Raw genomic sequence first — 72,089 nt, 5'->3', positions numbered from 1 at the left:
CACCTATCCACGGCTAGAGGGGAGAGGTGGACAGAAGTTCTTCCCTTTCTGTCTCCCAGGACAGAAATAGTGTTCTCACAGCCAAGACCAATTCCCTGATACGCAGCAACATGTGGGTGCTACACAGGTTTTGCTTTGGCTCAGGCATTAGGCAGAAGGAAACCATGTCTCCAGATTTGGAAAGAAGCAGCTGCTTCCAGGGCATTGCCAGGTCCCTTTGTCTCCAGTGAGCAATTGCCCCTGCTGGGTTCCACCAGCGTGTGGTTTAACCCTCCTGATTGCACTTCTGATAGACACCAAGAACTCAGAGATTTGAGATGATGTGAACCCTCTCCCATTCAAACCCTAGGGAGGACATTTGGACTTCAGCAGCAGTAGTAACAACAAGAATGGACTCAGTTAGCTTTGGGCAGCACAGGTTAGAGACACGGTTATGGACTAGACAGTGAACATATAAGCTTCATCAAGGTCTTTGTCCTCAAACTCTCATACTCTCTAATGACTCCAACTACTGCCAATCTCTTGATCTCTACAATCATGATGCAATTCCTGTTCTTTACACTCATATTTATGGGTATCGAAATGATGAAAGCCTGTGAAGATTCGAGGCCATGAGGAAAGTGTTGCTCTTCAAGATACCCCAGAATGGTTAAGTTCATGAGTGGCAAGGTGGGCAAGAGAAGAGACTTACCATGATAGGAGGATTCATAACCACAAGGAAATTCTGAAGGAAGTAATTAAGGAGGTGTGTATGCTCCAAGCAAAGTCATATTCCTTTCCTTTTCCAGCTAATGTAGACAAAATCAAATGTAAATACTGTCAAAGATAAATGGATAAGGAATAATAGAATGTGGTTGATAATAAACTGAAGCTGACACACAAACTACATCTAAAACAATCTAAATCAACATTTAGAGGAAAACCCAACGCACCGGTCAGCACACTTTCGATGTTCAGGTCAGTGGTGATCACAGATGTTCAGTGTCAAAGACAGACAACAAAAAATAAAGTTCTCACGACCAAAGTCTTGAGTGAATCCTCTGCAGCCAACCAACAGCTTCACTGCAACGAAAGGACAAGATCCAGGCCCAGCTGGTGCCTTATATATGTGACCACTCTCATTCCTCACAATGGCTCCTTGTGATGTCACCGAGCCATGGACCAATTTCAGATAGCCAGATGCCAACATGGTCTTTTGAGTTCTTTGCCTATGTCTCCTGTCAAATTGATGCCAAGAGAGGCCCAGGTTAATTTGTCTCAGATTTCAGAGCATCAGGCACAGCCTGTGCTGGCTCTGCTGGTGGCAGCAGGGCCTGGGGCAAATGCTTTCCTTGTACTGACATATGTCCTCATGCTCAAAACTTTAAATGTCCTTGTTATCTGGGATACTCCTACAATCCTTTCAGTGTCAAAAGCACAATCTTGGCTTATCCTGAGTCAAGATCCCTAAAGGAAATAAATACAGATAGATAAATACAGAACATGTCATTCTTAGTTCACTGTCCCTCCCATGCCCCAGAACCTCCTCCTGCCCCATTCCCTCCCTACTGCACAGGGAGGGTGATGCCTTGCAGGAGGGATCATCAAAATCTGTCAGGTCATTTGGAGTAGTGTCTAGGCCCTTTCTCCTGTGTTTTGTCAAAAATCAGGTGTTCATAGGTGGATGTGTTAATATAAGGATTTTGAATTTGTTTCATTGGTCTACCTGTCTATATTTGTGCCAATACCAAGCTGTTCTCTGGACTATATCTCTATAGTAGAGCTTGAAGTCGTGGCTGCTGATGCCTCCTGAAATTATTTTACAGGGTTTTCTGGGCTATCGTAGGTCTTTTCTTTTTCTATATAAAGTTGGGTATTTTCCTTTCAAGGTCAGTGAAGAGTTGTGCTCGTATTTTAATGGGGATTGCATTGAAACCGTAGTTTGTTTTTTGTAAGATAGCCATTTTTACTCTGTTTACCCTACCTATCCAAGATCATGGGAGATCCTTCAATTTTGGTATCTTACTTAATTTCTTTTTTTAAAGACAGAAATTTCTTGCTATATAGGTCTTTTGTTGTTATGTTAGCCTTACCCCAAGATATTTTTTGTTGTTTGTGACTATTGTAAATGGTCACAGATAGACACTGTGCTGTACTCCTGGATTACAGTTGCAGAGAAGGAAAAGTGATAAGACAAGGGATGAAGATCACTCTATAGAAACACACATGGACAGCTGACACAAACCAGGGGAAGCTCATGGACTGATAGCTGGGAAAGCAGCATTGTACCGAATCAGAACCCCTGTAAGTGGGTCTCAGTTACAATGCCTTAGCAGTATAATGGACCTCTGACAGTGGAACCAGGTCGTATCCCTCGTGCATGAAAGGACTTTGGAAGCACATTCCCCATGGAGGTATACTCCCTTAGCCTATAGGCAGGAGGGAGGACCTAGACCCTACACCAAATGAGTTGACAGATTTTGATCATCCCTCCTTGAAGGCATCACCCTCCATGTAGAATGCTTCTGCAAGGCAAAGGACATAGTCGACAAGACCAAACGGTAGCCCACAGACTGGGAAAAGATTTTCACCAATCCTATATCCGACAAAGGGCTGATCTCCAAAATATACAAAGAACTCAAGAAGCTAGTCAACAAAACCCCAAATAACTTTATTTAAAAATGGGGTACAGAACTGAAGAAAGAATTCTCAATAGAGGAAATCAAAAAGCCGGAAAGACACTTAAAAAATGCTCCATATCCTTAGCTATCAGGGAAATGCAAATCAAAACAACTTTGAGATACCATCTTACTCCTGCCAGAATGGCTCAAATTAGAAACACCAATGATGACTCATGTTGGAGAGGATGTGAAGCAGTCACTTTTCTGTGGGTCCTGCATATCCAGTTTATATAGCATGAAGTCAGACACTCCAGAAAAGAGCAGTATCTTGTCCAAATGGCTAATCTTGCCATATTGGAAGTAAACTTCATAACAGGTTTCTTTGATGTCCATCTTCCTTTCTGACGCAGATGTTGTTGCCAGGAGCATTTATGTCTCTCTGTCCAGAAAAACCTAAGCCTTTTTAAATGCCATACTCTGTAGGTCTTTGAAAGGTTTGAAGAATGCCCATTCATCTCAAATACATCTCTGTATATCTAGAAAACCTAACTAACTTAACTATAAGTTTTGAGTATTATAGGTAACTGTCTATAATCTGAACTAAATTATACATTACATTTCTAACTGTGCTATATAAACACAATACCTAAACAAGAGAAATATAGATATCTCAAAATTGACCTTAAATTGTATCAATGAATGAAAATCCTTTCCAAAACAAAGGATTCATATCTATGCCATAATCCCCTTTTTACCTTTAAAAAGAGTTGTCTGTGATCATTAGCCATTTATAACCAACCCCATTTAAAAGAAAACAAACAATTATAAACACTATTTGGGAATTTGGGTGTTGTTCTTTCCAAACTACTTCCTGCTGATAAAGGGCACTCTCATGGGAGATTCTAAGAAGATGTAGAAATACTTGCTGTAGTCTGTAAGACTGCTTTGTTCAGTTGTTTTGAATGTAGGATCACTTGGTACTCCGTTTTAGGGGGTCAGGCTTGCTCAAACCACAATTGTCTGGAAGGAATCCAAAGCTTTTCATTTTCTGTGGAAACAAAAATAGAAATTTTTAAAATATATAAATTGAATTAATCCAGCAGCATTTGTTTTAACAGTTGTTGTTATTTCCTTAGCAGTCAAACCATTTAAAGACAACAGAATAGTGTATAGTATGCACAGTTTTTCTGTGCTTTCCATCTTTATGTGGCTTTTTTATTACTCTGTTTCTGTTAGTTGTATTTTTTCATTATCTGTCTTGGAATTCACTCTGCATACCAGGTTTATTTTGCAAAAACAGAGATCTGCTTGCCTCTGTCTCCCAAGTGCTGGGATTAAAGGCTTGTGCCACCACACCCAACTCCTAGCTGTATTTTTAAAACCATTTTATTCCTTTTCTCTCCCACGCCTATATATATTTTAGAACACACTGTAAACCTTTACCGATTTTTTTTTTAAATGTGAATCTGTCTTTACTGTTAATCTTTATCTTTTTCTGGCCACGAGTCTTTTATCTAGTAAACAACAACATTGCTAAAATGAAAGTCATAGTGGTTTCTGCCGCGGTTTATCAAAGATGGTGGCAGCTATTTTACCCCGCCAGTACTGAGAGCTCTGCTCACTGCCTTGGTCTTTGCTGCCCGCCCCCCCAGCAGCATGCTGCCGGCTTGGAGATGTACACACCAATAAATTGTTAGCAGAGTTTCTTAAAAGCCCTGCATTATCATTATTATTATTATTATTATTTTTCTTTTTTTTTGCCACTTATGCTGAGTCAGAAAACTTCCCTTAGAGGAGCCCTGGAAATCTTTGCTTCTCTCATGCAAAACAGAGTCCAATCCAGAAAAATGCTGCTACCAAGAAACCTTGCTAGTCCCTGTTCTTTGGTTTCTAAAACTCTTTTCTAAGCTTTTGTTAAATTTTAAGATGAAGTTCTTATTAGCCATGTGGGCGCCATATGGAAGGAGTAAGGTTTTTTTTTTTTTTTTTTTTTTTTTTTTTTTTTTTTTGTTTTTGTTTTTTTTTTGCCTGCCACTGGTCTACTACTGCTGCCACGCCAGCCCCAATTAATGCACAGAGACTCTGTATTTGATATAATGCTGTTGGCCAGATACTAGTTTCTTATCAGTTAGCTTTGTCTTAATTATTAACCCATTTCTATGTATTTCCACGTGGTCTTCTCCATCCAGGGAGAAGCAGCTAGCTGGCGGTTCTGCTCTTTCTGGACTCTCCATCTTGACTCCTCCTTACTACTTCCTCTTTACTTCTTGTCTCCTAGTCCCTCCTCTCTTGCTTTCCTATTGGCCAACAGTGCTTTATTCATTAACCAATATGAGAAACATATTTACAGAATGACATCTCCCATCAGACTTACATTCCCATTGACTCCGTGTCTATGATAGTTCAGGGTGGGAAGACACTAGCACTGAGTGTCCCACCTGTTTGAACAAGTTGCTACAGAGCCTGTGGCATGGACTGCTTCATGGTCTTTTCCATTGTTACAAATTGCAGACACTGATGGTTTTGTGTGTTCTGTCTCCCAAAGAGAATTGTGGGATGTACCTGTAATTTGATCTTTTTCAAAACATACACTCATGATCTAGCCTGTCTTAACTTGTGAGGTGGTCACGATCATTCAGTTGTGTATAAACAGCTGAACAGGGCTCCTCTAGTTGAGGGGCTCTATGAAAGGAGCTTCTTTGGGGATAAAAGAGTAGTGCACGAGTCGATTAAATCTTCCAGAGATGTGCATGGAGGAGCAGGTCTGTATCTCTGGAACACCTGCATGGTAATAAAGACTTTGGTGTATCTACTCTCTGAAAATGAAAGAAGACCAGAGGGAGGGGACATCAACTGTCAGATCCCAGTGCAATGCTACCCTAAAAGTTTCTCCTTTTCAAAGCTCCAGGTTAATATTGGGTGTTAGTTTGAATCAGAATGGCCCCCATCGATGAACATGATTGGATACATATCCCCAGTAGGTGAGACTGTTTGGAAAGAAAGATGAGTAGTCAGTGGAGTGTCCCAGAGCACTAAGGATTCAAAAGCCAAACCCATCCGCACTCATCTCTGTGGGTGTCATACTTGAGAATATGAGGTAAGCTATCAGCTCCAGCTCCAATGCCATGCCCGACTGCTTCTTGCTAGATTTCATCACAATGGTCATGTACTATCACCCTCTGCAACTGATGACCCCTAAGGACCATCCTTTCTCTCATAGGTTGCCTTGGTCAGAGTGCATTGCTATGGCAATAGATTAGAAACAGAGCAGGAGTGGGCAAGTTCAGTAAGTGAATGCCAGAAAAGGAAGTATTTTGTGTGTGTGTGCAACAAGTTTCTATCTCACACATCCCAGGGCATCTTGGAAATGTTTCACAAAACAGGGAGACAAGAATCAAGCCATCCTTACCAAGACAGCTGGCCCACCGCAACACTGCCAGTAGAGCTGGGCATTGTAGCCTGCCCGAGACACTTGTGCATGCAAGCTCTACTCCGCTGTGGACAGCGAAGTGGATTGCAAATTGATAAACTAACACAATGCCCATATGCCCAAAAATCAATGCCAGCATCTCAGCAGAGAAAAGAAAGCCCAACTTCATTGCTGAATAATGTTAAGGTCAGGCTTCAGAAACTTACCTTTCACCAAAAAGAGACGCTCAGGATGCTCAAACTACTTCATCTAAATCAGTGGTTTTCAACCTGGTGATCTAAACCTCTTTGTGGGTCAAATGACCATTTCACTTGGTCATCTAACACCAGCAGAATACAGAGATATTTACATTATTGTTCAAAACAGTTGCAAAATTACTTATGAAGGAGGAACAAAAATAATTGCATGGCTTGTGGTCCCCACATCATGAGAAACTGAAGTATACCAACATTAGGAAGGTTAAGACACACTGATCTAAATTATCCCCTCAGGACAGACTCTGGATTCCCTGTCATCTGGGCAGTCCCAGCTGAATCAGAGGTCTGATCATAGCTTGCATGTTGACTGTGAGGACTGTGCAGACACCGCATTCAGCAAGAATGCACAGTATATCACTCACTGACAGCTTGTACCTCTGTGACAATGAATGTTTGCTCCTAATCTAGACCCTGAATGTGGGCATTGGACACAAAGTCGTACAAGGATGCTGGTCTTGTCTGGAGTGATGTTCCACAGGCCTCCATAGCCCTACTTACCTTTTCACAGGTCACAGAAAAAAAAACCCTGTAATTATTGTCTCTTGACAGGAAAGAATCACTCACTGTGAAAAAAAAATATTACACCAGTTTGTGGACTTCTGGGACAAAGGTAGGTTACCATGGGTGCCTGGTGGAAGGAGGCTGTGAAAAAACACACAGGTGGTATTTACCTGATCATCTCAAGATTAGTTAGACAAGAAAGAGGTCCTGAGAGGGGTTTGGCTTGACCTCCCTGGGATGGCATTTTCTTCTGCTCCTGGGAATCCACTCGCTACATGCCAACTCTCTTCCTGAGGGACTTTGCTCCAGCCCCTGCCAGTCCAAGGACATGGCCTCTCCTCTACAAGCTTATTTCTTTCTTACAGCTGCAAGACTGGAATTGGAAATTCCTATTGACAGATTCTCCTTCTTTTTAATCACCTTTATGCCCTTGCCTCTTCCCTCTTACTTTCTTTTCTTTGAAGGGTCATACATACTCATTTCCACCTCCCTGCCGTTCTCCCTGGGCCTCCTTAACTCCTGGGATTTCACAGTATATGGACTTCTTTACATCTGGTCATTGAGAACCCTCATCAATAGGGATGTGTCTGAAGACCTCAAGTCGTGTGGAACACAAAATTTGATAAAGTCGTTCTTGATGCTGGATGGGCAGGTTCTTTAAAATAGGGTGGTGGTGTGGCTGACTCTCTGCCTTGCCATAGTGCTGGGGCAAGTATGAGTTTATGTTGGTGGAGAAAACTGCTCCCCCTGTAGGGAGAGGATGGGTAGAGAGCTTGTCCCCAGGTTGCTGGAGGTGTCTGATAGGGAACATCATACTTGTGGTATACAGCTCTGCTGAGTTCTGGCCTGGCTCCCTCCTGTGACTTGGTAGGCCTCACCAGTATGATGTGGGTTCCTCAGGACCCAGGCCTGTTCTTCAGACTTTAAAGAGACCCAAGCAAAAGGACTCTGTCAGTGACTGTGACATCAGAAGAACTTAACACAAAGCTGTCCCATACCTCTCTAGAAGATGCCTCTTACCTTAACCTGTTCCCAGTCCTCAATCCCAACTGTCTTCTCCTTCCCTCCATTGAAGCTGGTTGCATCCTTTGCTTGTCTGCTTCAGGCTCAACTTCCCCAAGACCCACATAAAGAGATACAGTGGGAATGCTCCATCTAGGCCTACATACCTCTTATGGTCCATGTCCTATACATGGGTCACAACATCAATGGCAATACTCCTTGCAATTCAAAGAAGAAATACACAAAGATGAAAGTCACGCCTACTAGGTTTCCTGGAACTCTGTTTCCCATGCCCTGCTGTCCCTTACCTGGGGACTGTATCTTCTGTCTTTGGGGTGAGAAGGCAACTGCATAAATTTCTAAACAGGTGCCTAATCCCTCTCCTCACCCCATTTCAGCCCCGTCTGTGCTTCTTCTTGGAGGGTGTGGCTTCTTCCTGGGGCTGGTCCTTGCCAGAGATCAGTTGTGACTCTTCAACTGTTATTTCGTCAATACTTTCAAATTCATTGTTCACTCTCAGGGGAGAGTCCAGGGTGTCGATTGTATCATACATTCTCTCACTGCATTGTAGATCAGTTTCCTTCAGGTCTGTAAAAGTGCTGATGCTAGCAGTGACATCGGCATCACACTGGGTTACTGGCATCCCCGTGCTGCTGCTGTCATCCCACAACCACAGCCCTTCCAGGGATGAGAGACTGAGCATGATGGCGCTGCCCGTCTCCTCATTCTCAGCCTGGTCAGCATCATGGGCAGCTGAGTAATGAGAAGTGGTTTCCTCTAGGCAGGAGAAGGTCTCCTCAGATGTGCCACTGTCATCAGATGAAGTAATACTCTCTGTGTCCTCTGAATTTTTAATTGATGTTATAGGAGGGCACAGGATAAAGTGGTGGGTCAGAATTCCAAAGCCAGCTGGTATCGAGCAGCTCATATAAATCTGGAGAGGTGGACATAGAGGAGCTTTTGCTTTTTCTCACTTCATTCAACTCTTGCCCTTGGTTGTCTTCCGATGTCAGGAATGTGGGCAAAGCTGTTTCACTCTGGGCCCTACTTAGGGTCAGAAAGAAGGTGGGATGACCAGCAGAAGGGCTCTTGGGACCCTGCCAGATGTCACCGTGGATGTTACTATCACTTTTTCTCCTGTTGAACATATTGTTTTTTGCAAGGGCATCATTAAGCTTATCTGTTCCTTTGACTTCCAGGGGTTCTTCAGCCATGGGGTCTAAGCAACACATAGTATCTACAATGGTGGAGATGGATGGCCTGGAACCAGTTTCTTTGGATGGTGCTAGTGAATCTCTATCACAGAGATTCATGTATGGAAATTCTTCCTCCATATTCCCCACTGGAACAGGTGGGGGATGGGACCACCACAAGATGCCTTCGGTAAAAAGACAAAAGCAGGTTTAGCAGATACGTTTATGACTCTCAATTTCTACTTCATGAATATTGTAGCTACCTTAACATCCTCATGATAATTTTGTAGTCAGAGGTTAAAAACAACAAAAGGTTCCCACACAAACCTAAAGCAATCATGAGAAAGAATAAGAAAGAGCAGTGATGCAATAAGTGATCACTTAGAGGTTGAAAAGAAGACCAAAGAAACAAAAAAAAATATCTGGTGACTTGTAAAGATGAAGTCTGTCAAAACTCTTGCCCAGAGAGAAGATAAAAATTATGGAAATGTGAAACAAGGCATACAATGCGGAAGAAAGACAAGTATGATCTAGGACATCCTGGTGTGCGTTTGATGTGAATTGACTCTACAGAGGTGACAATCATGAAAGAAGGCGATATCTTGAATAGTAAGAGACAAACATTGATAGAATGTTGTTAAACTTGTGTACCATTTGCTTCCTTCCTGCTACTACACTTCAGGTGTGATGATCAATTGTGGACATTACAGACATGCAAAGGCATCAATTTAGGGATAAGGTGGAAAGAGTAACATCATTTATACTACTAGAAGTTCCCAGGCCTACAGAGTAAGTGATGGATCTTACCTCCTGGTTTTAGAGTAAAGATCAATTTTCCTCAGTAAGCATCAACAGATACAAGAAATGTTCTCTCCAAACTTAGTCTTGAAAGCCTGCATTCCTCTGATGCTGAACCCTTAACCGTAGACAAAGACACACAGACACACAGACAGACAGACAGACAGACACACACACACACAAAGAGGTTGGGGTATACTCCAATGTCTTTGATGAATTTCCACATGTACATCTGTTTTCAAAACACAGGTCAGAGTTGATGCTTCATGTTCATAGTGACTTGAACAGAGAATCCTATGATAATTCCATTGGAAATCATTGGACATCCAGAATGGGAGGTGGTCCAGTGAGTGGGCCCACGCTCATCCATAAAAAAATGGATTCATGTCAGTTTCTGAAATAGATATAGACATAAGGCTTTTTCCTATAATCCCAGGTCCAGAGACATGGTGATCTTGACTAGAGCCATGGAGCAGCCGGTGGAAGCACAAGAAACAGCTGCACTGTCACAGAGCAGAAAAAATGATGCCATATCACTATGCATCTCCAAAATTATTACAGGGGAATGCCTCATGTCACACAGTTAAGGTTTAAAATAAGAAAAATGAAACAAAAGTAAAAAAAAGGCAAAAATATTTTATACAAAACAATTGAGAGAAATGAACATGTAAGCAGAAAAACATGCCTCCTCCAAAAGCACTGGGTTCATGAATAGAAAGAAAGAAAAAAAAAAAAAAAAACAAAACAAAAGCAGAACACAAAATCCAATCAAGAAAAGAAAAACTTCAAATGTTAAGGTTCACGAGCTTCTGAGAGTCCAGTTGTTCAGGACAAATGCAGATGTCTGCCTGCTGTCCTCTCCACAAGAGTTGTTCCGCAACATGAAACAAGTCCCAGCCTCTGCAGGGCCTATGTGAACAGATTTCCATAACTTCGGCTTTTTGTTATGTCACAGTAAAGGATTACTAGTAAGAGCAGGAAATAACCCAAAGATGTTGCTCTATCCAGCTCCAGAGACTGCATAACTTTTGTCATGGCCCTGAGTAAATCCCCAACAAAATATAACTTATAGGGAAAAGGAAAATCCTACTCTCTCTGAGGCTCTCAGAGGACAGGGTGGTATGGCAGATGAGGGTGTAGGGACTTGGGAAGATGGGTCTGAGGCAGTTGGGTACTTGACTTTGGCAGGTCCCTGCTACACCCAGTTACCCAGCTCCTCTCTTGCTGTTTCTCATATCCCTGGGCTCTTATTTATTCCCAAACCGCAGCTCCTGCTAGAACCCAAGCATTCAGACATATTTGGTATGACACCATATCAAACCTGAGGAGCACACTTGGACTTTAAGAATCTAGTAAATAGGTAATATAGTGACAAGGTAACATGTGCCAAGTAACAAGTTGAACAGACAAGAATTTTGTGCAGACCCTTCTTAGGGACACAGTTAGAGAAACTAGTTAGAGAAAACACCTATGGTCTGCCCTAATACCCTTTGTACTCTGAGAATTCTGACTAATACAGACCTCATGTCTACGCTTAACATATTCAGTACCTTTATCTAAAACTTATGTAGGTGAGTGTCGAAAGGATGGTAGCTCTCCCTGACACGGAGATGCTCTAATGGAAAGGACTAGTAGTCACGACATACATGACAGAGTTTTGTTCCTTTATTCAGGGTGTCGTGTGTGACATAGCAAGTGTGGAAGATGGCCACCAGGAGAGACGAGCATGTAAGCTTCAAGACTGTAGGAGATGATAAACATTCACATGGAAATGACTTATCCTGTGTTTTGCAGCTTGTTCTTACTGACCAAACCTTTAAAACAAGAAAAGTTAAATGTAAAAATGGCAAAGATGCTGATATTATAAATGTGGGGCCATTAAAAAAAGGAGAGCTGAATGGAAAGCACTAATTAAATAAATAATCAATTAAGAGATGTAAATCAAACCAAAAAACTCACTACATGCATGTCAAAGCAGATGAAAGATATCTTAGAGATCAGTAATATTGACATTAATGTGAACCAATGTCTCAGTACACCAGCTGTGCAGCAGCCAAGCAACAGCCACTCTACAGAGTGACTCTACAGAGTCAGCCCCAGCCAATTCCTTATGTGGTTGGAGTCTGCAATTCCTAACTATGGCTTCTTTCAGGTTATGGGAGGGAATCTGCTAATCACAGCTATCTAAAACCAGAGGACAGTGGGGGACAGAAATTCTTTTGTTTCTGTTTCCAAGGACAGAATTAGTGTTCTCACTGCTGTGGCCAGTTACCTGACAAGCAGCAACATGAGGGTGCTACACAGGTTTTGCTTTGCTTCAGGCTCTAGGGAGGACAAGGAAACCATTTCTGAGGACTTGGGAAGATGGGTCTGTAGTGGCTGTTTACATGGCATTGGCAGGTCCTATTGTTTCCAATGACTAGCACCCCTGCTGGGTCCATCACCATGGATGGATTTACACCCTCGTGATCATACCCCCTGCTGGAGACCAAGAACTCAGAGACTTGAGATGATGTGAAACCTCTCCCATTCAAACCCTAGGAAGGACATTTGGACTTCAGCAGCAGTAGTAACAAGAATGGTCTCAGTCAGCTTTGTGCAGCCCAGGTTAGAGGCACGAGATTATGGACTAGATAGAGAGTGAACACACAAGCTTCTTCAAGGTCCTTTGCACTCACACCTTCATATTCTCTAATATTCCACTACTGTAAACCTCTTCATCTCTACAGTCACAATATAATTCCTGTTTCTTATGCCTGTGTTCATGGGTATGGAAAGGATGACAGCCTGTGAAGCTTTGTGGCCATGAAGAAAGTATTGTTCCTCAAGATTCCTAGAGTTGTTAAGTTGCATGAGTGGCATGGTGGGCAAGAGAAGACTCTTATCATGATCGGGGAACTTATAACTACAAGGAAAGGCTGAGGGAAATAACAAAGTAGGTGTGTATGCTCCAAGCAAAATCAAAACCTTTTCTCTTCCAGTTACTATAGACTTACAACACTCAATGTAAATTCACACCACCAGAGGAACTAGGATACAAGGTGTATTCTAAGAGATTCAATATAAAGTCCCTCACAGAACCAGAAAGGGACAAGTCCCCCAGAGCTCAGGGGAAGTGAGGGGGGGCAACTAATAGAGAGAAAAGTAGGAGAAAACGAGGGAGAGGAAAGGAAAACATGTGCGACCAGGAAGATTGAGCCTGGTTGGGAATAGAAGTCAGGAAAGAGAGAGGGAGAGAGAGAGAAAGAGAGAACATAAAAGAGGGAGCCAATATTGGTTTGAAGATAAAATTGAACACAAAGAAAGGTCTAGAGAACTACAAGACTGCTTCCAAGTAACAATTTGAGCTTCCGTGGAAAGGCTACCATAAATGCCCTTCCCGGAGAGTGAGATCAACAACTAACCTATCCATGGAGCCCTCAACTAATGCCTGTTGGAAACAGGAGCAAACACCCATACATAAACACTGAGTCGAAGTAGAACCCAGATGCAGATGGAGAGGACAAGACCAGGTGGCAGAAACACATACAGACAGCTTACCTGAACAAGTAGGAGCTAAGGGGGCACTAGACTGATAGCTGGGAAGCCAGTATTGGACTGACTCAGGCCCCTCTGAATATGGGTCTCAGCCAGAAGGACTGAGCAATCTAAGGGACCTCAGACAGTGGAGCCACGATGTATCCCTGGTGCACCAAAGGACCTTGCGAACACATCCCCCATGGAGGGATAACTGCCTTAATCTAGAGACAGGAGAGAATCCCTAGTCCCTACTTCACATGACCTGTCAGATCTACATGACCCCAACTGGATGGCATTCCCCCACATATGGGATTGGGGTGGGAGAATGGGAGGGGAGGGTGATTAGAGTTCATGTGAGAGGGCAGAGACAGTAAAAGGGAGGGAGGGAGGGGAGGAGGAAAGGAGAGAGGAAGGTAGGGAGGGAAGGAGGGAGAGGGAACTGGGATCGACATGTAAAATGATAAATTAAATTAAAAAAATGCTTTGACTCCAAAATTTAAGTTCAAGGACAAGTTACTGGGGGGAAATGTTTCCATTTTTGTTTCCACAGAAAATGAAAAGATGTGGATTTCTTCCAGACTAATGTGGTTTGATCAAGCCAGACTGCCTGAAACAGAGTAACAGGTGATCCTACATTCAAAACAGCTGGACAAAGCAGCTTTACAAACTACAGCCAGGATTTCTGAATCTTCTTCGAATCACCCATGACAGTGCCCCTTACCAGCAGGAAGTAGTTTGGAAAGAACGACGCCCAAGTTCCCAAATATTGTCTATAAATGTTTGTTTTCATCTAAATGGACTTGGTTATATAAAATAAATAAAAATAAAAAAATAAATTAAAAAAGAGAAGTAAACCAATGTAAAATTTTGAAAGATAAATGGATAGAGAATAATAGTAAATGGTTGATAATAAAATAAACTGAAGCTCATTCACAAATTAAATCTAAATCAAAGTAAGTCAACATTTAGACCTAAGAGAGAATGAGAAAGAGAAGGAGAAAGGGAAAGAGATTGAGAAAGAGAAAGAGAAGGGGAGGAGAGGAGAACATGTGGGACCTGGAAGATTGAGTCAGGGAATGAATACACTAGTGTAAAAAAGAAGGGATACCGTAATAGAGGGAGCCATTGTAGGTTTGAAGAGAAAACTGATTCTAGAGAAATGTCCAGGGACATACAAGGATGACCCCAACTAAGTCAGAGTAACAGTGGAGAGGCTACATTAAATGCCTTTCTCTGATAATGAGATTGATAACTAACTTATCTGCCATCTTAGAGCCCTCAGCTGGTAGGTGATTGAACAGAAGCAGATAACCACAGCTTAACACTGAACTGAACTCTAGAAATACAGGGAGGAGTGATAAGAAAAGGGGTCGAGACCAAGCTACAGAAACACACAGATACTGCTGATCTGAAAAAGGGGAACTCATGGCCCCCCAGACTGATAGCTGGGAAACCAGCATTGGACTGACTCTGACCTCATAAACATGGGTGTCAGTTGGAATACCTTGGCAGTGTAAGGGACCTCTGACAGTGGAACCAGTATGTGATGGGAGATGTCATTATGTATATATGTTTCTCATACTGGTTAATGAATAAAGCACTGTTGGCCGATAGGAAAGGAAGATAGGAGGGACTATGAGACAAGGAGGAAAGAGGAAGGAGAAAGGAGAGGTCAAGATGGAGGGTCTGGAGAAAGCAAAATGCCGGCTGGCTCCCTGGTAAGGAGACCACATGGAAATACATAGAAATGGGTTAATAATTAAGACAGAGCTAGCCGATAAAAAACAAGTAACTGGCCAAGAGAATTATATCAAATACAGAGTCTCTGTGCGTTATTTGGGGCTGGTGCATCACCGGAACAAGACCGGCGGCCGAAGAAAAAACTTACTCCTTACAAGTATGGTGCATGAAAGGACTTTGGGAGCACATTCTCTATGGAGGGATATTCCCTTAGTCTAGAGGCAAGACTGAGGCCTAGATCCAACTCCAAATGACTTGACAGAGTTTGATGATCCCTGTTGGAAGGCATCACCCTTCCTGTGGAGTTGGGGAGTGGAATTGTATGGGTGGGGGCAGGGGAGCCATGGGAGGGAGAGGAAATTGGGGTCAATATGTAAAATAAGAATATATTGCATATATACATATATTTATATATGTATATACATTGCATATATACATATATTTATATATGCAATGTTTCTCTGATTTATTTCTCAGCCTCTTTATCGACTATTATTTTAGAGATACTGATTTTTTTGAGTTAATCTTGTATACTGCTAATTTGCTGAAGGTGTTTATCAGTTATAGGTGTTCCCTGGTAGTTTTTCAGGTCACCTATGTAAACTATCATATCTCCTGCAAATAATGACAGTTTGATTTCCTCCTTTTGAATTTCTATTCCCATGATATCCTTTTGTTGTATTATTGCTCTAGCTAGAACTTCTAATACACTATTGAAGAGACATGACGAGAGTAGCAGACTCGTCTTGTTCCCTGATGTATAGAGGAATGACCTTAAGCTTGTCTCCATTCAGTTTTATATTGGCTGTTGCTTTATTGTATATTGTTTTTATTATGTTTAGGTATGATCCTGTTATCCCTGATCTCTCAAGACCTTTACCATGAAAGTGTGTTGGATTTTGTCAAAGGCTTTTATGCATCTAGTCAGATGATCATGTGTGATTTTTTTTTCTTTCAGGTTGTTTATATGGTGGGTTATATTTATAAACTTTCTTTTGTTGAACCATCCCTGCATCCCAGGGATGAAGCCTACTTGGTCATGGTGCATGATTTTTCTGATGTGTTCTTGGATCCGATTTGCCAGTATTTTATAGAGTATTTTTACATCAATGTTCATGATGGATAATGATCTGTAATTCTCTTTCATAGTGTCTTTGTGTGGCTTGGGTACCAAGGTAATTTTAGCCAAGTAAAAAAGTGTTTGGTAATGAACCTTCGGCTTCTATTGTGTGAAACAATTTGAGGAGTATTAGTATTATCTCTTCTTTGAGTTTCTGGTATAATTCTGCACTGAATCCATTTGGCTCTGGGCTTTTTTTTTTTTTTTTTTTTTTTTTTTTTTTTTGGTTGGGAGGTTTTTGATGACTATTTCTATTTCAGGGATATTCTCATATCATCTTTGGGGGCCTCTAATATTTTTATGAAGTTGTTTTTTGAATCATTCTCTTCTGCTTCATCTGCTTTGGTGTATTCAGGTCTAGTTGGTGTATAGTCCCAAGATTCTGTTGTTGTCATACTGTCTTTCTATTGTTGGGTGATTTCTTTCTTTTTTAATTTGCTAAATCCATGCTAGAAGCCAAATCATTTTTCTTCTAATAAATACTGTTCTGTCCCTTGTAGTATCATCCATTGGTTTATATGGCTGCCTATTTCTTGAAATAATCAGGACATGGAAATTTTCTTTCTTTGTTTGTTTCTTTCTTTCTTTATTTTTTTTTTCCTGTTTCTGAACTATACACTTTCCCTTACATTCTCACTCCTTCTCTAAGCTCTGCACCTGCCCTCTGGCAATCTGTCTGTTTTGTGCCTGAAATCCATGGGTAAAAAAAGGAATGCGTGCCTCCTCCATTCCCTACCATGTGCTTTTCTTTTAAACTGGAATGAAGTTTCCCTTGAGTCAGAAGATGAAGTATTAGTTAGGAGAAGAAGGAGAGGGAGAAAGGAAGAAGAAGGAGGAGGAGGAGGAAGAGAAGAATCCTGCTTTCTCATCCGTGTAGAATTTCACAATCAGAGGAAGCAAAACATGAAATTTTCAAGGGGCATCATCATAATTGTTGATCTGTCAGATGCATGATGCCTGATTCTGTAATTTATACTTTAATTGCTTTTTCATTTTCGTACAAAAAATGTGTGCCCACTTAAATTTTTCATTTACTTCTTGTGCAATAATGTGATTTGTAACACTTATTATATATTGGTATGCACTGTTCAAATGCATGTGTATATCATTAAATGTGCTTTAATAGTACTTAAAAGACCCAGGGACTGATGATGATATGGGTTAGTACACTGGGTATCAACCTTCTTGATGCTGTGACCCTTTAATAAATTTCCTGATGTTGTGCGGACAACAAGCCGTAAAGTTATCATCATTGCCACCTCATAACTATAATTTTGCTACTGTTGTGCTTCATAATGTAAATATCTGAGTGTTCTGATGGTCTTGGATGAGCCCTGTGAGAGCATTGTTTTTCCTTCCAGGGGGCCATGACCCAAATGTTAAGATCCCAGGCTTGTTGGGTAAAGGCACTTTATGTTGAGCCTAACAACCAGAATGGATTCATCGGGACCTACAGGATTTAAGGGGACTATTAACTCCCCTTAACTCCAAGAAGCCACATACACACATTTGCAGTCTTTTGCCTGCATATATGTATGTGTACATTGTTCCCGCAGAAGTCAGAAGAGGGCATCATATCCCCAGGGACTATCGCCGTTGTATGCCAATATGTGGGTCTAGGCATTGGACCTCTGCAAACTCTCCATTTCTACTCTAAACTTTTAAAAATCTGATAATATAGAAGGTCTGGACAGGTGATTCCGCACTTAAGAGCTCTTGTTGCTCTTGCAGAGGAGGTGGACTTGCGTACAGCACACATGCAGCAGCCATCAGTAATCCTATATTCAGGGGAATTAATGATTTCTTCTGATCTCTGAGGACATCAGGGACACACATGGAGCACAAACATACACACACACACTCACACATACACACACACCACTTGTACACACAACACACACACATACACACCACAAACACATCACAGACATACGAGATATGTACACACACCATACACACACACACACACACACACACACACACACACACACACACACACACGCACACGCACAGGCACAAATACATAAACACTCAGTAATAAATACTGATCTTACTTAGCTTCAGGCTATTTCTCATGAGGCAGTACGAGTGTCCTGAGCCCTTCCTCTGAGAATGCTAAAGGAAATGCAGGTGGAAGGTAGTGTAGGAGAGGACAAGGATGGTAACAGTGAAGCACAGCACAAAGCCTGGGTAGAGGACAACATGATCCTCATACAAGCTGTGAATTTAGAGGAGGAGCTTGTTGTTAGGTTCTGTCAGGTGCTGTCATTTGTAGGACTGGGACAGCCAACATCAAAACTCCAGGGACAAACTGACCTAGGTAGATTGGGAGGGATGTTTGGTATAAATTGTGTTATGAGAAATATGGCAGTTGCATGCACACACCTGTGCAATTTACAATTCCAGAGTTTAGGGAAGCCTCTGTTTAATATGGACTCACTGTGTGCATGGTAGGGAGGCTGAGCTTTAAATGGGTGTGTCACACAAGTCCTGCTCTATCCTGTCAGTGTTTGAGCCTTCCTGTGTCTGGTTCAGATAAAATGGACCAGGATTCTATATATTCCTTAAGTAAAATTGTTCTTCCCATGTTAAGGCTAGGGGGGCTGCTAGATGCACATGTCTACATAAAGAAGCCTTGCAATTCTTCATGAGAGATAGTAATGCATGTGTCTCACCTGCCACAGGCTTGACAGCTACCCCACCACTGGGGTAGGACAGGCTTCCTGGAAAGGGGCCCAGAGTCACTGAGTTGCCACTGAGATGTTACCTGTTGATTCCTGTTTGCTGAGGATTTCCCTGTTCATGGAGGTCATGTGACCATTGATGTGCAAATGCATTGATTCTGGCTCATTTTGGAATGAGGTGATCATGTACAGGTCTGTGTTCATAATTATTTGTTTGATGTTGCATAGGGCATGGATCCTAAATTCTAAGTAGATGAGATAAATATTCTGACTCAAGCAGAGTAACCTGTGTGCCCACTGTGAACATGGACACCATGCTCAATAGTGTGCTAGGAGTTAATGTGCTGCACCCACAGTTCAATCCTGACCAGTGGCTGAAAACTTTCCAAGCAAGAGTTGTGTGTGTGTTAGTGTGTGTGTGTGTGTGTGTGTGTGTGTGTGTGGGAGTGAGTGGTTGTGTGAAAATGTGTGTGTGACCTGTGTGACCTATATGTGCATTTCTGTGTGTAGTCATTCCTGGATCCATATGTCAACCTATGATTCCCTTCTGTTTGACCTTCAACCTTAGTGTTGATACAGTCTGTCATTGATTCTAGAGTGCACCAGTTCTCCTGGACTCCTTGCTGAGAATGGCAGGAGTGGGGATTCCCACTGTGTGCTGGTGCAGCTGACACTGTATGTGGGTGCTGAGACAAGGATGCAGGCCCTCATTGTTGTCTGACAAGGACTCTGCTGACTGAAGGATCTCCCAAACAGAGCTCCCTAATCACCCTTTCTCAATCCCAATGTTCACCAGGAATTTTCCTCTCTGTCATTCTTATGAGCTGTGCATTCCTTGGAATGTGGAATTCCATATGCAGTTCCCCAGGGCAGTAGAAAAGTGGTGCATGTATGTCTGTGTCAGTGTAAATTTGTCTTGTTCTTTGACCAAATGATGACAACCAAAGATGAACAACACTAAGGAATTTCCTGCCTGTGCGTCAAAACTATAATCAAAAGACTAGGGGTTTAACCATGAGGAGTCAATATGTTCCTAACATCCTCATTCCTACCAGGAACTGTCTCTTTTGAGGCTCAGGGGGGGGGCTCTGAGCTTTGGGATTGCAGGTGACCATAAGGTCCATGGGGAAGTCTCATCCTATGATAATATTTCTTGGGCTTTTGAATTTCTCAGTGTGTTTGTGACCTATTAGGGACACAAGCTACACTGTGTAATTTGAGAGCATTCATAGTGATCACAAGTCCAGAGGAGGTCCCTTCTTCTATGTCTTGTCACCAGATTGTGATGTGGGTTAACCCTTGTGTATGATGTGAATATGTATTCCTCTCGTTGGTTGAGGATAAAGCAGATTTGGCATATATCCTCACATGATAAGGCTAGGTGGGAAGCGCAAAAATAGATACAGGAAGAAAGAAGGGCAGAGTAATGAGAGACACAAGCCAACCACCAGTGAAAGGAGATGAGAGCCCTGTGATCACTTGACCCTAAGCACAGCAGACCTTCCTAGCTCATTCTTTTTTTATTAATTTATTTTATTTTATATAACAAAGTCCAATTAAATGAAAACAAACATTTATACACAATATTTGGGAATTTGGGCGTCGTTCTTTCCTAACTACTTTCTGCTGATAAGGGGAGCTGTCTTGGGGGATTCGAAGAAGATTCAGATATCCTAGCTGTAGTCTGTAGGGCTGTTTTGTCCAGCTGTTTGGAATGTAGGATCAGCTTGTACTCTGTTTCAGGCGGTCTGGCGTGATCAAACCACATTAGTCTGGAAGGAATCCACATCTTTTCATTTTCTGTGGAAATAAAAATAGAAATCCTTTTCCCCAGTAAATTGTTCTTCAATTTAAATTTTGGAGTCAAAGCTTTTTTTTTTTTTTTTGTTAATTTATTATTTTACATGTCGATCCCAGTTCCCTCTCCCTCCCTCCCTCCCTCCCTACCTCCCCTTCAGCCCTCTCTCCCTCCTTCCTTCCCTCCCTTTTGCCCTCTCTGCCCTCTCACATGCATTCTAACCATCCTCCCCTCCCATCCTCCCACCCCAATTCCATATGTAGGGGAATGCTATCCAGTTGTGGTCATGTAGATCTGACAAGTCCTGTGAAGTAGAGACTAGGGCTTCTCTCCTGTCTCTAGACTAACGCAGTTATCCCTCCATAGGGGATGTTAGCAAAGTCCTTTTGTGCACCAGGGATACATCCTGGCTCCACTGTCTGAGGTCTCTGAGACTGCTCAGTCCTTCTGGCTGAGACCCATATTCAGGAGGGTCCGAGTCAATCCCCTGTTGGCTTCCCAGCTATCAGTCTAGTGGCCCTTAGCTCCTCCTTGTTCAGGTAAGCTGTCTCTATGTACTTCTACCGCATGGTCTTGTCCTCTCCATCTGCTTCTGGGTTCTAGTTCGACTCAGTTTTTATGTATGGGTGTTTGATCCTGTTTCCAACAGGCATTAGTTGAGAGCTCCATGGAGAAGTTAGTTGTTGATCTCACTCTCTAGGAAGGGCATTTATGATAGCCTTTCCAGGGAAGATCAAATTGTTACTTGGGAGCAGTCTTGTAGTCTCTAGACCTTTCTTTGTGTTCAATTTTATCTTCAAACCAATATTGGTTCCCTCTTTTATGTTTTCTCTCTGTGTCTCTGTCTCCCTCTATCTCTCTTTCCTATCTTCTATTACTAACCAGGCTCAATTTTCCTGGTCCCACATGTTTTCCTTTCCTCCCCCTCATTTTTTCCTACTTCTCTTTCAATTCGCTGCCCCCCCCACTTCACCTGAGCTCTGAGGGACTTGTCCCTTCCCAGTTCTGTGAGGGACTTTATATGAATCTCTTAGAATACACCTTGTATCCTAGTTCCTCTGGTGATGTTAATTATAGGCTGGAGATCCTTTGATCTAGGTTTAAAATCCATATGTGAGTGAGTACATACTGTGTTCCTCTTTTTGTGGCTGGGTTACCTCATTCAGGATGGTTTCTTCAAGTGCCATCCACTTGCCTGCAAATTTCAAGATACCATTATTTTTTTTCTGCAGAATAGTATTCCATTGTGTAGATGTGGCACATCTTCATTAACCATTCTTCAATTGAGGGGCATTTGGTTGTTTCTAGGTTCTTGCTATTACAAATAGTGCTGCTATGAACATAGTTGAACAGATGTCTTTGTTGCACGGATGTGAATTCTTTGGGTATATGCCTAAGAGAGGGATTGCCGGGTCCTGTGGTAAACTAATTCCCATTTTCCTGAGGAACCGCCATACTGATCTCCAAAATGGCTGTATGACTTTGCACTCCCACCAGCAGTGGAGGAGTGTTCCACTTTCTCCACATCCTCTCCAACATAAGTCATCACTGGTGTTTCTAATTTTAGCCATTCTGGCAGGAGTAAGATGGTATCTCAAGGTAGTTTTGATTTGCATTTCCCTGACAGCTAAGGACGTGGAGCATTTTCTTAAGTGTCTTTCAGCCTTTTTGATTTCCTCTATTGAGAATTCTTTCTTTAGTTCTGTACCCCATTTTCTAATAGTTTATTTGGTGTTTTGGAGACAAGTTTCTTGAGTTCTTTGTATATTTTGGAGATCAGCCCTTTGTCGGATATAGGATTGGCAGAAATCTTTTCCCAGTCTCTGGACTGCCGTTTGGTCTTGTCGACTGTGTCCTTTGCCTTACAGAAGCTTCTAAGTTTGAAGAGGTCCCATTTATTAATTGTTTCTCTCAGTGTCTGTGCCCCTGGAGTTATGTTCAGGAAGTGGTCTCCTATACCAATTTGTTCAAGGGTACCTCCTACTTTCTCTTCTAAGAGGTTCAATGTGGCTGGATTGATGTTGAGGTCTTTGATCCATTTGGGCTTGAGTTTTGTGTATGGCGACAGACATGGGTCTATCTGTAGTCTTGTACACACCCTCATCCATTTGTGCCAGCACCATTTGTTGAAGATGCTGTCCTCGTCCCATTGTATAATTTTAGCTGTTTTATGGAAAATCAGCTGTTCATAGGTGCGTGGATCAATATCGGGATTTTCAATTCGATTCCATTGGTCTACCTGTCTATTTTTATGCCAATACCAGGCTGTTTTAGCTTTTCTCAGGTCAATGATTCTCTTTCCTCTGGTTAAAGTACAGTGCCCGTGATTCTCTCTTCAATCTCCTGTATTCTATGGTTCCTGATTGTTTACAGTTTTCTATTTCCAGCACTCCCTCAGTTTGTGTTTCTTTATTGTGCCTATTTCAGTCTTCAGGTCTTGAACTATTTGAATTGTTTCCTTCATCTGTTTGATTGTTTTTCTTGGCTTTCCTTACTTTCTTTAAGAGAGTTTTTCATTCCCTGCATTATATGATTTTGTCTTTTCCTATATGCCTTCAAATTTGTTGGTTTCTTCCATTTCTTAAAGGATTTTCTCATATCATCTTTGAGGACCTCTATCATGTATATGAATTTTTTTTTTAAAAATCGTTCTCTGCTGTTTAATCTACATTAGTGCGTTCTTTTCTAGTTGTGGTAGAGTCCCTAGATTCTGGTGCTGTCATACTGGTCTTTCTACTGATGTGTGTTTCTTATATTGCCAATTTTCCAACCTTTCTTTCAGTGGGTGCAGATAGAGTCGCTATCCCTCTACCATGCTCTCACAGTGGGTTTGTTGGTCAGAGGTTCAATATCAGTAACTCTGGATGGCTCTAGCTCTATTTGGAGGTTTCTCCAGCTGAGGGAACATGATTGGTCCCAAATATCATGTGAGTGACGCCTCAACATGGTCATGAGTGGATAGGTAGATACTGTGTGCTCAGAACAGGCCCAGGAAGTTTGATCAAAGACCTCAATATATATCCAGCCACACTGGAACTCTTAAAAGAAAAAGTGACAGGTGTCCTTGACCAAATTGGTACAGGAATCTACTGCCTGTCCATAACACCAGTAGCACAGATACTGAGATCAACAATTAATAAATGGAACATCCTGAAACATAGAAGCTTGAAAAGGCTAACGACACAGTTGACATAACCAAATGGCAGCCCACAGTCTGGGAAAAGATCTTCACAAATCCCACATGTGACAAATGGCTGATATCCAAAATATACAAAGACCTCATGAAAGTAGTCAAGAAAGCACCAAATAACACTATTAAAAAATGGGGTACAGAAATGAATGGAGAACTCTCAATATAGGACATGAAAAAGGCTGAAAGACACTTAAGAACGTGCTCAACATCCTTATATATCAGGGAAATGCAAATCAAAACAACTTTGAGTTAGCATCTTACTCCTGACAGAATTGCTAAAATTATAACCACCAATGAAAACTTATGGTGGAAAGGATGTGGAGAAGGGAAAACATTGTTCCACTTCTGTTGGGTGTGCAAACTTCTACAGCCATTTTGGTGATCAGTATGGCAGTTCTTCAGGAAAACGGGAATCAGTCTACTGAAGGACCCAGCAATCCCCCTCTTCGGCATACACCCAAATAATCCACGTCCTTGCAGCAAAGACATGTGCTCAACTATGTTCATAGCAGCATTATTTGTAACAGCACGAATCTAGAAGCAACCTAGATGCACTTCAACTGAAGAATGGATAAAGATGTGGCACATTTACACAATAGATTAATACTCTGCAGGGTAAAACAATGGAATCTTCAAAGATGCTGTCAAGTGGATAGAACCTGAAGAAACCATCCTGAATGATGTAACCCAGGCACAAAAATAGGAACATGCTATGTACTCGCACATATATGGATTTTATACATAGAGGACAGGATCACCAGCCTATATGCAGACCTCCAGAGTAAGTAGGTAACAGGCAGAATTCTAAGAGATTCATTAAAAGTGCCTTACACAAGAGGAAATGCACAAGACACTCTGAGCGTATTGTGGGAACAGTGAGTGGAGAGGGAACTAGGAGAAAGAGAAGAGGAGAGGAAAGCACGTGGGACTATGAATGTGAGTCAGGAAAGGATAACATAAGACAAGAGGGAGAGACAGAGATAGGGAGAGAAATGACACACACATACACACAAACACACACTCACACACACACACACTCAGAGAGAGAGAGAGAGAGAAAGAGAGAGAGAGAGAGAGAGAGAGAGAGAGAGAGAGAGAGAGAGAGGAGAGAGGGATAGCAAAAAGGGAGCCATTATAGTTTGAAGAGAAACTGAATCTAGATAATTGTTCAAAGACCTACAAGGCTGATCTCAAAAAACAATTTAAGCAACAGTGGAAAGACTACCATAAATGGCCTTCCCTGATCTTACTTATCTACCATCATGGAGCTCTCATGTATTAGCTGCTGGAAACAGAAGCAAATGCCCGCAAAAAAAACCACTGAGGCAAACTAGACACAGATGCAAAGAAGGAGGAAAAGGCCAGGCTGCAGAAACACAAAGAAACTGCTGACATGAATGGGGAGGAGCTAATGGGGCCCCAGGCTGATAGCTGGGAATCCATCATGGGACTGAATCAGACCCCCTAAATATGGGTCTCAACTAGAAGTCCTGAGCAGTCTAAGGGACCTGGTACAGTGGAACCAGGATGTAGTCTTCGTGCACAAACGGACATTGGGGCACATCCACCATGGAGGAATACTCGCTTAACCTACTAAAGGGAGAGAAGACTCCAAATGACTTGACGGATTTAGATGAACCCTCCTGGAGGGTATCACCATACATGAGGAATGGGAGGGGATAAGACGGGAGGGTGGTATGGAGGTAGGAGAGGTTGAGAGAGAGGGAAAGAGAAAGAGGGAGGGAGGGACAGGGAACTGGGATCGATATGTAAATTAAAATAAAAAGAAATTAATAATAAAAAAGAGATTTGAATCTGGGTAGAGACCTTATATTCCACATGGACTGTGTCAATCCGCCCAAGGGGTCACCCCTGAAAGGTAGCATTTGCTTAAGCCAGGCTAGAGGACAAATCATTTTCCTTTTAATAAATACTGTCTGTCCCTTATAGTAACTTCCACTGGTTCATATGGCTGCCCACTATCCTAAAATACAGAGAAACTGTAACTTTCTTATTTTTCCTGTTCTGATCTATACACTTGCCCTCACATTCTCAATCCTTCTCTAAGCTCTGCACCTGCCCTCTGGCAGTCTGTGTGCCGTGTGTCTGAAGTCCATGGGAAAAGGAATGTGTGCCCCTCCATTCACTGCCATGAGGTGCTTTCCATTTAAACTAGATTGAAGTTAGAAGAAGAAGCAGGAGTGGGAGAAGGAGATGAGGGAGAAGAACAAGGAGAAGAACTAACAGAAGATGGAGAAGAAGGAGAAGAAGAATCCCAAACTCTCATCCATGTTGAATTTCAGAATCAGATGAAGCAAAACATGAATTTTCCAAGAGGAATCATCATACTTGTAGATCTGTCAGATACACGATGCCTGACTCAGTAATCTATACTTTTGATAATTCTTTCATTTTCTTACAAAGCATGTACCCACATAAAATTTTCATTAATTTGTAGTGCAATAAAGTGATTTTAACACTTATTATATATTGCTATGCACTATACAAATACATATGTATATCTTTAAGTGCACTTTAAAAATACTTAAAAGACCAAGGACCAATGAGAGAGGATTTGCCTCAATGGTTATCAACCTTCCTGTTCTGTGGCCTTTTAGTACAGTTCCTCATGTTGTCGTGTCCCCCAGCCATAAATGTATTCTCATTGCCACCTCATAACTATAAATTAGTTACTGTCGTGCATCATATTGTAAATATCTGAGTGTTCTGATGGTTTTGAGTGAGCACTGTGAGAGGGTTGTTTCTCCTGCCATGGGGCCATAACCCACATACTAAGATCGCAGGCTTACTGGGTAAAGACACTTCATGTTGATACTAACAACCGGCGTGGAGATATGAGCACCATCAGGGTTTAAGGGGACTGTAAACTCCCACAAGCCAAGAAGCTACAAACTCAAACTTGTAGTGTTTTACCTGCACATATGTATGTGTACCACACGTGTGCATATGCAGAAGTCAGAAGAAGGCCGCAGATCTCCAGGGACTATCACCCTTGTATGCCAATATGTGAGTCCTGGGATGAATCTCAGCCAACTCCCCAGTCCTACTCTAAACTTTTAACTATCTAATAAAATAGAGGGACTGGACCAGTGAGTCAGCACTTAAGAGCTCTTGTTGCTCTAGCAGAGGAGCTGGATTCGTTTACAGCACACATGCAGCAGCCATCTGTAATCCTATATTCGGGGGAATCAATGTTTTACTATGAACTCTGAGGATATCACGACACTGTTGGAGCGCGCGCACACACACACACACACACACACACACACACTCACGCACACACATGCACGCACTACATGCACAAACACACCACACCTATCACACATGCAGCATATCACAAAATCTTCGCACACACATAACACACATGTATACACATTACACACATCAGAAACACACCATACACACACACCACATCCACATCACAGACATACCAGGCATGTACACACACCATAGATAAGCACATACACACAAACACACACACCAAACATACCGACACACACACAATAAACATACACACGCCCGACCCACACACACCAAAAATGCACACATATTTTCAATTATAATTTGAGAGTTTAAGAGAGCTTCGGGTTAATCTGGACTCACCCTATGCATGGTAGGAAGGGTCTGCTTTATATAGGTGTGTCATACAAGTTCTGCCCTATTCTGTTCCTGCTCTCAGTACTGTGGGAACACAGGACTAGGGTCGAGTGGCTGAGCCTTCCTGAGTCAGGCACAGACAAAATGGACACCCGACTCTGTATATTCTGTAAGCAAAATTTTGTTTTCCATACTAAGGCTAGGGGAGTTACTGGATCCCCAAGACTGTGAAAAAAATATCTTGCAGTTCTTCCATTACGACAGGAGAACACTATATGAGAGCCAGCATTGCATGTGTCTCACCTGCCCCAGATTGACAGCTACCCCACCACTGGGGTAGGGACAGACTTCCTGAGAAGGGCACTGGAGTCACTGACTGCCACTGAGATGATAACTGCTGATTCCTCTATGCTGAGGATTTCCATGTTCATGGAGGTCATATGCCCCTCGATTGCAAATGCATTGATTCTGGTTCATTTTGGAATGTGTTGATCTTATACAGGTCTCTGTTTATTATTACTTTCTAGATATTGCACAGGGCATGGGACCTGAATCCTAAGTAGGTGAGAAAAGATTCTGACTCAAAAAGAGTTACCTATGTATGCACGGTGAATATGGACTCCATGCTCAACTGTGTTGCACCCATAGTTTCATCCTGACCAGTCCTGAAAACATTCTAATATGAGTGAGCGTGTGTGTTTTGTGTATGTGTGCTGTTTGTGTGTGTTAGTGTGTCTGTGTGCATGTGAGCATGTGTGTGTGTCTATGAGTGTGTGTGTTTCTGTGAGTGTGTGTGTGTGTGTGTGTGTGAATCCTATGTGTTCATTTTTGTGTGTAGTCAGTCATTCATGGATCCAGCTATTAACTCATGATTCCCTTGTTTGACCTTCAACCTTGGTTGTTGATATAGTCTGTCATTGATCCCAGTTCCCTGTTCCTCCCTCCCTCCCTACTCCCCTTCCCTCCCTCCCTCCTTCCCTCCCTTTTACCCTCTCTGCCCTCTCACATGCACTCTAAACACCCTCCCCGAATTGCTGGATCTTAAAGTAGACTAATTCCCACTTTCCTGAGATACCACCATTCTGATTTCCAAAGTGGCTATACAAGTTTGCATTCCCACCAACAGTGGAGGGGTGTTCTTTCTCTACATCCTCTCCAGCATAAACTGTTGTTGGTGGGGTTTTTTTGTTTGTTTGTTTGTTTGTTTTTTTAGCCATTCTGACAGGTGTCAAGATGGTATCTCAGAGTTATATTGATCTGTATTTCCTTGATGGCTAAGGATGATGAGCAATTTCTTAAGTGCCTTTTGGCTGTTTGAGAGTCCTCTATTGAGAATTCTCTGCTCAGATCTCTACCCCATTTTTAAAAATGGATTACTTGTATTATGGTGACTAGCTTCTTCAGTTATTTGTATATTTTGGATCACCCTTTGTCAGATGCAAGGTCGGTGAAGACCTTTTCCCTTGTTGACTGTATCATTTGCCCTACAGAAGCTTATTAGTTTCAGGAGGTCCTATTTATTAATTGTCGATTTCAGCATCTGTGCTACTGGTGTTATGCTCGTTATGTTCAGGAAGTGGTCTCCTGTGCCATTTCGTTCAAGGGTACTTCCCACTTTCTCTTCTATGAGGTTCAGTGTGGCTGAGTTTATGTTAATGTCTTTGACATATTTGGACTTAGATTTCCCTCATCTGAAAAATGGATAAAGAAAATGTTGTACGCTAGGCATTGGTGGTGCACGCCTTTAATTCCAGCACTCAGGAAGCAGAGGCAGGCGGATCTCTGTGAGTTTGAAGCCAGCCTGGTCTACAAAGCGAGTTCCAGGACAGGCTCCCAAGCTACACAGAGAAATCCTGTCTCAAAAAAACCAAAAAAGAAAATAAAATGTGGTACATTTACACAATGGAGTACTACTCAGTGGAGAAAAACCACCGACATCTTGAAATTTGCAGGCAAATGGATGGAACTAGAAGAAAACATCCTGAATGAAGTAACCTAGTCACAAAAAGACAAACATGGTATGCCCTCTCTCATATTAGACAAAGAGCAGAGGATAAAAAGCCTACAATCCACAACCCCAGAGAAGCTAGGAAACAACGAGGACCCTAAGGGAGACATACATGGTCCTCCTGAGAAGGGGAAAGGGACAAGACCTAATGAGTAAATTGGGAGCACAGGGGAGGCAGAATAAAGAGGAGGGGAGAAGGGGAGGGGGAGGAAAACATGAGTGATCAGGAAGGTTGAGTTGGGGGAAAAATAGAAGAGGAGAGCAAGGAAAGAGATGCCTTGATAGAGGGGAGCTGCTATGGGCTTTATGAGAAATCTGCCCTAGGGAAATCATCCATAAGGATGACCCTAACTAAGAATCTGAGCGATAGTGGAGAGGCTGCCTCAAATGCTCTTCTGCCATAATGAGATTGATGACTACCTTAAATGCCATCCCAGAGCCTTCATCCAGTAGCTGATGGAAGCAGAAGCAGAGATTCACAGCTAAGCACTGAGCTGAACTCCTGGAATCCAGTTGTAGAGGGGAGGAGTAATGAGCAAAGGGGTCAACACCATGCTGGGGGCGGAAGCCACAGAAACTGCTGACCTGTGCAAGTGGGAGCTCAATGGACCCCAGACTGACAGCTGGGGAACCTGCATAAGACCAAACTAGACCCCCTGAACATGGGTGTCAGTTGTGGGGCTTGGGAAGTCTATGACATCTATGGTGTTTCTGGGGGTGAACCAGTATTTATCCCTAGTGCATGAGTGGGCTGTGGGAGCCCATTCTCTATGGAGGGATACTGCCTCAGGCTAGATATACAGTGGAGTATAAGGTGTACGGTTTTTCCTCCCGCTGCTGGTCTTGTCCCACCGCCACACCAGCCCCAAATAATACACAGAGACTCTGTATTTGATATTATACTGTTGGCCAGGTACTAGTTTCTTATTGGCTAGCTCTGTCTTAAGTATTATCCCATTTCTGCTGATCTATGTATTTTCACATGGCCTTCTCTTACCGGGGAGGCGGCTGGTGTCCAGCTCTCTCCAGACTCTCCATCTTGACTCCTCCTTACTTCTTCCTATTTCCTCCTTGTCTCATAGTCCCTCCTATCTTCCTTTCCTATCAGCCAACAGTGCTTTATTATTAACCAGTATGAGAAACATATATACATAATGACATCTCCCATCAGGGGAGGGCCCTAGGTCATGCCCCAAATGATGTGACAGACTTTGATGATCCTCCATGGGAGGCCTCACCCTCCCTGAGGAGTGGATAGAGGTGTCCCCCAACCTCTTTGCTCTTATTCTGCTTCTTATATCTTTCCATTTCTTCTTTGGAGTTCCCTGAGACCTGAGGGGAGGAATTTGATGGAGACATCCCATTAAGGATTAAGTATTTGAATGTCTCCTACTGTCTGTATACTGTCTGGATGTAGGTTTCAGTATTTGTCCCCATCTGCTGCAGGAGGAAGCTTCTCTGATGATGGCTGAACAATATAGCAGAATGTCATTAAGAGTCATTTCATTTCTACTGTGTTTTAGAACAATAGTATTTGATTTTACCATAGATCCCTGGGATATCTAGTCTCAGGTTCTTGGTCACCCAAGCAGTGTCAGGTATGAATTCCATCTCATGGAATGGGCCTTCAGAAAAATAATTTATTGATTGGTTGCTCCCACAAGCTTTGTGCCAATATTGTACTAGTATATCTTGCAGGTTGTACATCATTTTAGAACATAGGCTTCAAGGCTGGTTTGGTGTTTTTGTTTCTTCGTTGGTAGCATCAGAGTACCTTCCTGTACCAAAGATAATAATACATAAGGGGGAAGGATCTATGCAAGCACTGTCTCGACTTCTCCATGTTCAGTGAGTTGTGTAGGTATTGCTTTCAGTATATGAATATGTACATATACATTATTTTACTCTAGAGGACCCTGACTAGCAAAGTCTGGTAGGATTCTGTGCTAAAACTATATTTTTTTTTTTTTTGAGGGATGGACTTTTGTGAGAAGTTTTATAAGAAAGGGAAGGGCTGGAAGGAAAGAGAAAAGAGGTATAGAGACACAGAGACAGAGAGAGGACAGAAGAGAAGAGGGAGACAAGAAAAGTCCTGTCTGTCCCGAGTGGGGGGGTACTTTTAATTATAGTTTCTATTTCATTAAGGGCTATAAGTCAATTTAAATTATTTATATGATCTTGATTTAACTTTGGTAGGTTGTGTGCACTGATTAAAGTATTCATTTCTTTTAGATTTTCCTGTTAGATAGAGCACAGCTTTTTAAAGCATGTCCTTATGGTTATCTAGATTTCTTTGGTGTCTGTTGTGATTGTCACCACTTCCATTTCTAATTTTGTTAATTTGGATATTCTCTCTCACTCCTTTATTTATTGATCTTCTCAAAGAACTAACTGTTGGTTTCATTGATTCTTTGTAACTTTTTTGTTTCTATTTTATTGATTTTAGGCTTGAGTTTGATTGTTTCTTGCTGTCTACTCCTTTTGGTTGTGGTGTGATTTCTCCTTTTTGTTCATGAGTTTTCAGATGTGATGTTAAGTTATTAATATGAGAGATACCCAATTTTTTATGTTGACTCTTAGTGATATATGAACTTGCCTCTTAGATCTGCTTTCATTGTGTCTCACGAGTTTGGATATGTTGTATTTTCATTTTCATTCAATTCTAAAAAGGTTTAAATTTTTTTCCTAATTTCTGTCTTGAAATGTTTTTTCATTTGATGGAGAGTTGTTCAGTTTCCATGAGTTTGTAAGCTTTCTGTTGTTTCTGCTGTTGTTTATCCAGCTTTAATCCATAGTGGTCAGATTGGATGCAGGGGGTTATTTAAATTTTCTTGCATCTGTTGAGACTTGCTCTGTGTCCGAGTATGTAGCCAGTTTTAAAGAAAGTTCTATGAGGTGTTGAGGAGAAGGTATATATTTTTTGTTTGGATGAAATGTTCTGTAAATGTCTGTTAGATCCATTTGGCTTATGACATCTGTTAACTCTAGCATTTCTCTGTTTAGTTTTTGTCTGGGTGACCTGTGTATTGGTGAGAGTGGGGTACTGAAGTCTCCCACATCAGTGTGTGAGGTCAACATGTGACTTCAGCTGTAATAGTGTTTCTTTTACAAACTTGGGTGCCTTTGTATTTGGTGCATAGGTGCTAAGAACTGCAATGTCACCAGGCAATGGTTATGCATGCCTTTAATCTCAGTACTCAGGAAGCAGAGGCAGGAGGATCTCTATGAGTTTGAGGCCAGCTTGGTCTACAGACTCCCAAGCTACACAGAGAAACCTTGCCTTGAAAAACAAACAAAATTACCATGTCTTCTTGGTGGATGTTTCCTTTTATGATTATATAGTGTCCTTTTCTGTATCTTCTGATCAGTTTGCTTGGAAGTCTATTTTGCCATATATTAAAATGGTGACACCAACTTGTTTGTTAGGTCCATTTACTTGGAATGTCTTTTCCCATCCTTTAACTCTGTAGTGATGTTCATCCTTGATGTTAAAGTGTGTTTCTTGGATGTAGCAGAAGGATGTATCATGTTCTCACATTCATTCTGTTATTCTGTGTCTGTTTTGGATAATTGAGACCACTGACACTGAGAGATATCAATGAGCAGTGTTTGTCAATATCTGTTGTTTTGTTGTTATTATGGTATGTATTATGTTCCCTTCTTTTGATTTGCTAGTCTGAGACTAATTATTTCCTTTTTTTTTTTTTCTTGATGGTTAACTTTTTTTAGGTTCAAGGTTTTCTTCTACCACCTTCGTTTAGGGCTGTATCGTTAGATAGATATTGCTAAAATTTGGTTTTATCATGGAGTGTCTTATTTTCTCCACCTATTTTGACTGAAAGTTTTGTTGACTATATGGTAGTTGGGGCTCGCATCTCTTGTCTCTTAGAGTCCTTAGCATTTCTGTCTGTGCTAAGATATTTTTGACCACACTATGAACCTCGAGACTGTGCTATTTACTGGAAAAACCTGTTCTAGTTTGTGGTGTGGCTTAACCCTAGCACACACTTTTAATTCAAGAACTTATCGTAAACAGGATTAAATAAAATCGATCATAGGTCAAGAGGCAGAGCAAGCAACCAGTTGCCAGGAAGTGAATAAGAGAAACCATAGAGAGTAAGAGGGAATCGGCAGGACTGATAGAGAGACACACATGAAGGAGAAGGGAGGCAATTTTTTTTTTTTTTTTTTTTTTTTTTTGCATTTTCCTAGATCATCTTTACTTGATGCTTTTTGGGAGAAAAGTGTAGGTAATGCAAAACACTTTTTATATTAAAACAGATGCAGATAATATTGAATAGAATATAAAATTTACATTAGTTTTGAGACAAAGTACTTTTGACAAAGACATTCCAAGCTAAGCTATTCATCAGCTTCAGGTTGTAGCCCTAACCCTGCATGCTCACACTACCTAACATCATGGCCTCTGCCGCATTGATAGAAGTCTAAAAGCAGCAAATTCAGTGCTTACTCATTTGGCAAAGAACCAGTGAATTACTTAAACAAGCAACAGTTTAGGCTTTCTCATCTTAGGAGCATTTAACCTGCTGTTAAAAGGCCTGAGTAAATAGGAGCTCTATGCTTGAGCTGAAAATTTTCCTTTGAAAGTGATTTTCCTCCAATAAGTGTTTTTAACATGCCTAACTGAGGGTTTGACATGCGAGCTGGGCAATATCCTAGGAACCATGTGGACTTTGATCCACATTACCAGATAATGAGTTACAAATACACTTTTCAAGGGTATCATCAGAAATAAAAACCAAGCTACTCATCTTCTGCAGTAACAAAAGGGAAACAAACACTTAGGAGCACACGTGTGTAGGCAATGGGACTGTAGTGAAGACGGACCTTAGGGCTACTGTTGTGCTGCAGTATTTGTTTCTTGTGTTAAAGGAAATCAAGAGCTTCTTTGGAGTGAAAAGCCATATTTCCTTTCCAAATCTTACTTAATTAAGCCTTTGTAGCTGTCTTTGTAACTTTTCTTTGTTGGTGGTGACAATTTTCTCTTCTAGAATAACAGAAGGCATGGACACTTCTGCAGAAATCTTCTACAGTAACTCAGCAGCACTGAGAGATAAGATGGGCCAAGTTCTTGGAAGCATGGTGGGAGGTAGACTGGCTGTTGCTGCTGACTTTCTAGCATCTATCTACTCAAGGTAATTCATAAACTCCTACATGGTATGCCTTCTTAATTTATTATAGGATGATTTCCTTCTTATTGGGATTCTATTCTTTATTTGACAAAGCCCTAACCTGAGACATAAATCAACATGACAACCTGCCTGTTCCTTTAGGAAAATAATTCTATTTTCTGTTTAAAACAAGGATTTGGAGAAAAAAATGTCTCATTCAAATAACTAATGGGGAACACCAGTGGTAAATAATGTGCTAGGAAAAAGAACAAAAAAGGCAGACACCAATCACCTCCATTTTCCCAAGATTAAATGATTATTTAAAAAGTGCACCACACTGTATAGAAATCAACATTCTCTCCCATAATTCTGTGCATTGGGACTATAGAAATGTCACTGTCCCTGCTTCACATCTTCAAATCAACATCCTCAGGTCACAACAATAAGTCTTCCCAAAGGGGACCTTCCCGAAAAACAAGCTGTTTCCTTGGCTCATATTTCCCACTTTTTGTAGCATGCACCAGCAATCTATCCAAGAAGTATATATTGGGGAGTAAGAAGGTGATCCACCAGCCAGCCCACAGTTGTTGACTGCCATAAGATTAGATACAAGCACAAAGGGATATGCCAACATACTGGCAAAGAATCCTGTGACAGCTTGGGAGTAACTTTCCATTTCATTCATGGTAGAGACCCCACTGTCCAGTGCATAGGTATTGACGAGATAAGCCAGTGAGTTACAGAGCCACAAGGAAATGATGTCACCTAGGAGGCAAGGAATTAGACCCGCAAAAAATCCTATGATGCCTTCTTCCCGGTAGATGGTTGATATGGAGTCACACAGCCCGCAATACTTGGACTCCCTGCCAATGAACTGTACCATAGATCTCAGAGTGATCACGTGGAAAGGATGTGTAATGAGGGTAGCAGCCGAACGAGCAATCATCTCTCGAGTTGTCTCTTTGATAACTCGGTAGAGGGAAGATGAGCCTTCCTTTTGTACATTTCCAGGTACTACCTCCTCAGGTTTCTCACACTCCTGGTAATGTTGTAAAACTTTACCATGCACCACAGTTCCAAGGACTCCCGAACATAGTCTTGGAATTAAGCCAGTGAACAACCCACGCCTCCCATCGATGCTTGCAATGTGCTGAGCATAACAAGAGAGACCAGGAAGCTGACATACTTGTCACCCAAAAATATTTCGTCCTATTGTTGGAGGAAGAGGCTCATATCCCACCTGGATGAGCACTTTCACGTACATGAGCGGCTGGGACAGGATGGTGAGACTGGAGCCCAGGAGCACCTGACTGGCCGCGTGAGCCATGATGGCACCAAGCGACACAGCCGGTTCCAGATCACGTGCCGGGGTCGCCGGCTTCACTCGAAGGGAGGCAATTTGAGGTCTTTCGTTTGAGATGGTGAAGGGAGAGGGAGGGTTTTTGTTTGTTTGCTTGTTTGTTTTTTTGGGGGGGTGTCAGTTGAGGAGGAAGGTCAGCTGGGTGCTTTCTCTGCCTCTCTGAGCTAGCAGGCTTTTACCCCAGCATCTAGATCCTGAGTTTTTATTGGTAAAATCAAACAATTGAGGTTTAGTCAAGACAACATGTGTCTAGGCCTTTTTGGCTTTTAGAGTCTCCATGAAGAAATCTGGTGTTATTCTAAATAGGTCTGTCTTTATATGTCGCTTTGTCTTTTTCCCCTTGCAGCTTTTAATATTCTTTTTTTGTTCTGTACATTTAGTGTTTTGATTATTATGTGCCAAGAGGACTTTATTTTCTGGTTTAGTCTATTTGGTATTTGGTGTTCTATATACTTCTTATACCTTTCTAGGCCTCTCCTTTATGTTAGGGAAGTCTTCTCTGTGCTTTTACTGAAAATATTTTCTGTGCCTTTGACCTGGACTCCATTTCTTTTCTCTGTTCCTATTATTCATAGATTTTGTCTTTTCATATGAACCAGATTTGCTGATGTTTTGTGCCAGGGTATTTTTAGGTTTAACATTTTCTTTGACCAAAGTACCCATTTCTTCTCTCCTGTCTTCAGTGTCTGAGTTCCCTCTGTTCATCTCTTGTGTTCTGTTGGTGAGGCTGGCCTCTCAGGTTCCTGTTTGAGCCTCTAAAGTTTTCATTTCCTGATTTCTCTCAGTTTGAGCTTTCCTTATTCTATTTCCACTTTCAGGTCTTCAACTGTTTTGTTAATTTCCTTCCACTGTTTGATTTTGTTTTCACATATTTCTTTTTTCCTTCTCTCTCTCTCTCTCTCTCTCTCTCTCTCTCTCTTTCTCTCTCTCTCTCTCCCTTACTTTCTCTCCCTCTCCCCTTCTTTCTTTCCTTGCTTTCTTGCTTTTGTTGTTTTTTGAGACAGGGTTTCTCTATGTAGACCTTGCTGTCCTGGAACTCACTCTAGACTAGACTGGCCTCAAACTCAGAGGTCCGCCTTCCTCCGCCTCATAGATTTCTTTAAAAGATTTATTCATTTCCTCTTTAAGGACCTCTATCATATTCATAAAGGCTGTTTTTCCCCCAAGATAGGGTTTCTCTGTGTGTATCCCTGGCTATCTTAGACCTAGCTCTATTGATCAGGCTGGCTTCAAACTCACAGAGATCTATCTGCCTCTGCCTCTGAAGTGCTGAGATTTAAGGCGTGCACCAACACTGCCCTACTATAAAGGCCATTTTAAAGTATTTTTCTTGTGCTTCAGCAGTGTTGGAATCCTTAGGCCTACTGTGGTAGGGTTGCTGGGTGCTAGTGGAGATTGTATTTTTATGCTGGTGTCTAGGCATCTGTGTTTGGGAAAATTGTAATTCTTGGTGCTGATATCTGATCTTGTCTTTTTTGGGTGAGTGTTTGTTTCTTAGTTTCTTTTGCACTTTCTGGTTCTTAGGAAAGTGTGGTGGCTATGTGCCACCTGCTAGGAAATTCTTCTGGGATCCTGATAGGTGTGGCTGCTGGGGGTTCCAGGTAACATGTGTTTCTAGGTATTGGGAGCTGACACTTAGGGGATTGGGATGGGTTAAACGATGTAGGAATCTAGCAGAGTCACTGTATCAAGAGTAAACATTAGAACAGAACAGTTGTTTTTCATTGTTTCTAAGGTATACACAAGAATGAATAGTTGTTTTTGAAGTACTTTGACATTGAAGAAATCTTGTTGGAAGTTGGAAAGATTGTTTTTTTGTTTTTGTTTTTGTTTGTTTTTTTCCATTTCATTTATTTCATTCAAACAGTGATTGTTTTCTGTCATTTTTAGAGTTTTTCTGAAGCAGCTTTACAGCCTTTGAATGACACACCTCTTGAATTATTGGGCACTGCAGACAGTACACAATACAAGACTAAAGTGTGTTTGTGGGGGTGATGCTTTTCTTCAGAAAAGCATATAGATCAGGGACGTTGGTATGAGGAACTTGTTTACCAAACCAAACAAAACAAACCTTTGTGTAGACATCAATAAACATGCCGTTGAATGGCTGTTTGAAGTCCAGTCCATCAGAGGCTGGACCTTTCTCCTGCCATAAAAGCCTACATTTCTTCATGGACCTTTTAATTTGTTCGTCTCTTGCAACACAGAGCACCTGACATGAAGGCAGGTCCACAGGAGGGGGGAAAGCAGGGTGTTCATCAGGGTCTGCTTAGTCCCTTAGGAATGGGGACAGAGAGTGGAGAGGCCAAAGCAGATGGTCTGCTACAGAGCTGGGAATGAAGCTGGAGGATTGGTGTGATAAGGCAAGACAGTGCAGAGGTTCCTCCGTCTTGGATTCTTGCTGAGGCCATTTTAGGTGTAAGTAGAATTTGATCTCCTTGATGGAGAATCCCATGGAAAATTACCCTCTATTCTAGGAACTGAGGTCAAGATGCTCCAGCTAGTTTATCTCAGCATCTGTTAAACTGCTTGCTTCCCAAAACCTCCCTCTACAGCTGCTGAATGAGTAGCCTCTAAAAAGCCCTTTGCTCTAAATGTTTGAAGCTACTCTTCGGTCCCAAATATCTGAGTGTAGTTGTAGCTGGCTGTAATAAAGATTTTCAATTGGCTGCAAACTGTATCTGAGTGGTTATCTCCGGTGGGTTCCCCATAACACTGGGCTTGGAAGAATGGAGGGAGAGGAAGATCTGCAGTTAGTCTACCTGCTTTCCTCCTGGCTAGAGTGGCCTGCAGGTTCCCAGGGAATGCTTCTTGGAGTTAGGGGCTGGGATAAAGCAAAGAGCAAAGTTTGGAGTGGGAGGCAGGTTAGGAGGGAAGATCTGGCAATGGGGATGGGGAGCAGGAAGGCTGCAGGAGGTGCTCTGCTACAGAGTTGGAGGTAAGATGGGGAGGGGAGTTGGATTTTGAGGAGAGGAGGGAGAGTGAAGACTAAGGTTAGCCTACTTGCCTCCCTGTTCAGAGTGGCCTGTGGGTTCTCAGGGAGTGCTGATGGAGTTGAGGGCTAGGATAAAGCAGTAAGTGGGGGGAGGGAGGTTAGGAGCGGAAGATCTGTATGATCTAGTGGAGATGGGAGCGTGATGGAGCAAGGCTGCAGCAGGATACAGAGATGGGATAAGGCTGGGGATTGGATTTGGAGGAACTTAGGGAGAGGTGAAGATCTGCAGTTAGATTGCTTTCTTCCCTCCTTGGAGTAGTCTTTTTTTTTTTTTTTTTTTTTTTTTTTTTTTGAGACAGGGTTTCTCTGTGCTTTTGGAGGCTGTCCTGGAACTAGCTCTTGTAGACCAGGCTGGCCTTGAACACTTGCCTCCCTCCCACCCGATGCTTCCTAGAACCAAAAATCCATTCCCTATTTCTCTGTATTTGTGTTCACGTGTGGTGTATGCATGTGTGCACATGTATGTGGGTACATGGACCTGTCGGTAGAATGTGAAGCTAGAGGATATCAGATGTCTCCCTTCATTGTTTTCTGTCTTATTCTCTCAAGACAGGGCCTGTCACTGAACCCAAGCTGGTTGTTTTGAGTAGACTGGCTGGCCAAACAGCTCCAAGGAACTGTCTCCACTTTTTCAAGAGTGCTGGGAATTCCAATTCAGGTCCTCATGCTTGCACAGCAAGCCCTCTTACCCACTGAACCACCTCCCTGGACCCTTGATCTCTATTTCTAAGGGTTCATTTTAAAAAATGTTAGAGTAGAGCGTGGTGTCACACACTTTTAATCCTAGCACTTTGGAAGCAGGAGATTTGAGGCCAGCCTGGTCTACAAAGGGCAGCCAGAGCAACTTAGGGAGACCCTGATTTAAAAAAAAAAAAAAAAAAAAAAAAAAAAAAAAGTTATCACAGTTTTTCCATTCAGATTGCTGTAACTAGATGCTGAGACCTGGGTAGATTCAACAATGAAAATGTTAAGTCAATGTGTATTTGTTCTAGAAAGGCCTACCTCATGTCTGGAGTTTGGTTCTGGAGAGATGGACAGTTCATAGGCTAAGAGTGCTTGCAGCTCTAGGAGCTGGGAAACCTGAGGTGGTGTGCCAGCAGGAAAACTGCTGTGAGCCTCCCGCTGCACCCCATCCCGTGTCCTCCTATATGGAGAGCAGAGGGAGGAAGCAGGCTGACTCCAGTCTCTTCTTATGAGGCCCCTGACACCACTGGAGGGACCACATATCCAAATGGCATCACAATGAAGATTTGAGTTTTCAGAAAGTTCCTGGCCGTATCTGTATCACACATGTTTCCCTATGCTTTTCTCTGGCAGCTTTCATGTTTAAAGTTTTTAAATTAATGTCTTTGGCTTACAATGGATTGAGGGTGTGTGAGAGAGATGGGTTCTCACTATGTATCCCTGGCTGGCCTTGAACTCAGATAGTCTGCTTCCTGAGTGCTGGGATTAAAGCTGTGTGCCACCGTGTCAAGCTTATAATTTTTGGGCAGAGCGAAGAGGTATGGATTTAATTTCATTCTCTTTTCCAGATTTATGTGTGTGTTGTAGGAAATGTGAATTAGGTGTGTTCCTGGTATCCTTGTCAGAAGAGTATACTGGATCCCTGGAACTGGAGTTACAGATGGTTGTGAATCACCCTGTGGGTGTTGGGAACCAACCCTGGGTCCTTGGCAAGAGCAACAAGTGGTGTGAACACTTGTGCCATCTCTGCCCCTAATTTCATTCTGCTATAGGTAGGTATCTAGCTTTGTCAGCATCATTTATTGAATATCTTTTCCTATTGAATATTTTTTCCATTTGTGTGTTTGCACACATGCCACAGCACACACAGAGGTTAGAAGGTAATTTATTATCATGTGGTAACTGGGGATTGAATTAGGAAATCAGGGCTCATGACAGGCACCTGTCACCTGAGCCGTCTTTCCAGATCCCTGTGTGTTTTTGATTTTTGTCAAAAACTGGATGCCTAAGCCAGGACAGCCAGGGCTGTCCTGAGAAACCCTGTCTCATCTCTCCAACCCCTCCTCCCCACAAAAGGCCTTAATTTCTGACCCTGTTTTGTTCCCTTGGCCTGTTTTTTTGTCAACATGATGCTGTCTTTGTTGCCATAGCATTACTATGTTGCATAGTTTGAGATCAGTATTATGATACAGCTGGTAGTTGTTTTTGTTTTCTTTTCTCATTTCTTTTATCTCTGTGGTCTTTAGTATTTCCATATAAATTTGGTTATTTATTTTTTTCCCCCAGTTTTGTGAAGAATGTCACACTCCACCCTCCTGTCTCCTGAGGTCTAAGCCAGCACCTTTGGACCAGACCAGCTGAAAGGCAGGATGAAGAGCAAGATGCACTTCTAGTCAGGAATGGAAAGCTGATAAATCTTTTGGCTTACAGTTAGCTAGGCATGACTTCACACTTAAGAATATAGATCTTCTCCTACCCCTTCCTCCCATTAAATAGAAAAGTAGACAGTGGCTGGGTGGGTCTACAGTAATTTTATTGTAACAGAGAAACCAGGCGGCATTAAGTCTACATAATTAGAGTAGATGGTGGTTATCTTTCCAGAGGGTGGAGTCTGAGCTGGGCTGGCAGCACACAAACCCCAAAATATCTCCTGATCCTACGCTGCACTGTCTGACTCATATGAGGAGACAGGCTGTGCAGCCAGGATGTAGGAAGAGGTCCAGCTGGGCAGAAGCCCCATCCCAGGAGCCAATCAATCACTGAAGGGACACTGAAATAAAGTGCAGGTCCCCACTCTCCACGGTTTCTTGCTGATAAAGGAGGTTCTGGCATGAACAGAAAACTATGTAAGTCCTGACAGATGAGGTTAATGGTCAATCAAGCAGAATGGGCTGAAACTCTATAGAACAACAATGACAAGAGGAGACAGGCTGACCAGACACAACATCATTTACTGTCCTCGCTGAAGTGGCAACAGCAACAGACTTGTTGGTTTTGTAAAGCACAATTTCTGTTATGTGATCTGTTGACACAGTTGCTCCATACTGGGAGGACAAACACAAGGACAACTGTTGATGACAGGACAACTGTTGATGACAGAACTAGGTTTTTCCTTCTCACAACCTCTAATGTGAGTGGTCTCAGCTGGGTCCACAGGGGAGCCCCGATACCAACGGATGCTTCAGTAGTAAAGCTTCCGTTCCAATGCCATGGCTGACAGGGTTTTTGGTGTTTTGATTTTCTTGCATGTGTAAACTCTTTCAGAAAAGTTGGAGACAAAAGGGATAAGGGAGAGTTTGGTTTAGAGCCACCAAAGTTCCAGACACCAGCCGTGGAGGCCTCTGCCCGAGGAACACATTCCGTCGCTGAGTGTTATGCACTGTGGTTGGAAACACGATCTACTCACCACCACCCACCCACCCCTTATCCTGCACGTGAACTCTCATGAGCGCAAAGGTGGTCTCTGTTCCTTTGCACCCTGGAAATTACTTGGTGACCTGGTGAATGGCATGGGCAAGGTAGCCCACATTGCCAGAGGTGACCCCTGCCACAGAGATGCGGCCATCCTTTGTCATGTAGACTGAGAATTCCTTGGTTAGCCGCTCCACCTGTAGAGAGAAAAGAAGCTGACAATTATTCCCAGTGGGGAAATGTTTCCAGCCTTGATGGCACAGAACAGCCAACTTGTTAAAACAAAAAAATAACAAAATCTTAATTTTCTCACTTAAAACTAGAATTTGGTGTTTAGATAGAGTAAAAGAATAAAAAAAGCTATTTTTAAAGTAGGATGATGGGGCCCGTGAGATGGCTTGGCAGGTAAAGGTATATGCTACCAAGCCTCATAACCTGAGTTCATCCCTTTGGTGTTTAGATAGAGTAAAAGAATAAAAAAAGCTATTTTTAAAGTAGGATGATGGGGCCCGTGAGATGGCTTGGCAGGTAAAGGTATATGCTACCAAGCCTCATAACCTGAGTTCATCCCTAGAACTTGTATAGAGAGGAGAAAACTGACTCCTGAAGGTTGTCCTCTGACCTACACACATGCCATGGTATGTGCGCGCGTCCAGACAAGAAAAATAAATGTTAAGGAATTAAAGTAAAATTATGATTTCCAAGGTGTAACAGGTGACAAAACAAACAAACAAACAAACAGCAAAAAACCAAAACTAAAAACCCAGACTAAGCAGACTTGGAATTCACTCATGTAGCAGCCGTTTCCCCTCACCCTTGATGCACCAGCACGCAAACAAGCCATTACATACCATGGGCAAAGTCCTGGGTTTGATCCCCAGCACCACAAAAAGCCAAAAAAACCCGAACACCCCACAAAAGTCCCCTCCATCCCAAGCCACTACTAACAGCAAGCTGGAAAAACAACAACAAAACAAAATAGCAAAAAATAAAAAACAAACAACCCCTCTCTCACTAGGTATGCACTTCAGAAGACTGCAACACCATGGGGGTACAGACAAAAACAAACAAACAAACAAACAAACAACAAGTAATAATGGAGAAAATAAGGCCAGGGAGGTGACACACACCCTAACTAGTGACAATGACTGCAGTCCCAGGTACAGGGTGAGGTGTGGATGCTGGAGCCTAAGTGACCAGCCTGGGCAACATTAATGATCTCATAACAACACAGCACCACCACCACCACCACCACCAACCCCGGGAACAGCACCGCTTGCCACCTGTTCCTAAATGGACTCAAGATTAAGGAAACAAATTTGTAGGTGACTGCTGACAAATTCTGGCTTACCCTTAAAGGACAGGTCTGCTGTCTACTGGTTGGCTGTGGAGAATCAGAGCCTACTCACCTGCTCAGGCTTTAGGCCAGTGAAACAGAACATGCCGATCTGGTCGGTGATGTGCTGCCAATTGTGGGAGGACCCCTCTTTCTTCAGGTTGGAGACCAACTGGGTCCTCATGCTAATGATGCGGTCGGCCATGCCTTTCACTTCTTGCAACCTGTTAGGAAAGAGACAGGATTCTTGCTCTGGCCAAGCATTCTGTTTCACTCGAGTTCTTCTCCTGAATGCCTTAATCCCAGTCCTTAACTGGGTCACACAGTCGGTGGGTGGTGAACAATGATTTTAAGTGTTCTGTTTTTTTATTGTAAGTACTTTGTATAGCAACTTTAGAAAAAGTATGTGTGAGGGCATTTTGCCTGCAGTGTATACACCACATGAGTGCTTGGTGCCACTGGAGGCCAGAACAGAGTGTTGGATCTCCTGGAGCAAGAGTTAAGGGCGTTGTGAGTCACCATGTAGATGCTGGGAATTGATCCCAGGTCCTCCAGCATTGCAGCCAATGCTCTTAACACCTATGCCACCTCTCCAGCCCCAGATAGGTTAACTTTTATGCTTAACATACCTGAGTACCGAGGAAAGTTTAAATATCATTTGAAAATGGGAAGGCTAAGCTGTGGGTTAAACAGTAAAATGACCTTTTTTGTTTTTTTATTTTGAGACAGGGTTTCTCTGTGTAACCCTGGCTGCTCTACAACTCACTCTGCAGACCAGGCTAGTCTCAAACTCTGCCTCTAGAGTGCTGGGATTAAAGGCTTGTGCCACCACGGCCTGGCTAACATGACACTATTTTAACCTTGAAGTAAACAGTCTTGCCTTCATAACGAAGACGATAGTATAAGCCTACATGGTCTATGCCATATATAATAGGTGCTGAGGACTGAGATGTGGTTATAGCTCTTAGAAGGTTACAATGGAGGTTACAGGCCAAACTTTTAAATGGTGGCACAAGGCAGCACTGAACGGTTCTGGACTAAGGAGGGCCACTGAGAAGAAAGGGCCAATTCTGTCTGGGACTGAAGAGGACAGTCCTGTGTGCAGACAGCCCAGCTTGCTTGATTCTCAAGTCTTCCCTTTTCTCAGAACTGCCAGCTATATCCATTCCCATGCCCTTCAGGGATTTCTTTGGTTGGCTTTTGCCAACTGGACCACGATAATGACACTTCTCCTGCATTATGTACACTTTCATCAACAATCTCTCCATGACAACAACATGGGTGGCCTCATCAGAGCCTACAACTGCCAACAAAGGACTAAATGATTTTTGTTTAGTTGCTTGTTTTTCAAGACAAGAGTTGCCCTGTGTGTAGCCTTAGCTATCTTCAAACTCACAGAGATCCGCCTATCTCTGCTCCCCAAGTACTAGGATTAAAGGTATGCCACCACTGCCTGCCTAAATAGTATTTTTGAGTCACCGAGCTGGGAATGGTGGTGAACACCTGCAAAGCTAGCACCTAGGAGGTGGAGGGCGGAGGCGGAGGCAGGGATTGCTGTGTTAGAGACCAGCCTGGGCTACAGTGTGTAAGAAACCTTATCTTAAATAAAAAGCAGAAAGAAGCAGTTGACATTTGGCTTTACCACACACAGGCCATTCCTGGCTTCACCACACCACAGGTTACTCCTGGCCAGAGCATAGTTACTTCTGGCCTTTGAGATCAGGTTTTTAATTTTTGGCAACAAGAGCTACTCAACTTTATTTATTCTTAAGACCTGGGTCCTACAGGGACTAAGCATGTGACCTGTGTACCCTACATTGCTCACTTTGCCAAACCCAGCCACCCCCTTCCTGCCAGAGAACCGAGTTCTGACTTCTTACAATATCAGCCAGGTGTTTCCTGATGGGCCATCTTCTCTAGCTCCCCGAACACTACTTTGTTTTTTGCTTTTGAGGCAGGATGGCATGAAGTCCAGGACAGCCTCAAATTCACTTTATAGCCAAGACTGGTCTTTCCTGGGACTGGGGTTATGAATGGGTTTGAACTACTACATGGGTGCTGAGAATTGTACCCAGGTCCTCTGCGAGAGCAGTTAAGTGCTCTTAAATGCTGAGTTAGCTCTCTAGTCCAAAATAAGTCTTTAAAAAGTTATTTAAAAAGATTAACATTAGAGAATAGGCACTGAGATTAAATATAGATAACAAAACCCTAAGCGCACAGAAACACTGATTCAGTGTTAGCCAGTGAGAATAGTGCAGGGAGGGGCTGGGGATACAGCAGAGAGGAGTACTTGCCTCTGGGCATGAAACCAGAGGTCTGACCTCCATCCAGCACCACAAACAAAAGTATCTTTTAGAAGAGGTTTCCTATGCTAGGTACTTCAATTGAACTCGATTTTAAGGGGAGGCAGGCTTTACTAAAAGTAGAGATTATAGACCAAAAGAGGCTGGCTGCTGCTTCTGAATTCATGGGGAAATAACTTAGCTGTGCCAACAAAATGCATAGGCCTCTACTTCATTTTCCACATGGGGAACTGTGAGGTACCAGATGGCATGGAACAGCAAGGAATCATTACCACTGCTTTCTCAAGTCTGGGGAGGTCAGAATGGTTGCTGCAATCCGGGCACCATTGAGAGGGGGGTTGGAATACATGGGACGGATCAGGATCTTCAGCTGCGACTCCACTCGTTTGGCTTCATCCGTATCTTTGCAGATCACAGTGAAGGCTCCCACACGCTCACCTGAAAAGGCAGTGGGTGGATACTGTCTCCTAGGATGCTCAAACAAGCATTGAGGAAATTTGCTACATGGTATTTGTTCTGTCAGAAGAACCACAACAGTAATTATGTTTGAGACTGAGTATCACTCTGTATTACAGGCTTATAGACAGGTGCTTCTCCAGTCTCAGCCATCAGGGTGATGGGATTACAGGTATGAGCTACCACACCCTGCCCAATAGTTTCTTAATAGAAACAGCCTTTACTAAATAGAAAGTATTCAGGTCTCTTTTCAAATGTGTGTGTGTGTGTGTGCGCGCATGAGCGTGCACCGGGCGAGAAAGGGGGGGGGGGGGGAGGAGGTTTCGATTTACAGCCAGGCTGGCTTCAAACTCACAGATATCCTCTTGCCTCTGCCTCCCAAGTACTGGGATTAAAGATGTATGGCACCATGTCTAACATTATCAAAAAAAAAAAAAAAAAAAAAAAAATTTTTTTTTTAACTATTCTATTTCTGGAGTTGGAGTGGTATACCACTGTGCACATGGGAAGGTCAAAGAATGAAGGTCAGATGGCTCCACTTCACCTTGACTTAAGGTCAGAGTCCAAATCCACTATGGCTCTCTCAAGGTTAAACAACAGAATGTTTAGCCTGAGGTGTGGCTAAACTAATGGATGTCTTGTCTTGACAACAGAGTGTTTGGCCTAAGAAGTATCTAATAGATGTCTTACTTTGACAACAGGATATTTAGCCTAAGGTGTGGCTATTGCCTACCTTACCTTGACAACAGGATACTTGGTTTAGGGTATGGTTACCTGATGTTTTGGGTATTGAGAAGGTAATTACACTTGCTTGCTCTTTGTATCTTGGCAAGGGAGTCTCTTTGCCTTCCCCCACTTTTAATTGTACATAAAGACTGTGTGTAATAAACTTGGGGGCTTTTTCCCCAGTATTCACTGGAGTACCCTCCCAACTCTATCCTTCATCTCTGTATTTAGTATCTGTAATTTTTCTACCTGCCATTTCTTAATCCACACTCCCTCTCTCAGGCATGAACATGGGCAAGGACAAGAGGGCAGTTTGTGGGAGTTAGTTCTTTCAACCATGTGGGTTGAACTCCAGTCATCAGACTTGGTGGCAAGCGCCTTTACCTGCTGAGCCATATTGTTCCCCGCCCCATTTCTTTTTTGCCACAGGAATTTAAGGACATGGAAGATATGGATAAGAAAACCTACAGTACACTTTTTCTGTCTTAGGAAGACTACATATAACAAGCGCACTAATGTGCTACATGCAAGTGAGCACATACATACACACACCCATCCAGGAGCTACCTTGTCCCTCTAGATTTTCTGCTTTGTGGTGTCCTCCCCAAGCTCTCTGTTGAGCTCATCAGAACACACCTTACACTGGGTCCTCTAGCTTACCATATAGGCCCATGTTCTTGGCATATGACTGGCAGACGCAAACATTAATGCCCTGCTCGATGAAGTAGCGCACAGCCCAGGCATCCTTGTCACCATCACCACTGGCAAAGCCTTGGTAGGCCATATCAAAGAACGCAAAGAGATTCTTTTTCTGGGAAAGAACAAGAAGAGCAGAGTTTGAGAAAAGCACCCACAGATGCTGTTATTACATGTGCTATCATGGACCACATTTGTTCATCCAAACATAGTCAACAGTTTCTCCACACATGGCAGTAGGGAAGATGTCTGAATTCCAGAGTTAATTTATCAACATACTTTAAAGTATTATTATTATTATTTTTAAATATTTTGATGGCTATGGTTCCTCAACAAACACTGAGAAAAGGGAACCTTAATCTCTGGTGCAGGAGACACTTCCAAGGCCACAGTGGTCTGGGATATGATTTTTGGGCAGGACTAGTAGAATTCTGATAATTCCTATATCTAAAAGTGCTCTCTGCTGGGTCCTTCTGTGTCTCATTCTACGGAAGCTGAGATTTGATGGATGAGGTAAGAATGGGGGCAGAAGAAGACAGGGAAATTTTTCTCTCTAGGGATTTCGAACAGTGTCTTCTGTTACAGCCAGCTCTTCTAAAAATCAATGCTGAGCAAAGTAGCAAGAAAGGGCGGGGACATGAAGACGTGCTTAAAAGGATGAGCAAATAGCCACCAACCAGGACAGATGGAAGGGCCACCAGCGGGTCTCTGGGGCTAGAACAGTTGTTGTGCCAAAGACAAGTGTTAGAAGGTTTTATCAGAACTTACTACATCTAGGCTGAAGGATGAAAACTATTTTCAAGCTGTCTACATATCATCTATTATAAAACTGCTAATTTTGCAAAGGGGGAACCTGTTCCTGGCAGTTTATCCTTGTGTGGGTTTGGGAAAGACTCAAGGTTAAGCAATAAGTTACTGACATTTCATCCTGCTCACCTTGACCACTGCCGCGATTTCCTTCCACTGCTCTGGACGAGGGTCCACGCCAGTGGGGTTGTGAGCACAGGCATGCAGGAGGAGAACACTCTGCTCTGGGATTTTCTAAAGAGAAACAATCAAGATTTTACTGTGTAGCTTTAAAGGAAATAGCTGACATGCTACAGGTCACTGATGGCTGAGAAGGGAACAGAGACCTGGGAGTCAGAAAATGAAACCAGCTGGGAGATACTAAATGTTCAGCCTGGAAAGTCACACTTACTGAAATGTCTTCTATGGCTCCTGAGAAGTCAAATCCACAAGTCTTGGGGTCATAGTATCGATAACCTTGTAGCTGCATGCCAGCATCCCTGAAGATGGGCGTGTGATTTCCCCAGGATGGTTTGGGCAGAAAGACATCTCTGCTGAACTTAAAGAATCTTTGCTGAAAGATGGGATGAAAGGGAGTGAAGAAAGAGGGCAAAGAAAGGACAAGATGCTAGTATTTTTGAGACAGTTTCTTCCTCCTAACATTAGCAAGATGGCCTGGGTTGGGAGTCAGGCTTAAGTTATTCTGTCTATGAGATGAACACCTGTGCAGGCCTTGCTAATTTAGCATCCTTTACAGGGATTGTGCTAGTTGTCTAATGTCAACTAGACACACAAACTAGAGTTACCTGAAAGGAGGGAACCTTAATTGAGGGGAGGTCTCCGGTAGATCCAGTTGTAAGGCATTTTCTTAATTAGTGATTGATGGGAGAGGACCCAGGCCATTGTGAGTGGTTTCAGCCCTGGGCTGGTGATCCATAAGAAAGCAGGCTGAGCAAGCCATGGGAAGCAAGCCAGTAAGCAATATTACTCCTTAGTCTCTGCACCAGCTTCTGCCTTCAGAACCCTGCTCTGTTTGAGTCCTTGTCCTGACTGCCTTCAAAAATGAATGGCAATATAGAAGTGCAAGTCAAATAAACCCCTTCCTCCCCAACTTGCTTTTTAGTCATTTAAAAAAAAAAAAAAAAGATTTTATTTATTATGTATACAGTTACCTGCATGCATGCTTGCACACCAGAAGAAGGCACCAGATTTCATTGTTGTGAGCCACCATGTGGTTCCTGGGAATTGAACTCAGGTCCTCTGGAAGAGCAGCCAGTGCTCTTAACCTCTGAGCCATCTCTCCAGCCCTAGTCATGGTGCTTTTGATGTAGCAATAAAAACCCTAACTAAGAAGGGGACTAAATAAGTTAAAGCACATATTCCCTACTAATGATACATGCTGTGCTGGGCATATTGGCTCATGTTTTTTAATTTGGGAGCCAGAGGAAGGTGGATTTCTGTGAATTAGAAGCCAATCTAAGTGAGTTCTAGGACAGCCACAGATACATAGTAAAACCCTGTTTCAAAATGAATAAAAAACAAACAACCGTCCCCACCTACATGCTCAATTTGCTGACTCATCACTTTATTCCTTATAATTTCTCCACAGTACTTTTTTTTTTTTTCCCCAACCAGAGAACTGGAAACCTGCCAGTTCTGTGGAAAGAGGAAGCCCGATCAGGTGAGTAGCCACACACAGGACCTTAACTTAATGTTCTCTCTTGAAGGAGTTTCACTCACCAGAAAACTGGCTCCGATCCTTAAGGCTCCAGTTCCAGAAATAGTCTGCACGGTGACAAACTGTTGGGGAGACACAGAGTCAGTTGCTCTACCCTTTGCACTGTAGAGCTTAATTCTTGTAGCTATTTCCTTGATTATTTATTTTTACAGAGATACTTATTTACTTTCTCTATATAAGTATGTTGTCTGCATGTTTATATGTGCACCATGTTCATGCCTGGTGCTCCAGGAAGTCAGAAGGCATCAGATCCCCTGGAACTTAGGACCTGAAGTCACACATGGTTGTGAGCTGCCACATACGTGCTGTTGGAATCAAAGCTGGGCTCTCTGAAAGAGCAACAGGTACTCTAAACCACTGAGCCATCACTCCAACCCCATTTAGTTATCTGTGCTGTGTGTATGGGGTGGGGGCGTGCACATGCTATGGCAGGGATGTACACGACAACTCTCTGGAGCTGGTTCTTCCTTTCAGCCTTTATGTGGGTTCTAGACATGGATTTCAAGTCATCAAGCCTGTGCAGAGAGCACTTTATCTGCTAAGTCAGATTGCTGACCTGACCCTTTAGAAGTGAATTCTGAATGGCTTTGTTAGAACCATCCACGTTACATGGAAAATTTTGGGACATTTCAATATGCCAAAGGAGTGATTTATGCACACAGTCACTACATTCAGGCACCATTTTAGAAATATGTAAAACCCAAGGAGCCTCTGAACAAGGTTCTTTACACAATGACAGTCAACAAGTCTATTAGGATAGTGTTAGTCTAATTTATTTTGTTTTTATTTTCTGTGAACCCAGGGCTTTTGCACATGCCAGCCCAGCATTCCACCAGTGAGCTATTAATATAGCCTCTCTCTATATATATTTTTACGTCTTAGGCTTAGGCAGAAACATAAATATGTAAGGGTATTCATTAAGACACATTTTCCTTCTTTTCTTACAAAATAAAGTAAGCCAGCCTGCTCGTGCATCTTTTAGAATTATGGTCTTCTCTCTGTCCATGCCCACCTGGGCTGTGACAAGGCAATAGAAGACAGCCACACATCTTCCCTGCCTGGCCCCCAGTCTACTCATGGCTGGTTCCCTGTTGCTTCTCCTGCCCAAGCTGGAAGCTTAACAGTGAACGTGGGAACTAATTACAGGCATTTCTAATGCATATTCAATATAAACAGATGAAACTCATCGGCACCAACAGCAAACTGGGCCAAATTCTGTCCAATTTTCAAGATAATTGATATAGCTAAATTTCCCATCTAGAAAGCAGTTATTAGTAAATGTGGCCACCCCAGTCATCACACACATATAAACTGAGTTAACATTCCCTGGTGTTTTAAATCACTAGGTATGAACACAGGCTATAGGAAGCTCAGCCCTGCCCGGCTTACCCGGCCACTTTTTAGCACTTCGTTGTTCTCCCCCAGGGCCAGTGCTGCAGAAGCCTTACAGAATTCTGCCAGCCCCCCGATAGGCAGGTATTCTTTGTCCAAATTCTTTGCAGCAATCTGGGCCTCTGCCTAAAGAAGAGAAAGTAAGTTTTAGTTTCTTGTCCCTGCTTCAACTACTGTGATGACAACAAATATTTTATGAGGTAAATGTCAGAAGAAAATCCATCCACACTCCAACCCCCTCACTTTAAGATGTTACTATTTGGGAAAAATATGATCTTTTTGCTCATCTGGGCGTGGCCACTTGGCAAATAAATATATCTTAAGAAATAAGCCAGGCAATGGTGGGGCAGTCCTTTAATTTCAGGACTTGGGAGGCAGAGGTAGGCAGAGTTCAGTGAAGATCAAAAATCAGGCACTTTTAGGATTTTTATTGTGATGTTGGGCAAACACAGAGCCTTTTGCATGCCAGGAAACACTCTACCACATCTAGTATCTCCAGCCTTGAATAACTTTAAAACTAATGGAAATATTATTAATAAAAATGAAACAAAAGTAGAGGATGAAAGAAGTTATGTATTTCAGCAGAAAGGGTAGACAGCACATGCCTCTATACATGGATTTCACCACAGCAATCAAGATGAGAGAGATGGAAAATAACAATGGTAGCCTCATCCACAGCTGGCTGCTCCTCTTGTACCCTGCAGGATTAGGCACCATGCCTGATTTTTGACCTTGGAGAAGACTATGTGGCTATGATCTACTTTCACAGCTAAGAAAGATAAAAGCTTAGAAAAGCCAGGTGATTCACAAAGCCAGTGCTAGAACCAGAACTTGGGCCACTGAGAATGGGCCAGCATGCATGCCTTTTGTTCCTTTTGGATCCCTTCAGGTTCCATACCCTGTGGCAGCAGGACAGGTGCCAAGCTCACCTTCCGGACACTGGGGAGCACGTAAGGCTTCCCGTTATCATCTCGGTAGGCACCAACTCCCAGATTCATCTTTTTGCTGTTGGTGTCTCTCTTGAAGGCTTCAGTAACTCCCAGGATGGGATCTGGGGGTCCCATTTCTACATGGGCCCACCAGGAGCTGAAATGAAAAATATTTTATGTCAAGCCACACGAGCTATGGCCAGATATGTCTCCAATCTGCCAAAGGTCCATTTTGGCACGTGTTACACAGAGGTTACAAACACAGGGAGCAGCTATCCAATAGCACAAAAGCCCCCAGAGACTAGAGATCAGTATTTTCAACACAGGCACAGAAAGAGAGGACGTGTACAGGTTGAAAAGAAAAATTTCGTTCAACTGATTAATGAATAACGAATCATGAAATTGCAGGTAAACAGGCAGAACTAGAAAATATTATATTATAAATGGGATTACCCAGACCCAGAGAGACAAATGTCACCTGTTCTCTCATTTGTGATTCCTAGTTTGGAATCTTTGTTAGTCTGTTTTGAGACAGGGTTTCTCTGTGTACCTTTGAAGCCTCTCCTGACACTTGCTCTGTAGACTAGGATGGCTTTGAACTCACGGAGATCCACCTACCTCTGCCTCCCAAGTACTGGGATTAAAGGCATGCAGTACCACTGCTTGGTCTAGTTTGGAATCATTATATGTGTATGTAACCTGGGGCTACCACATAAACCACAGAAGACAAAAGAGACCACGTGGGCAAAGGAGAGAGTATACTCTAGAGAGGGGGATGGGACACAGGCACCATGAAGGGGGAAATGGAGGAAAATGGGGAGTTTAAGAATGTTTTAACATTTACACACACACACACACACACACACACACACACACACACACACAGAGAGAGAGAGAGAGAGAGAGAGAGAGAGAGAGAGAGAGAGAGAGAGAACAGACTTGGGTGACCATGTTTCTCAAGAGCATTAGACTAGCCAACGAAAGTCCCACTGCCTGGCATGGAAAAAGTTACATCAGATTGTTGGTCAAGGGAGTCTAAGAGACTCCCAAAATGATATGGCTATTGCTGTTGTCCTTGGTTGCTTCTCAGAAATTGAAGGGAAGGCCCTATTGTTGAAAATACCATGTCAGGCACAAGGCTTGGAGAAATGTGGAACTGGTCTGGAAGCTTCCTCCTGGTGACTAGCTCCCAAAGTATCCTAAAATGCTATGCAAGCTGCCAAGGGAGAGAAGCAATCCTACTGTAGCCCTACCCAGGATAAAACCACCCAACACAGAAAGATAGTTTCAAGGATGCAATAATGGTGCTGTATCTTGGGGCAATCAACAGCTGTCCAGTCAACAGGAGGGAATTCACACCTGGTACTATAAATCTAGCCAACTATCTGTGATGTGTAAGATCAACAACCCTAGAGGAGAGCTTACTACTGTCACATTCCTAAATCAGTATACTTTTAAACTGTGTTCTAAGTATTTATCCTTATGGCCAAAGTTGAGTGGCTTACATTTTCTTCATTAGTCAGCAAGTTCTGTGCAGGATAGCCAGCTAGGTCCATGCTGGGATCAGAATTCCTTTTTAATGATTGAGAAGCACATCCTCTTAACACTGGGTGTCTCTTCAGCCTGACTCCACCTTATTTTGGAGACAGGATTTCTCACTAGAGCTGGAGCTCACCAGTTTGGCTCAAGTAGCTTGTGAGCCCCAGGTTCTACCTGTCTCAGCACACACCACAAGGTTTCAGACATCTACCACTGTGTCCAACTTTTACAAGGGTGCTAGTTATCTGAACTCAGATCCTCATGCCTACATGCAAAGGACTTCACCCACTGAGCTGTTTCCTCAGCCCCACTTCAACAGTCACCCACTGATGTCCACTAGAGTCACCTGAGCCAGGTGACTATACTGTTAAAGCAGTGCCCCTCATCTTTCCCTGTTTCTTGGTAAACCACAAGATGTAACAGAACATTCAATATCCATTTCCCAGCTTGCTTTCCCTCCCTCCCTCCCTCCCTCCCTCCCTCCCTCCCTCCCTCCCTCCCTCCCTCCCTCCCTCCCTCCTTTCTTTCTTTCTTTCTTTCTTTCTTTCTTTCTTTCTTTCTGAGACAGGGTTTCTTTGAATTGTTTTGGAGCTTGTCCGGAACTAGCTCTGTAGACCAGGCTGGCCTCGAACTCAGAGAGATCCATTTGCCTCTGCCTCCTGAGTGCTGGGACTAAAGGTGTGCACCACCAACGCCCGGATCATTTCTCAGCTTTCTTATATATCCTCTTTTAATTTTGTTTAGTTCACATGTGGCCAATAGGCTAGTGGCTGCAATCAGTGACTGAATCAGTTTTATGTGCTAAGCATTCTAAGGAAGTGTATAGAAGGATGTCAGAAGTCTACTGTTTATTAGGTAAGAGTTGATAATCTCTCATGTGCATGCATGTACACAGACTGGGGAAGGGAGGGGAGAGGGGGAGAGAGAGAGAGAGAGAGAGAGAGAGAAAACACCACTATGTCTGGCTTATGTAGTTGCTGGGGCTTTGTGCATGTCATGCAATCTACCAGTTGAACAACATGTCCAACTCCTTGGTTTGTTTAAAATCTTCTGTGCCTCTGTCAATTTGGAGCTTATACAGGGATTTCTGCAGCTTAAAACAAACAAACCTCACCATGTGTCAATATTGTGGAAAGACTAAGGACCTAACTGACATGTTTTTCACCTCTCCACAGCATTGATGGACTAGATTACAACATCCTGAAATAACAGGCTTTTGTTATACTTCTTGGTACTTACAGCATTCAAGACATAAATTTCCAGGCAAATGAGAAACCACATTTTTACTACTTTGAATGTGCTATTTTAAAATTTGTTTTTCAGCTTGTTTCATCCTCAACCAGCATAAGTTTAGGAAAAACAAATGCTGTATTAGATAATATTTAAAACAAGTAAAAGGCATAGCTGTTTTGAATAAAAATTAAATTACTGTTACTTACCAAAGTCTTAGTTATATAAACTCAAATTCCTAAAATGTTTCTAAGTTCATTGAAGGAGAACAACGGGGTAGGGACATGGGAAGAATTGAAGTGGGGAGTGGGAGCGTTGTAAGTGATATAAAATTCAGTGTACCCATGTATGAGATTCTCAAGATATTAAGAGAAACAATGATTAAAATTTTACATTAAGAAAGATGAATTATTATTGGGGAAAACATTAATTTCAATAGTACTTATTCCTATTCTCATTAATATATTTCACCTCTTAGGCGTCTCTTGGTTCTGACAGTTTTAGTTTCCTTGCTTTTGATGACCAGTATACACCACGGGTTAATTTAAGTTAAAAGAGCTAGCCAGAAATGAACTAAGGTAAGGCCAAGCATTCAGACCTAATATTAAGTGTCCATGTCATGACTTGGGAGCTGGTTGGTGGTCCGAAAGAAAAAGCCTGGTACAGGTCAGGACCCCCTTTTGATATTTTCTCATGATCAGGTTTGAGGAACAATTATATGTTCAATGTGTTAATTAATGGCTTGTTCACCTGGTAGATACACAGATAATTTCTGTGACTGGACAGACATTGATTTCTAAGTATATTTTATTTATTTTTGGTTTTCGAGACAGGGTTTCTCTGTGTAGCTCTGGAGCCTGTCCTGGCACTCACTCTGTAGACCAGACTGGCCTCGAACTCACAGAGATCCATCTGCTTCTGCCTCCCCAGTGCTGGGATTAAAGGCATGCACCACCAATGCTCGGCTGCTCCAGATTCTTTTTTACTCTTGAAACTTTCAGGAATCCAAAGAATTTTTGTTAATTTTTCTTCCTTACCTGAGATTTAGTTACACAAACAGCACAAGAGAATGGCAGCCTCCCTCAAGCATATGGCAGCCTTAGTCCTCACACTGGGACACAGAGAGGCCCGTGAAGTCTGCTGGAGTCATAGGTGTAGATGCAGCATCAGCCTTTGGCTAGAAGAGCTAGTCTACTCGGTCCTGTGGGCTAAGTGCTCTCTTCTGTCCCTCTCACCCCAGGGTGTCCTGGAACTGTGAGGCCACTTGCCCACTATTCTCTCTGCTGGGATCACTGTCTGGCTGGCTATAAATACAGTTCCTGAGCTTGCAGTGGGTGGTGTAGGCAAGTTGACTGGTTAGCTGAAGCTCCTCACAGAGCTCCTGTTTATGTGGGCTGGAACAATTAATATTGACTGTGCTGGAAACCAAAACTGAGAAACTTGTAAGTTATTAATCATGTGAAAACAGGAACCACAGAAACCATGTGGTGGTGATAGTGGTGGTGGTGGTGCATGCCTTGGGCAGGCAGATCTCTGTGAGTTTAAGGTCAGCCTGGTCTACAGAGCGAGTTCCAGGACAGCTAAAGCTACACAGAGAAACCTTGTCTCGAAAAAACAAAACACAACAAACAACGAAAGAAACCCATGCACATTACCCTAACTAACACCTAGTATTGCTATGAAAACTTTTGATCTGCTAGGTAAGTGTGTATGCTTATAATCCCAGCACCTGAGTAATATCTGTGTGTTTCAATTATGAAAGGATGTATGAGGAGGCCAAACTTGGATGGTGAATCTTAGTTCAATCTCTTTCCCTCTTTCTTTTTGGTTTATAACCTCCTGTGACAGTGAAGTTTTCACCTCCAATGGCTATCTTTGCATTTTGAAAATAGTAGTGTGGGCCTACTGGAGGGATGAACACTCATTGTATCGTGAGAACCGCAAAGATACTACATATCACAGTATGGGACATTCCTTATGATCCTGGCAGACTGATTTCAGAGCGCAGTATGTGCTTGCATAGCTGGGGTTCCTGTCTCCTTCACAGCAAAGGCCACATCTGCAAGAGCTCCAGGGGTGAGAGTGAGTCTGTCAGTGTCGATGTGTGTTCCTGTCACCACCTCGCTGTCGTCAGAGCAGCCTTTCTTCTTCCTAACAGGCCCAGGATGGCAAGCAAGTATCTGAGAGAATGTGGGAGAAGCCAAACTGTGGTCCCTGGTTATAACTGAAAAAAAGCTATGAAGTGTTACCAGTGTTTAAAGTTTGTCCAAACTGGATGGGCTAGTTCCCCTGGTGCGGTAATTACGTACGTACGTGTGTGTGTGTGTGTGTGTGTGTGTGTGTGTGTTGTTTAAAACAGTGCCAGACTATGTAGCTCTGACTGGCCTGGAGCTCACTCTGTAAATCAGGCTGGCCTGGAGCTCATAGACATCTGCTTGACTCTTACTGCTGGGATTAAATGTGTGGGCCACTAGGCCTGGCTATATAAACAAAGTCTTTAAGGCAGTGGTTCTCAACCTTCCTAAGTTGTAACTCTTTAATACAGTTCCTTATGTTGCGGTGATCCCTCCAACCATAAAATTATTTCATTGCTACGTCTAAGTATAATTTTGCCACTGTTATAAACAGTAATACAAATATCTGATATACAACTCTCAAAGGGGTCTTGACCCACAGGTTGAGAACCACTGTCTTAATTTAATTTAATTAATGATTATAAACTTGCTGTGTGCTACTGTGCTAGGAGACAGGATTGTTAAGAGTAAAACATTAATTCCTTCCCACCAGATTAGCTGTGTGGTGACCAGCAGGGAGATATCAACAGTGCAGCCTGGCTGTGATTCAATGATTTTGGTTCAGGGAACTGAGTATACTTTGGGGGAGACCCAGAAAAAGCCAACCAACCTCCTTAAAGGAAAACAGGGTTAAGGGGGCTTTTCGGAGGAAAAGTACGTGCAACACAGGCTTATGAATATGGTGGAAGGTATGCAAGTTGCACAGGAATTGGAAGTTACAGAAGCCAGACTCCAAGTGACTTAGGCTGAGTTCTCAAGTTCTTTCTGTAATCATTCATCTAGTCTCTGCCAAATGCTTCAGCAGGCACAGTGAATTATTCACTAGGATTTCCCTCTTAGCAATGTCCCTCTCAGCCTGCGGCCAGTTAGTACTCACCAGCCAGCCTCACTCTCCATGAATAATGGGGTTGGCAGGCTCAGCATGGCCGGGTGGGGCTCCCAACAGGAGAACTCAGCCTCCATAGCTTTGCTTGGTGGGTTACTAATTCTGTTATTCAAGAGCAGAGTTATCTGGCTTGGGATCTCCCAGGGTTTTACTTCTTTCAAAGGTCTCTTTTAACAGCCTGCCCTGGGTAAACTGCAGGGACTCAAACAGCTTACCACCTAAGAAGGGTGTGAATAAAGAGAGGCAAGAGAAGTGAAGAAAAATGACTCCAAATCTCATCTGTTCAAAGGGCATAGCCATAGCTATCTCACAGGGTTGGTGTAAGAATGACACACTCAGAAGATCAAGGCACAGAGTGGAGACCTGATGCTTGTTAACTGGCATTACTTCCAATGTCACTGTCATTTGTCACCATTTAGCTACTGGTATGCAGTCCTGGAAGACCAATATGTAGGGAATTAAAACAGCATATGGTCATAGGCATTTGTTGTCAAATGCATGCCTTTCTGGTTTTAAAATTATTGTTATTAGTTTACATTCTCATGTGACATCATCATCTTTTCCCATCCTTAGCTCTAGGTCAGGAATTTAAAAAAAAAAAAAAAATCGTTCCCTTTACTCTTTTTAACTGTTGCTATAAGCTGTGAGGAAGAAATACAAACTTTGAAACAATTCAAATAGGTTTTGGTTGTTTCTCTTCTCCAGTTCAGACAGAAGCCATGCAGCCACCTGCCTATGGACATCACTGTCATTAACTGCTGAGTGAAATGAATACTGTGAATGTCAAGGACACTCAAACCTCCAGAAAGCAACTTTCACTTTTAAAGAGGGTCCTTAAGTAATGACAGAGTTGCCCCTAATCCCAAGGACAGATGTATCATTCTTGTTTAATAACGTGAACAACACTTACATGAAATATGTAGCATATAAATTCTCTAGAAGCCTCAGCCATGAATATTCTCACATACCTCTTAAAAAGAATGCTCCAAACAATTTCAAAACACTGAATTTTAAGCATTCTAAGCACAGGAGCAGTAATCCTTTGATTAGCTGAGTGACCAAATTCCAGGTTCTCTATGTCCCTCATTATCCCACGCCTTAAAACTGTGAAGATTACAGACATGAAAGCAATGGCATTAGATGAAAACAAGAGCGCTCTGGGGGTAAACTGATAACCTATGGCCTGCAAAGTGATCCCTACCGATGCCCTTTGTACAGAAGGGCAAGGCCAAAAACATTGAGCAACAGTGACCACCCAACCAAAAGATGCTAGGTACAAAGTATTCAGATAAGCATTTCCAGCTCAAATGCTCTGTATTTCCCAAGGCTTAAACTGCTTCTGAAAAGCATTCCTTTAGTCATATTTATTTATGGTCTCACACTGAAACACAGGTTGGCCTGAAACTTACTTTGTGTAGCCCAGGAGAATGGCTTCAAACTCAGGACACTTTCCCTGTCTCAGCCTCCCAACACTGTGGTTTTGGTACATATTTTGCAGCACTATGGTTTCCTTTATGTGCAGATTTTGATCTAAGAATGCAAAACATTAAAATGCTACATTTGTTCACAAATAAGGGCTTAGAATTAAAATATGCAAAGTGAGAGGCATTCCATAGGCTAGGTTTATATCTCAATGGTAGAGTACTTACTTGCCTAGTATGAACAGAGGCCCTGGGTTCTATTCCCAGTGCAGGAAGGGAGAAGGAAGCTGGGTGTAGTAACACTGGGAAGGTACAGCAAGATCACTGCAGCAAGTTCCGGGCCACCATGGTGTCCATAGTAAGTTTCTGGCTAGCCAGGGAGGGCTACATAGTAACTCCATTTCAAACTACAAAAACTAGACAAACAAAAACCATGCTGGACACTGCAGTAAGTGTTTAGATACAACTCTGAACAAAGTTGCCAAGGACTCTGCTCTCCCTACCTTAAGTTCCAACTGGGAAAAGACAGTCATACCCAAAGGAGGGGGACCTCCCCAAGCAGTTTAAACAAATCTTAGGCCTTTCAGTTATATACATAAAACAAGGGATATTTTAAGGTTAAGATAAAGGGAAAGCAGATTTTCTTCTGCCCATAAGTACTCCTTTTTGTCCTCCAAATCTGTGGCATAAATAGTGTTTCCCTAATTCTCCTCATCAGGTGGCTAGGCTTAAAAGGGCACACATTGGCAATGAGCCAAAAGTGGCTCTGGACAGGACAGACCGTTCTGCTGGCTTGAAGACTACCTCAACACGTTCAAAGGAAAGGCCAAGGCAAGTATAAAACTAAGTAGGAGCACTCAAGGAGACTGCCTCAAATCTGCTTTCTTGGGTGATATGGCTCTTCTGGCTCAGGGAAGAATTAGGAATTACTAGCTCCACTTAGGCCCTGAACTTTCTTTCAGTAAATCTCAGTTCAAGATGACACATTTGTCATTTTTTAAAAAGTGAAGTCACTCCTCTGTCTTGCTCACAGCTGCATCACCGGCAGCTGGTCCAATGCCTGGCTCCGACAAAGTGGGTTACGAAATATTTAAGGGACGAAAGGGCCAACTGAGATGGAGAGAAAGATTGATGGCTCCCAGTCAGCCGAATCTCCCAAGGGCTTAAAACAAATAAAGTGCATCACACTACACACTTCAACTCTTTCCCATCCAAAGGCCAGATAGGTCTAAAGGGGGGAGGGGTGTCACCAGGTACTAGAGTGACGACACCAAGGGAAGGATGCGCTACACCAAGGTCACGGATGCAGGAAGAAACGCGGGGTCTCGGTATCCGGAGAGACTCTCTCCATGTGATCACATTCCCCTCGGATACACACGCAGCAGTCAGATCCCATGCTGTACGGCCAGATAGAACCCTCTGGACCCGGACAAGTGGGCCAGCTGCCCCGCAGGGCAGCTGGTCAAGGGCATGCGCGCCCCCCAGCACCACAGCCAATCGGTGACACGCAGCGCCGGCACCATAGCCAATCGGCGAGAGGCTGGCCCGGCGCAGCCGCCCACGTGCTCACCCCTCGCCCCGCACCCCACCGCGCGTAGTTACCATCTGGGACCCCAGTCACCCGCCGGAACTGGGGTCCGGGTGCATCTGAGAACCATAATTCCCGTCCCCAGGGATTGCGATGGCTCGCTGTCCAGCGATGCAGGGGAGGAATGAGGGGTTCTAAGGGTCACCGTGGGGCGCGGACACTCAGCCCCGGGGCAGGAACCCCCTTGGGAACACGGAAGAGTGAGGATGCGTGCGTGTGTTAGCGCGCGGGTCTGGGTGCAGGTGCCGCAGAGTCCACGCTCGGCTGGGCAGGGACAGGCCCGCGGTCCCGCTCCATCTCAGTATCCCTCGATCGGCTCACCTGGCTCTGGCAGAGGCTGCGGCCGCAAGGCCTGGGTGAAAGACGGCAGCCACCCCGGAGAGGACGCGGCTGGAGTGCAGCAGGGCCATGGTGGGCGGCAAGACGGCAGTGGACAGTAGCAGAACCGAGAGCTCGGGAAGCGTCCGCAGGCACAGAGGCGCGGGCTCCTAAAAGGTGAGGACACTGACTTCCCTGGGCGTGGCTAGAGCGGCGGGAGCGAGCCTTGTCACAGCGGCCCCTGGTGGTCGGGGGCAGAACGAGGACGCCTCCATGGAGGTCATGGAAACCTGCAAGGACGCCGCTGATCCCCGCCCGTGAAACGTGCGAAGCTTGCAGTGTGAGGATGCGCAGAACGCGGCGCTCAGCGCTCTGCATCCAATCATCTGGTCCCTCAAAGGCAGCAGCTAGTGTGCCAGTTTGAAAGACGGGAAGTATGCTGACGCCAAGGAAGTATTTTTTCCTAAAGCCACACAACACAGCCTTCAAGACACAATGTAGCCTTACTTTCGACCCTTTATTCACCAGCCGGACTTTCCCTAAATGCAGGTCTCTTAATGTCCTGAATGCTTCCATGTCTCTGTTACAGAGAGGGCAGCAGTTGTGAGGATTAGCTGAGATTAGCCGATTATGACTAAAAACAAGGCCTAATTAGTAAATACAGAATAACCCAGGACCAGCGACAAACACTTGCATGTCTTATCGTCATAATTCTGTTTGGAAGAAATGAATACGTTTTTTAAGGGGGGGCAGAGGATGAATTTGAGACAAGCCTACAAATTGGGCAAGTCCACTTTATAAACATAAAATATTTCTATTTCCTAGGCACTCTTCTTAGAAATCTGTATAGAATTGAATCTCTTGTCAGTTTAATTTGTTCTCTGTCACAGCATGTGCTCCAAACCAGGCCCAGCCACCCATCGTCAAAAACAAAAAGTCAAATTACTAGTGGAAAACAGAAAAAGATTTACTCAATTTGGCCACATTGGGGAGCTGGACAAAGATGGCCAGGTAAACCCCTTTTCCAAAGTTTGCCTTCAGGGTTCTGGGCACTAAAATTTAAATAGAGGGACAAAGGTTTCCAGTCAAAGTGTGGTCCTGCCTGCTAGTGGCCCACCTTTAAGGTGGTCTGACAAATTGTTAGAACGGTGGGATCTTGCTGGGCATAGTGACATATGTGCCTTTAGTCCCAACACTTAGGAGACAGAGGCAGACAGTTTGAGTTTGAGGCCAGCCTGGTCTACAAAGTGAGTTCTCAGGCAGCTGGGGCTACACAGAGAAATCCTGTCTCAAAACAAAACAAAACAAAACGAGTAAGTAAAAAAGAATTGTGTGGAATCTCTTTCTGGGAGATTGGTTCCCCTCTGGCTGGGGCCTTTTTCTTCTTTCAGTATGAGATTCCTGGTAAGATTCCATTTTTTTTGTGTTCCATTGTTTCAACAGTCAAATTAAGAGGCACGGTGTCTCTTTAGGATGTCTTCATTTCTGCCAGGCCTATTGCATGAGGAATTCCAGATCCCTACATGGAATCACATGGTAGGCTGCTCTAGTCTAGCCCTAACTTACTGTCTCTATCATATGGTGTCTCACTGACCTTGGCCTGTGTTCCTGTGCAGTGAGTTGGGATTCCTGTGTAGATTTTTTTTCCTCTGGTGTAATAACATGACCATTGTATGACTCTTGGAATAAAGGATAGTGTGCTGGGTAGTTACTGTCAGCTTGACCCAAACCTCTGGGAAGAGGAAATCTTAACTGAGAAAATGCCGCCATTAGTTTGGCCTGTAGGCAAGTCTGTGGGGGCACTTTCTTGACTCATCACTGATGTGGGAGGGCCCAGCCCAAAATGGGAAGTGCCACCCCTGAGCAGGTGGTCCTGGGTGTATATGAAAGCAGACTGAGCAAGACAGGAAAAGCGCTCTTCTGATGTCCCTGCTTCAGTGCCTGCCTCCAAGTTTGGCCCTGGCCATGTAACCCCACATAAACCCCTTTCATCTGAAGTGGGAAGACCCACTTCTCATCTGGATCTTTGACATAAGAAGGTCCACCTTTAATCCAGGTCTTTTGAGGTGGGAAGATCCACCTTTAGTCTGGGTCATACTTTCTTCTGGAAGAAAGGACATGTGAAGGGCCTGAGGAGGTGGCTCAGTGGTTAGGAGCACTGACTGCTTTCCCAGAGGACCCAGGTTTGATTTCCTACCCACATGGCAGTCCACAACTCCAGTACCAGGGGATTTGACACCTTCACACCAATGTACATAAAATAATTTTAAAAAGAAAGGGTATGAGAGGGAAGCTTTCTCTCTGCCTGCTTGCTCTCACTCTTGCTAGAACTGATGCTATTCATTCACTGGCATTGGAGCCTCTTTCTTTGGGAAATATTCCACTGTTTACTGAACACCAGCTGAGATATCCAGCCTCATGGACCAAACAACTACTGGATTCTTAGACTTCCACTCATAGACAGCCATTGTTGCATTAGCTGGATTATAGCCTGTAAGCTATTCTAATGAATCCCCTTTATGACTTCCCTGTGTGTGGCCTAGAGGAATATATATTCACTCTATAATGTTGTATTCTCTCTCTCTCTCTCTCTCTCTCTCTCTCTCTCTCTCTCTCTCTCTCTTTCTGTCTCTGTCTCTCTCTCTTTCAGTACTGTTTCTCTAGAGAACCCTGACTAATACCATAGTAGAAGATGGACTGGGAGAGGAGGGCCACTGAATCTTCAACTAGGATTCTTGCCTGACTTCTCATCCTTCAGCTGAAAGTAATCTGAGAAGATGATAGCAGTACATGGAAGGTAGAAAGTTCACTAAAGTGGGGCTCCATGTTACACCTTCTCTAAGATCGACATCTGTAAGAGTTAGGAATTTGCAGCTGCTTTGGGGTCACCTGTGCATCTGCAAGTAACCACTTACTTATGTAAGTAAGTCAATAAACTCATTGCTGGACTTTGATGGATCACTACTTTGGGCTGTTGGTGCCCTGTTTGCAGTGAATAGACATTTATCAACAGCATCTCAGAGAAAGTTAACACAGCAGCTATTCTGTTAGTTTGCTTAGGCTGCTATGAAAAATCACCACTTTAAAACAGTAGAAATTTGGGGCTGGAGAAATGGCTCAATGGTTAAGAGTTCTTATTGCACTTGCTAGACCTGATTTCTGTTCCTAGACTCACAAAGTAACTCACAACTGTCTGTAACATCAGTTCCAGGGAACCCATTCTCCTTTTGTGACCTTTGCAAGCTTACACACACACACACACACACACACACACACACACACACACACACACACACCAGAAATTTCTTCTTTCCCAATTCTGGAGGGTAGAAATCCAAAATAAAGGTGTTGTTAGGGTCCCTGTCCCTTGTAATCTCGGGGAGATGGATTCTTCTCTCCTAGCTCCTGATATTTGTGTAGATCCTTGGTTTTCCTTTGTTTATAGATTTATCACTGTGGTCTTTGCCACTGTCACCATGATGGCATTTTTTGTCTCTGCAGGATGACACCAGTGTGTATCATCAGTCTGACATGTGAAGTAAGCACTTTGAAGACTGAGGCAGGATGATTAGGTTTTGGAAATGGAGTATGTTCTGCCTGTGACTATCGATGCCAATAGACAAAGGCAGGAGTCATTAAAGTGGGCTTCACTCAGAGGCTAGCAATCTGGAAGGACAGTGTTAATTCCACCAAACAAGAGTAAAGACCATCACCCAAAACAACCAAATTTTTATTATGCTTTATGGTATATGTATAGTATAGCTGGCCCAGTGACTGCCTCTCCCTAAATGGTATTTGAGAGGTCAGCACTGAACGCAGGAAAAAGCAGGGTTTAGATAGTTCAGAAATTGCAAGACAAAGAAAGATAGAGAAAGATAGGACGAAAGAAAGTGCAATATTAGGAATTTCTCAGGGGTTTTGGTTATGTACGAACTTGTTGGAACATCTCAAAATTATTTGGCAGAACATCTTACCAGGGTGGATGGAGGTTAGGGTAAACAGTGGGTAACATCACATTCCAGAAAGTGGGTCAAGACACGGTCAAACCTAAGTTTTACCAAGAGCAGGAATGAACTTATTTTGATTTTGTATCAAGATGGCTTCTAATCTTAAAATGGAGTCAGGCCTGGTCCATCAATGAAGATTAATATTCCTCAAATCTGGTACTCCTCTTATCTCCATCTAGTATACTTTACAGAGTGGAAACAAAGACAGCTGGGCATCCCAAAGATAAGTCTTGTCTTTGAGATTCAGAGTGTTTGTGCTTTTGTCCTTATTGTCCCTGTCTCATTGTTCTTTCTGTGTGCTAAGTTTCCCATGCTCCCAATGCTGAACAGACATACTGTTAAAAGCATGAATGTTTAGACTCATCTCTACAATATGCCCCTGTAGCTCATAATACAGGGCTACCCAACTTTTCTTCTCTGTTATCAATTTGAGGCCAACATAAGCTGTGTAGGACCCTGTCTCAAAAAATATTTATACTTGTTATTTTGGAGTGTTGGGTGTTTGTTATGCTGGCCTGGTGTGGCATTACCATTCACAAGGTCCCCAGGAATTTAAATCCGTTCAGCTCTACACACATACCCCCCCACACACAGGCATGCATGCGGGGTGGGAAAAGGGAGAGGATAGACATAGAGGTAGAGATAGATAGATAGATAGATAGATAGATAGATATTGTTCTGAAGTGTGGCCATCATATCATTCCAGGCCCAAGACAACTTCAGTCACCTCTTAGTCCCTGGCAGCAGAAGTGCACGGGACACACACTGGCTGCCATTTAAGAATTAGGAGGAGGCACAGTGGTAAAGCTCAGAGAGCAAGCCAGGTATGCACAAAGCAGGGAAGGCTCAGAGCCTGCTGTGTAAATTTGGCTTTCTTCATGGGAGAAGGCCTTTGAGCAGGACTTTGCTGTGCCAGAGGCTGTGGAGCAGGCAGAGGCCTGACAGCCTCAAAGCTTGGCGTAGCGTGGAGCGTTTAGGAGGAAGGAAGGGAGTCTGCCTTCCTCTTTTGACCCATCTGCCCTTTGTGGCCACTTCCCAGGATTCTCACCTACTCACCTTTGCTCATTTTATTTTTTTGTAATGATGCAAGTCTTCAATATTCTAACCCTATTTTAAAGTTTTATTGTGTGTGCAAGGGTGTGTGTGTGTGCGCGCGCATGCATGTATGTGCATGTGAATGTGTGTATGCATGTATGAAGGTGTGCTTGTGTGTGTGCATTTATGTGTGCGCACGTGTACGTGTGTGTGCGTGTCTGAGCGCACACACTATAGGGTGTGTGTATGCTGTGCTTTTATGTGGAAGACAGGAGAGAACTTGTGGGAGTCAGTTCTCTCCTTCCACTATGTAGGTTCAGCGACTAAACCACCTGATGGGAGATGTCATTCTGTAAATATGTTTCTCATACTGGTTAATGAATAAAGCACTGTTGGTCAATAGGAAAGCAAGATAGGCAGGACTAAGAGACAAGGAGGATTCCAGAAAGGAGGAAGGAGTCAGCATGTAGAGACTGGAGAGAACAGAGGTCTAGGCCCACTCTCTGGTAAGATGAGACCACGTGGAAATACATAGATTAATAGAAATGGGTTAATAATTAAGGCAGAGCTAGCCGATAAGAAACTAGTATCAATACAGAGTCTCTGTGTGTTAATTGGGGCTGGTGTGGTGGTGGGACCAGACCAACCAGGCTGGCAGAAAACCTACTGGTAACATTATGGCACCCAATGTGGGACTCGAACCCATGACCCTGAGATTAAGAGTCTCATGCTCTACCGACTGAGCTAGCTGGGCAGTTGTTGGAGAGGATAACCAATTTCATTTTGCTCTGTCTGATCCCAGCCGACAGAGAAAATCCTACTTGTAACAGTCACCCTTAGTGGAAATGCCTTTACCCTCTATTTTGGGAAGGCCAGAAAGTGTTTGTGTCCATCTGGAAATAATAAAATGTCTTGTCCTTTTTGGTTTTTTTTTTTTTTTTTTTTTTTTTTTTTTAGTTTATATTCTAGAATTCCAAGCAATTACAAAACACCTCCATTATGTCCTTAATTAGGCCTCTTCCTTGAGTAATGTCTCTTACTGAAGATGGAACTCATTGATTTGACTAGGTCAGGTGACCAATTTCATCCCAGAATCTGTCCTGTCACCCTACCTCTGTCCAGTACCGGGTGAGTCATTATGCATCCCATCATGCCTGGCCTTTTTTTTTTCTTCAAGATTTATTTATCATGCATATAGTGTTCTGACTGCATTTATGCCCTCAGGCCAGAAGAGGGCACCAAATCTCATTACAGATTGTTGTGAGCCACCATGTGGTTGCTGGGAATTGAACTCAGGACCTCTGAAGGAGTAGTCAGTGCTCTTAACCTCTGAGCAGTCTCTCCAGCCCTCAATGCCTGACTTTTTATGTGGGCACTGGGGATTTAAACTCAGGTCCTCATGCTTGGGCAGCAGACATTTTAGCATCTGGGCCATCTCCTTAGCACTGCATAAACTGCCTCCAAAAGTGGAGGCAGGAGAATCAGGGCTGGAGAGACACTTAGTGGTAAAGTGTTGGCTGTTCTTCCTGAGAACCTACATTCGATTCCTAGAATCCACATGATGGCTCATGATCACCTGTAACTCCAGTCCCAGGAGATCCAGCTCCCTCTTCTGGCTGCTGTGGGCACCAGGTAGGTACAGGATGCCATATAGAGATGTGGATGCAGGCAAAGCATTCAGACACATAAAATAAAAATAAAAAAAAAAAATTAAATAACAACAAAACCAAATCCCATAAAATAACAACAAACCCCAAACCATCAACAGAATAAACAACCCCTAAATGACAAACAACATAACTGAAGCATTATCTAAAAGCCAATGTCACCCAGCTCATCACCACAGTGTTTTGTTATGTGGGTTATATTAGCACCCAGTGTTATTAAAGTAATTCCTGTTATAGTACATGTGGTGAATTAACTCTCACTTGTTATTTCTACTTTCTGAAATATTACTGTTGCAGTTCTTCCCAGCTGTGTTCATGTTCTAATATATCTCATCATCTGACAGTATTCTCCATACTTAACTAGTTTACCATATGAAGCACAAGGCTTTTTTTTTTTAAAGGATTTAAAATTTATGTGTATGGGTGTTCTGCCTGCATGTGTGTCTATGCACCATCTGTGTGCCTGGTGCCCATGGAGACCAGAAACGGGCATTGGATCCTTGGAATCGGAGTCACAGACAGTTGGGAGCTGCTGTGTAGATGCTGGTGATCAAATCTGGGTCCTCTGGAAGGGCAGCCACTGAGCCATCTCTCCAGCTCTAGCACAGGATGTTTTATATTAAATTAATAAAACTAGTCCACTTTGCATTTCTTTTTAATTTTGCTTTTTTGGTATTTTGCCTGCATGTATGTCTGTGCAAGGATGTCAGATCCCCTGTAGGTGGAGTTTCAGGCAGTTGTAGGCTGCCATTTTGTTGCTAGTATTGACCAGAGGTCCTTTGGAAGAACAACCAGTGCTCTTAACCACTCTTCAGCCCATATACAGTGTTCTGTTTGCAGGCCAGAAGAGGGCACCAGACTATGGATGGTTGTGAGCCACCATGTGGTTGGTGGGAATTGAACTCAGGACATCTGGCAGAGCAGCCAGTGTTTTAACTGCTGAGTCATCTCTCCAGCCTGTCCACTTTCTGTTTAAGGATATTTGGTCGTATCAGTTATGTATAATTAACGTTGATAAGTCAAGTTATCAAAAGACATCTTTCTAAGATTTTAAAATTACATTTATTTATTTGTGCATGGGAGATGCATGTGTGTGATAGTGTGTGTGTGTGTGTGTGTGTGTGTGTGTGTGTGTGTAGGTCAGAGTCCTTCCACCCTGTACATTCTTGGGACTGAATTCAGGTCATGAGACTTGGCAGCATGTGCCTTTACCCACTGAGCCTTCATGTTGGGCCTCTATCATGGTTTAATAAGGATCAAGGTAAACAAATAGGCCGAATAGATGTTTATTCAGGGAGAAATAACTTACAACCTAGACAGATGCACACAACAGGTTCCACTGAATGCTCTTTTCTCTGCGTCCTACCAGTAAGAGAGCGTTCCCTGGCTCCTCCTCAGACCTAGTTCCACATGTCACTTCTGCTCTTGGCCCCACCCCCAATGGGCGTGGTCAGTGCCACAGAAGTAGACAAAGTGAGTATTTCACTACAGGTCTCAATTCTCTTTCTGTTTTTATCAAATCTGCCTAATGGAATATTGTATTAACAATTCCTGTTATAGTAAGTTACATAGAATTCAAATGGGTTATTTTACATAACTCTCGGTTTCATGATGAGATTTATTTCTGTAGGGGAAAATAAGGGAAGAAAGGGATACTCTTCAGTCTAAACATCAATGTGCTTGCATAGCCAATGATGGAGGGCACTGCTACAGGCCTCCTCAGACCTAGGAAATAGTGGTGTCTACCACGGACCTGGTAGGTGCTGGACTTGCTTAGAAAGCTCGCTATGATGCAATCCAATTTATCAGGCCAGGGTCCAGACGGCTTCCTGGAAATTACATTCTATCAAACCATCAGGTGAGCCTGCTGCTACTGATTGGTGGACTGCATTTTGAGTAGCATATACCTAATCCATAGCCCATGTGGCAGTTTGGAAACAAAGCATAGATGAAAGGTAGATTAACCGGTTTCATTATTGTACATAGACAGCCACAAGGACCCTCGGATCTGTGCCTAGTTTGAGCTTGGGTGCTCTACCTGGGAACTTGGAGCTTTTCCTGTAGCTCAGGATATAGGATCAGTTCTGCAGGCCAGCTAGTCCTCAGACTGCAGGAAGAAAAAATCAGTCACTAGGGAACTGATTGGCATGTTCTGCAGACTCACACTATTGAGGAGTGCTCTTGGGAGCCACACCTGTAGAGAGTTAAAAACAGTGACTCAGCCAGGTCTTGGTGGCGCACACCTTTAATCCCAGCAGAGGCAGAGGCAGAGGCAGGTAGGTCTCTGTGAGTTCGAGGCCAGCCTGGTCTCAGAGTGAGTTCCAGGACAGGCTCCAAAGCTACACAGAGAAACCCTATCTTGAAAACCAAAACCAAAAACAAAACTAAAGGATAAGCTCATGTTCCTTGAAATGAGTTTATTTATTTTTTTTTCTGATAAAGTTCTTCCAATATTATGAGTTTACAGGTGAAATAGCAAATGCTCTGATAGGGATTTCATGTGCTTTAGGTCACATGTCTGATTCAAGCTCAGATTTCGAGATAGAAACCCAAGTGCTAAATCCCTTTCTTGCCCCTGCTGTGTCTCTAATAGATTAAGGAGATGGCAGGGCACAGGGAGGGAGAAACGACATCTCTACACTCTCTGTGCACATTCCATGAGGTTTTGATGAGAATGCTAGAGTTGGCTCTGTAATTATCCCCTTAATAAAAACAGCCAACCAGAAGCTGTTGATGGGCCAGGGTGTGACTGCTCACAAGCTTACCTGTAATCATGTTTCAGTATTATACCCATGTATGATCAGAGGACATAGGCTCCCTGGAGCAACAACAAACTCACAGGTAGACAGCAGTTAGAACAGTTTTTGGGTTAGCCAGTGGTACTTGGGTCTGCATGCATGTGGGTTACACATGCAGAGGAAAGATTAAGCATTTGTCTGCATGGTTTTAGCTTGTTTTGGTCCTGTATTTCTTTGCTTTGTCCCCATTCATTGCCATCTGAACCCTATACTTGAACCAGTGTGGGGACTGCTAAAGACTATGAGGACTTTTGAAGTTGGACTGAGTGCATTTTGCCCTATGAGGTGGCCAGAAGTCCATGGATGTAAAAGGTAGACGATTATGGCTTAAAGGTAATCATATTTTGATATCAGGTTGAAATTAAGAAACTGCTGACTTGCATGTCCCCTCTCACACCCTGGAGAGATTATTCATTACCCTGGAATATTTGCCAATGTTCTCCACGGGGGAGGAAGTTTATTTTTATAGTGCTGAGACATGTATGGAGAACACCCTTTTCAAGTGTCTCAGGCAAAATTCACTGTCATTGGTTGTCAATGCAGCTTGCTATTCAAACATGTCTTTTGTTTAGAAGGCACAAACTGTGCAGAGGTATAAGACTTATCTCCAAACAGTAGTAA

At 43.1% G+C, this 72,089-nt stretch overlaps 1 protein-coding gene, 1 non-coding gene and 1 pseudogene across 2 annotated transcripts; all 3 read right to left on the bottom strand.

The window, feature by feature from the left end:
* Positions 1-34,637: 34,637 nt before the first annotated feature.
* On the bottom strand, positions 34,638-35,926 carry LOC127234845 (mitochondrial carrier homolog 2-like; annotated as a pseudogene).
* A 6,414-nt stretch (positions 35,927-42,340) lies between these two features.
* Got2 (glutamic-oxaloacetic transaminase 2) lies at positions 42,341-62,132 on the bottom strand. Its single transcript, XM_051201881.1, has 10 exons — positions 61,965-62,132; positions 52,686-52,842; positions 51,754-51,882; positions 50,367-50,426; positions 49,039-49,200; positions 48,777-48,881; positions 47,805-47,955; positions 46,235-46,400; positions 43,733-43,883; positions 42,341-42,520 (listed from the first exon to the last, which is right to left on the bottom strand). Exons 1-10 carry the CDS (start codon positions 62,051-62,053, stop codon positions 42,398-42,400), a joined length of 1,293 nt encoding a protein of 430 aa, XP_051057838.1. The 5' UTR covers positions 62,054-62,132; the 3' UTR covers positions 42,341-42,397.
* A 5,552-nt stretch (positions 62,133-67,684) lies between these two features.
* Positions 67,685-67,757, bottom strand: Trnak-cuu (transfer RNA lysine (anticodon CUU)). The gene has a single exon. It is a non-coding gene; the product is annotated as a tRNA-Lys (tRNA).
* Positions 67,758-72,089: the final 4,332 nt, after the last annotated feature.

Source organism: Phodopus roborovskii, unplaced genomic scaffold (assembly GCF_943737965.1).
Source record: "Phodopus roborovskii unplaced genomic scaffold, PHOROB, whole genome shotgun sequence".
NCBI classification, from domain to species: domain Eukaryota; kingdom Metazoa; phylum Chordata; class Mammalia; order Rodentia; family Cricetidae; genus Phodopus; species Phodopus roborovskii.
This window is presented reverse-complemented; position numbering and strand designations above follow the sequence as displayed.

Bases quoted from the DNA above. Each gene is read 5' to 3' on its own strand.
- Got2 (XM_051201881.1), bottom strand. From the start codon at position 62,053: ATGGCCCTGCTGCACTCCAGCCGCGTCCTCTCCGGGGTGGCTGCCGTC. The intron at 51,883-52,685 runs GTGAGCTTGGCA...TCTCTTCTTTAG, and splicing joins TGCTCCCCAGTGTCCGGAAG to GCAGAGGCCCAGATTGCTGC. The intron at 50,427-51,753 runs GTAAGCCGGGCA...TCTCCCCAACAG, and splicing joins AAGTGCTAAAAAGTGGCCGG to TTTGTCACCGTGCAGACTAT.